General features: G+C 37.4%; 3 protein-coding genes across 5 annotated transcripts; 1 reads left to right on the top strand and 2 right to left on the bottom strand.

Annotated features, from left to right (window-relative positions):
- Positions 1-6,295: 6,295 nt before the first annotated feature.
- FAM229B (family with sequence similarity 229 member B) lies at positions 6,296-12,182 on the bottom strand. Of its 3 annotated transcripts, none has more exons than XM_043964325.1 (4): positions 12,052-12,182; positions 8,019-8,180; positions 7,104-7,242; positions 6,296-6,512 (listed from the first exon to the last, which is right to left on the bottom strand). In XM_043964325.1, exons 3-4 carry the CDS (start codon positions 7,226-7,228, stop codon positions 6,395-6,397), a joined length of 243 nt encoding a protein of 80 aa, XP_043820260.1. In that variant the 5' UTR covers positions 7,229-7,242; positions 8,019-8,180; positions 12,052-12,182; the 3' UTR covers positions 6,296-6,394. The 3 variants fall into 3 exon arrangements, with proteins under 3 accessions (XP_043820260.1, XP_043820258.1, XP_043820259.1); XM_043964323.1 differs by having other exon boundaries at positions 8,019-8,177; positions 12,052-12,173; XM_043964324.1 differs by lacking the exon at positions 8,019-8,180 and having other exon boundaries at positions 12,052-12,179.
- An 84-nt stretch (positions 12,183-12,266) lies between these two features.
- On the top strand, positions 12,267-37,863 carry TUBE1 (tubulin epsilon 1). The gene is made up of 12 exons (XM_044005244.1): positions 12,267-12,413; positions 12,525-12,598; positions 17,094-17,146; positions 18,860-18,917; positions 23,010-23,125; positions 26,054-26,175; positions 27,689-27,876; positions 28,078-28,256; positions 29,295-29,435; positions 34,045-34,185; positions 34,788-34,962; positions 36,819-37,863. The coding sequence occupies exons 1-12, from the start codon at positions 12,389-12,391 to the stop codon at positions 36,975-36,977; spliced, it is 1,431 nt and encodes a 476-aa protein (XP_043861179.1). The 5' UTR covers positions 12,267-12,388; the 3' UTR covers positions 36,978-37,863.
- A 1,464-nt stretch (positions 37,864-39,327) lies between these two features.
- On the bottom strand, positions 39,328-57,161 carry CCN6 (cellular communication network factor 6). Its single transcript, XM_043964664.1, has 5 exons — positions 57,051-57,161; positions 52,340-52,640; positions 48,370-48,612; positions 44,834-45,027; positions 39,328-39,609 (listed from the first exon to the last, which is right to left on the bottom strand). Exons 1-5 carry the CDS (start codon positions 57,159-57,161, stop codon positions 39,328-39,330), a joined length of 1,131 nt encoding a protein of 376 aa, XP_043820599.1.
- Positions 57,162-63,494: the final 6,333 nt, after the last annotated feature.

The raw sequence follows: 63,494 nt of genomic DNA, 5'->3' as shown, positions 1-63,494 counted from the left end.
GTACCTGAAGCAGCACATGGCAGAATGAGATATCAACCAGTATTTATTATGTATTAATAGTGATTTCCCACTTCCTAAGATCAAAATTATAGATTTGAAAAGGTCCTCAGAGTCCATCAAATCCAATCCAACCCCCTCATTTTACAGATGACACTGAAGCACAGAGTTTGAATGAGCTGCCCACCATAACACAGGCTAAGTATCTGAGATGATATTTGAATCCCAACATTCTTTTTACTATCCCAAGTCCCCTTTCTGTTTTGCTGATCAAAACCTTTCTCCACCTTCTCTTCCTAAGTCATTCTTGTCATTTCTTTGTTATTCCATGTCTTGTCATTCTGTGTTCTTCCATAAATCCTGCACCAAAGCCCTTCCTCGGGGTCTTCTTATATTTTATGGGTACTAGTGGAGTACTCTGGGTATCCAGCTCTTATCCCTCAAAATTGTACCTTGACCTATCCACCTCCTTTGCCAATCATACATTTTGACAATATTCCTTATGCTACTTCTTGAGGGCAGGCCACCATTAGAAACCTATTACATAGTAGGAAACCATGGGAGGAAAGTAGAAATGAATACATTTTATTTCCTTTTTTAGGTTTTCTAAAGTGTGATTATAGCCTAGCTTCTTGATTGTTCAATACCTTTTTAAAAATCAAGTTGTGGAAAGATTAGGTGTACTAATATACTGTTCCTGAATCTGTCAGTTGGTTGAACCAATCAAGAAAGCAATCTAGAATTATGCCAAGGTGGTGACTAAAAATGTCTATACCCTTTGACCCATAGATCCTACTACTTAGGTGTATTTCCCAAGAGTTTTCATTCACACTAAAATATCTATAACAGCATTTTTCATATTAGCAAAAAAGTGGAAATAAAGTAGATACATACCAATTATGGAATGGCAAAACAATTTGTGATAATGTAGATTAATATTACTGTGCAGTAAAAAATGATGTAAGACCAGCTAAGTGGCTTGATGGATAGAGTGCTAGGCCTGGAGGTAGAACAACTGATTTTCCCGAGTTTGAAACCAGCTTCAGACACTTACTAGCTGTGTGAACCCCAGACAAGTCACTTAACCCTGTTTGCCTCAGTTTCCTCATTTATAAATTGAGTGGGAGAAAGAAATGGCAAACCACTCCAGTATCTTTGCCAAGAAAACTACAAATGGGGTCACAGAGTCAGACATAACTGAAACTGAACAGTAATAACAACAAAGAAATAATGAAAATGAAGAATACAGAAAATCATGAGATTTCCATCAACTGAAACAAAGTTAAGTAGAATGACTTATTGAATTTAAACAAATAGAAGTAAAAAGAATGTTTTATTTATGCCTTTTTTTACACATTAGTAATTTTCCAACATATCCCCTAATAGAGACCTCCAATGTAACAAAGAAAAACATCTCATCAAAACCAAGCCAATAAGGTGACAATGCAACATTGCAGCCTATGCAACATTGGTATCCATAATACTTTCTCAACTCCAACCATCCCCCAAGGAGGGAGATGTGATTATCATCAGTGTTCTGGAACCAGTATTATTCAGTGTATTTCATTTGGTTGCCTTTCAGTATTGTGTCCATTTACATTATTGTAGTCATTTCATATATTGTTCTGAATTGGCTTTTTCTGCTCTGTACCAATTTATACAATCCCCATCTTTCCTATGAATCCTTCATATTCATCATTTCTTATAGCCCATTATATTCTATTACATTCATACAATTTGTTCATTCACTCTTCAATAGATAAGTACCTATTATTTCCAGTTTTCTGTTATCATAGTTTGCGGTAACAGATGAATTGTCTTTGACCTCTTACATATCTAGTAGTAGCCCTGGATTGAAAAAGCTTTAAGAGCTTGTTATAAATTTGATTTGGAACATATTATTTTGATTTGAAACATGGTGGTTTCTACCAAATTCTTGTGGACTTGGGGGCTATCTTGGCCCAGAAAATCTAAGCACCAAGGAATCTGGACTAACACAAATTATCTCTGATTCCCAACTGTTTTCAGAGAACAGTCTAGTTATGGTTTATACTACACTATTTGTAATGAAAAACCTCTTGAGCTTGATCTAATCCCAAACCCCGAAATCCCTCTATAGTGTCAACAATAGTGCATGTGTGCTTATGTGCTTATCTTCCCATAACCCCTTCAATATTATTTCTATCTTGTATCATCTTTGACAATTTGATAGGTGTGAGGTGAAAAATTCAAAGGTGTTTTAAGCATTTTCCTCCTGCCTCCATGCCTCTTAAGATCTTTACCTTCCTTTTAATGTTCTAATCAAGAGCCAACTACTACAAGGAAGTACTCATCTCTGCCCTTGAACTATGATGCAGAAGTAGGTATAGGCGATAGAACTGCCAAACAGTGTCTGGACCTACATCCATTACTAGCACAGGGAAGCCCTGTAATCTCTCTCTGATCACTTGTCAGGTTCCCTTACCATTTCAGGCTTGAGAGCTCCCAAAGCTTGCTACTGCTTCTGTCATTACAACTCAGTCCTACCACTGATGTTTCAACCACATGGGCTCCAGGCCAACCTCCTCTTCCACAATTCTCTTTCTGACCTTCTATGTTGTCTTGGGATGGAATAATGTCTCACACTGACCTTTTGATAGTTCTCATTCGATTTGAGGCATTAAAGTTGTCTGGAGAGGAATGTCGGTAGAGCTTCTTTATTCTACCTCCTTGGCTCTGCCCTACTCCAGTGATCTCTGAGGTATGAACATTTTAGTCATTTGATACATTAGTGTTCCCATCTTCCCATAACCCCTCTAATATTGACTATTCCCATGTTTTGCAATCTTTGCCAATTTGTAGTATGAGGTAAAACCTCAGGATTATTTTCATTTGCATTTCTCTTATTATTAGTGATTTGGAGGACTCTTTCATACACTTAATACTTTGCCAATTCTTCTTTTGAAAACTATTTGTATCTTTTGACCATTTTTCTATTAGGAAAAGGCATAATGTGTGTATACACACATACATGTAGAGATATATTGATATAGATAGAAGATACCTACATATTGGAATCTTTTTAAGGAATCTACTTTTAGTGTTACTTATCCTTTTTAGTTTCCAGTTAATCTATTTCTCTAATTTTTTATTTCTTTCTGTGGCCATTTTAGAGTTCTTTGTTAGCTTTCTATTTTTTAGGTACATATTGAGCTCATTTTTTTGTTAGGGTTTTTTGTAGGAATATTATTTTTCCTCAAGGACTGCTTTAGTTCCATCTCAGAAATGTTAGCATGTTGCTTTATCATTTTCATTTTCTTTGACCTATTCATTATTTAGTATTTCATTGTTGAACAGCTTCATTTGGGTCTGTCTTTTTTATAAGCTCCCTGAACTGATTACTATTTTTATGGTTTTATGGCCTACTATTTGCCTTTTTATATTTATTTGCATTCCCTGTGCTTTAATACATGTTTCATGTGGTGATGGGATATACATATTTCTTTTAGCAGTCCCATTTAGAAGACACCATGTCTTTTAGCTCTCTATTGTCCAGCAATTTTTTCACTTCCATTATTTTCTCTTTTATTTATCTGTGAGACTTATTCAGAACCGAGAGAGGGGCATTGAAATTTCCTGTCACTATTATGTCTTCTTGTAGCTTTGCAAATGATTTATGAAATTTAGATGTAAAGCTATTGAAGTATATCAATTTAATAATGATATTGGTTTGTTATCTATGGTTCCTTTCAGCATAATGTAATTTCCTTGTTTGTCCATTTTTGTTTTGAATGTTTGCTTTTGCTTTGTCTGATACCATGATTGCAGCTCCTTTTTTCCCCAACACTTCATTTTTATTATGATTGTCTTTTTTAAAAAATTTTCACAACAAACATTTTTTTCCAGTTACATGTAAGGGTAGTTTTCAACATTCATTTTCATAAGATTTAGAGTTCCAAATTTTTCTCCTTTTCCTCCCTCCCTTTCCTCCCACCTCCACAAGACAGCAACCAGGTTATATATATACAATCCACAAGTGCTCTTTTTATCAGTTCTTTCTATGGGTGTGGATAGTAAGTTTTGTCATTAGTCCCTTGGGATTGTCTTGGATCTTTGTATTGCTGAGAGTAAAGTCATTCACAATTGCTCATTGAACAATACTGCTGTCACTATGCACAATGCCCTCCCAGTTCTGCATACTTCACCACACATGAGTTCATGAGTCTTTCCCAGTTTTTCTGGAATCATCCTGTTTGTCATTTCCTATAGCACAATACCATTTCACTACAATCATATACCACAGCTTCCTCCTTCATTCCTCAATTGATGGGCATTCCCTTGATACTCAATTCTTAGCCACCACAAAGAGTTGCTATAAATATTTTTTGTACAATTTTTCCCCTTTTCTCTTTTTAATGATTACTATTGTTAATTTTCCCTTCCATCCTATTCCCTTCCCCATAATATTTATTGTCATCCATCTTCTTTCATCCTATCCCTCTTCAAAACGGATTTGCTTCTGTCTGTCCCCTCCCCCAATCTGCCCTTCCTTCTTTTGCCCCTCTCTCTTTATCCCCTTCCCCTCCTATTTTCCTGCAGGGTGTCCCCACCTGGGCCACTGCTACTCAAGCCTACCTCCTGGTTCCCAGCAGAGGTAAAAAACCCAAGTTCTGCCTCAGTACCAGCATAGACCCCTGTAGTCTCCCCGCTGCCAAAGGCTCAGCCCTCTCACTAGACAGTGAGCTTAGTTCCAGACAATACTGGCACTTCAGCTGATTCAGAGGCTCTGGGGGTCTCCTTCTCTGGTGAGGCCTTCTTGGGACTGGATCTGTGTCAGAGTGACTGTGGGGTTGGGCTACACTCCTGTCTCAGCACAGCAACTCCCTCCTTCTGACCTTCCAAGCTGTTCTTGGTTAGAAGATGATTTCAGCACATTCTTCTGTGGATTTTGCTGCTCCAGGCATTGTCCTATGGCATTATTTGGATGGTTTTTGGAGTGATCATGTCATGAGTTCGAGAGCTCACTGCCTTTCCTCCGCCATCTTCTTTTTTTTTTTTTTAAGTGAGGCAATTGGGGTTAAGTGACTTGCCCAGGGTCACACAGCTAGTTAAGTGTTAAGTGTCTGAGGCCGGATTTGAACTCAGGTACTCCTGACTCCAGGGCTGGTGCTCTATCCACTGTGCCACCTAGCTGCGCCCCGCCCCCCCATCTTCTTAAAATGTTTCTTTTAAGCAAGATTGAGGTTTTATTTTCTTATCTAATCTGTCATTCCTTTTTTTTTTATTGTTTAATCCTTTCACATTTAAGGGTAAAGTTATATTATAGGTCATAAACCTAATAAGTTTATATTTTCTTCCATTTTTCTCCAATATTGGGCTCTTCCAAATCAGGAATTTCTTCCCCTCTTCTTCTGTAAACACAGTATCTTCAATTATTTTAGCTTAATCAATTTTTAAGACAATTCTATTCCTGTTGGCTCTCCTCTCCATTTTCAAGCCCTTTTCCACACACACATTCTGTTACCATTCTGTTAGTTTTGCTCATTACTTTCTTCTTGTTCTTATCCACCTAATTTCTTTCCCTCTTTAGCCAATTAGAATTCCCTTTCTCCTCTTCAGCCTTTATGTTTTCAAATTTTCATTTTATGCTTCTTCTTTCTCTCATTCTCTTCATTATTTATCTTCCCTTTCTATTCTAGACATTTTGTTTTCCTTTAATTAATAGTCCTAATACTTAGTCTTTATTCTCTATATTTCTCATGGCTCAAAATATCTGAATTTTCTTCCTCCTGGATCTTTGGTTAACTTCAGCCGCTTTTTCCTTATTTTCCCTTATCACTCACTTTCTGACTCCTTCTCCTTTAATGGGAATTTCCCTAAGGACTGGATGTCAAAGTCTCAGCCTTCTATCTCATTCTAAACAATTGACTTCAGGGTGAGGGGGGAACCAAAAACTGGCCTCTATTTGGGTGTTAGGCATTTTCCCTCAGGTTTAATGGAGTGCCACAGCCACACATGTGTCATGTTCCCTGTTACTCAATTTTCTGGCTGAGTTCCATTGTAATGAAATTTAACTAAAGAATAACTCAAAAATAACAGAGAAGACTATCTAGAACAAACTGAAGCTCAGATGCAGTTATCTCAGCAAAATGGTACCATCAATTTAGTATAATTTATCATACTAATGGTTATTTCCTTTCATACAGATAATACTTGACTATATATTGGCCCTATTGTATTTAATAGGCATTTTTCCTCTGTTCCCACCAATAACAAATGACAAGTGAAAACCGTTGTGAACATCCAATGGTGTCACCACTTTTATTTGTTTACCAGATCATAAAATGATACTGGCCCATTACCTTGACCTAGTCAAACCTCTACAAAAGCCTTATGATGATCTTCACCAAAGGAGCGGCTATTTAGGATGCATTTCCTTGCTGCTCTGAGCAGGTGGTTTTCTCATTGTCGCATAAAGATTGACAGGAACATCAGTGATTGTCAGACAGTGACTTCCAGGGCATCTTCGGAGTTGCCTACATGGGGAAAATGACATCTATTTAGTTGCCTACCAGAGGAAATGATACTATGAAATGCTAAAATCTGACTACTCATTCTCCTTTCTTAAATCAATTTTAATTTCTTTAAATGCCACTGAGTAATTATATAACACAGTAGCACTGATGAGGCAGAAATCAGACTCGCATTCCGGCAAAACTTTAGCTATTGCTACCATTTTAATCACAGGAAACTGATAAAAGCAAACAAAAGGCAGGCTTCCAGATGCTAATTTATAAAGACATCTTATGTTCACCAAATGGCAATTAAATGTATGGATGTACAAATAGGTGCTTTCATGGATATGTATTTTATATCTTTTAAAAATTCATTTAAACCATACAATATCTGGAGAAAGTTCCAAAACTGAGCATAATACTACATATAATATATTGATTCTCTCAACACTACTCTCTAATGAGCAACAGAAAAAGCTACTAATTTAGTGATTTTTGTAAATTTCCCCTTGTTCTGCCAACATTTACAGTTAGCCAGACATAATGATGACCTTAACAAGAGTTCAGATTTGCAGTGTAACACATATACAGTTAGTTGATCGGTAAGTCTACCTGGTTGGTGGAGTCTCTTTCCTATACCATGCAGTACTGGAGCTCAGGCCAGGTTCAGGACCAATTGAAGAATCTCCTCCTTCCACTGGAAACCTCCTTGGCTGAGTACCAAACCGAAAAGGCATAATTCACTGAAAACCTAAATTAGAAATCAAAGAAAAAACACACAGTGTCCTTTTGTCCCTTTAAACTTTTGTAATTTATATTATAGGCAGGATAGAATTTATAACTCTTATTTTAACTCTCAGTTGTCTCTATGTATTCTTATTTCAATTCCAATGACAAGCAATCACTACCATAGGTAACAGTAAACTCTCTTAAGACTAACAAAACTTAAATTCACATAAGCTATAATTCAATGTGCCTTTAAATGCCATTTATAAATTACTCACATCACGACTCCTTGAAAATTGCTCCCTATTATCTAAAGCCTAGCCTTCCCTTCAAGGCCCAGCTTCAAAGCTTTCTCTAGAGCCTGACTGCTCCCTCCTCTGATTCCTATAATACCATCTATGCCATGTATTTGTCACTTAACATATACTAGACTTGTATTATTGCTTATCTTTTTATATGTATGTGTTGTTTGTCCAACTAAATTTTAAGTCCTTTTTGGGCCAATACTCTATTGTATTTCTATGTATTCCTAGCACCTAACACATTTCCTAATAAATATTTGTGGTTGTTGATGATGAGAATGATGATGAACTTTAATTAATAAAGTTTAAGCATTTACAAATTTTAAAGTGCACAAAGACTTTAGGGAGGCCCTCCAGTTGCTACGGACCCAGTGAAAAGTTGTATTTTTCCACGGCTTAAGAAAAATTTTCCAACTAGGTAAGTTCAAGAATCAAATGTCTTTTTTGAAGGGATTAAAACATGGTTTTGGCTAACTAAGCCAAAGATACATACACTTACCAAAATAAGTGAAGTTTGATTCCTGTAGAGGCTAAATAAATCAAATGCTTCTACTCTCCTTCCATAGGAGGATGGAATGTGCCAAAGGAAGGCTGGTCGAATGAGCCAGTGACACCCAGAAATTATGACATCAGAGAATTCTTTCACATAGTTTCCTACCTGCTAAAGAATAGAAGTTTTCATTCTGAATTCATGATGGGAGCATTAAACTGAAAAGATTTCTGTTTAGCTAAGAGAGCTAACTGCCCTTAAATTTTTGGTTGGGGTTTTATTATCTTTTGCTTGTTTGTTTTCTCAAATATTGTGGAATAGGAAATGGCTAAACATAATTAAGGCCATTATCAGACATACAGGGCTATCATCTAAATCTGTGTTCCAGATCTGAATCTTTTCAATTAACACAAAAATACATACATGACTTCATATCCCAGTTTCCCTGGTTCTTTCAGGCCTTACCCTGCTTAATGGCCCAATCATGATCTCTTTACCCCACTTCCCACAAGGCTCTAATTCCCCAAACTTCTCACAAATAATATAGTTTCACATGAAATCAATAGCAAATCATAAATTTTCAACTTACATACTACAGATAAGAAAAGTGAATTTGGCACTTCTTCCAGTAAGCGATCACTAATTTTAAAGACGTTTATTAAAACTGACCCAACATTTTCAGAATTAATTTAACCCTTAAAAACAACTGCCACATCTGAATTAGCAAACCATTTTTCAGCACAAGTGAGAACTAAACTTTCTAATGTATAATGAAAGTTAAAAGGTTATCTTAATAAAAATTTTCACATTAAGTTTTTTGTGTGCTCATTATTCTATTTTCATGTGGCATGTTATAAGAAACTCATCTTACTCAAGCTGCTCTGTCTTACCTCCACTTTCTTTTTTGCCTTACTACTAGCTTGACATCTGTGAGCAAATTAACCACAAGTCTGGTTGGTTGGGAAAAATCCACGTGACTGTGTCATAATAGTTCAGATAAATTGAGGTCACTGCAGGTCATTATTAGCTAATGCTAACACTAAATCCTTACACTGATTGGCAACCTTTTCTGTGGTTTATATAACTAGAAAATTATCCTTAAAAGTATAAAAACAGCTTTTTGTGGAAGTAGGATATGATCTTATTTTCACTTTCTGCTTCTTCCACCACTACAATGATCAATGACCCTTTAGCAACTACCAAAAACAATTAAGCAATGTTTTGACATATTTTTTTCCATCTAATTTCAGAAATTTTCAAATGAATCAATTATTACTTAAACTGGTTTTTCTGAAAGTTTTTCTACAACAGGCCCTAAAGATGGCATTCTACTCCAACAAAGAACTGGAAATTTAGGCATTTGAGCACAGGCAAAGAAGGGGAAAAAAATACAGCATGAATCTTGAATTAGAGTTCATCTAGTCAAATCCTCTCATTTTACTGATGAGGAAACTGACAAGGCTAATAAATGAACAGAAAAACTTTTTTAACTGTACTTTCATTGGTATATTGGAACTCACAGCAAAGAATTAAAGCAGATCTGCAGCTATTCAACAATTTAATAGTTTTAAATAGTTAAATAAGACTATAAACATTTGATTGATTTGCCTGGAGTTACAAAGCCAACAATGTATCTATCAGATGTCGAATTTGTAACATCCTGAGTCTGAGGTCAGCTTTCTATCCACTTCCATGCTGCCTCTTAATCAATACATCAATCAACACGGACCTATTGTTACTATGTGCCAGGCATAGTGTGAATGCTGGGAACAAAAGTATAAAGCATAAAACAATCCCTAATCACAGTTTGCATTCTACTGGGACAAACTGCTCATTTCCAGGAAAATAATAATAATAAATTGCAGATAAATGAGGCCTCTTTAATCTCTTCTAATCTCCCTTTTCATTTCAAACAAATGTGAAATATTCACTGTTGAATGCTATGAATGTTCTACAGGTGAAAATACAACAGGAAATCATCAGTAGCTACATTTTATGTACTGAATAAATACAATTTTGTTTGGCCAAAAAAAAAAATCTACAAAACTGATTCCTATGAAAACAGTGGTAGACAAAATCAAAAGCCAAATTTTAAAGAAGTGTCAAAAAATAGCATAAGAGTAACCTATTTTATGTGAGACGAAAAAACACACCCCTTTTGTTGTTATCTAGAATAATTAAAGTGTAAATAAGGGATAAAAATGGTAGTCACTACTCATTTTATGGCAGTAATATATAGGACTAAGAAGAGAGTGGTAATTTCATAAGTATAGAGAAGCACTTAGTTGAATTTTTTGAGCAGCAGATGGTTAATAATTGCTTGGGGCCAATATCAAAGCACTAAGTGTGAATTTCCTAAAATGTTATGCTAGATAAAACACATTAATTAAGACACCATATCATAATCAAAAAATGACACACTTTTCCATCACTAATGTAAAGAAACTGCAATAAGCCAAAAACAAAAATAAAACCCAAAAATGATATTCTCCAGGAAGAAATGGTTAAAAGTTGATTTTTTTAAAAGAGGAAAATTGGAGAAAAAGAGGGTTTGGGAGATATAAAAAGTGTGTGCATAGTTTGTGTATGTATTCCAGAAACATTTCTTGAAAATACTTTCAAATTCTGCACAATACAAAATCCCAGCCAGTCTTGCACGATAAGAAGAATTCAATGAAATAAAATACTGGTTGCATCTGCTGATTCACATTAAGCCTATACTTTATTGGGGGAGAGAAGGAAACTACAGAAAATTTCTAGGTGCACAACCCTATTAACCACCTTAACAGAATGCTTTTTTTTTTATTCTATCTGTTATGTGCGCTGGTAACCATGGCAACGTTCTCTAAATCACCCACACCTCTGCGGCAGCAGGATACAAAGCAAAAATCTAGATTTTTTTTTCTTGCACCATGTACTTCTTGCATCAGCTAAATGTTAAGATTTTAATTCCTCACCAAGTTGGCAAAAATATTCACGTAGAGTTCCAAACATTAGTATAGGTACACTGCTGGGCTTTAGATGACAAATATGGAATAAGAAACCAGCTCTACACTATCGCTGAAAGTATTCCTAAAAGTCCGCATCAAGATCACCGGATCTAAGATCATAGCAAGGTTGGTCTGAATCACTTTCAACATAACTTTTTCAAGATGACCATCATCATCATCATCACCATCCTATTTTTGAATAGCACCTCATCGTTTTTGAAATACTTTCACATAGATCATTTCCTCTTTACAATAACCCAGAGGTAGGCTGGGGAGGTAATATTATCCTCGTTTTAATGAGGAGGAAACCCGCTCAATGAAGGTTAATTTGTCGTTATAATCGGTAAGCAGAACTAAGAGGATTAGTTCTCAATTTAGTGCTTTGTTTCCCCACTCCATTTTGCCTTTTACTTCTGACAAATCAGTGGTTTCATGCAATACTTTGGCAGAGTTCGGCCTTGGGCACTACAAGGCTTTCACTGGTAAAGGGAAATGAGGAAGACATCACTACCAAAACATACCTAGCAATACATCCTTTTATGGAGTTAATGAGTCCTAGAAAATCAACTGACCATCCCTACCTGGAGGGATCAGAGGAGGTGGCATCCTATTAGATTAAACCCGAGCCCCCACAATTGTTTCCTGGGTTTACACACTTGAGGGCTGCCTCCTCCTACGTCAGAAGTCACCCATACACGCCTAAATAAACACTGGGAAAGACCCCTCCCCTTCCTGGAGCTTAATAAGACACACTCCCTCCCGAAGGATTGGATTTCGCCTTTTCTCTCTGTAGTCACCTCCCCTCGGGGTCCCACCCCCCATCCCCCACGCCCAAATCCCAGGCTCGGCAGTTGGTCTGTCCGCTTCAATGTCTTTGTCCGTCGGGGCTGGCTAGGGACACAAGGTGCCCGGGTTAGGGCTGATAAAACTTGCGGGGAAGGGGGTGGCCACGGAAAGAGACGCCCTTCTCCGCCGCCCAAGGAAGGGTGAAACTGTGGACAAGGAGGAGCAGGTGACGAACGCGGTGAACCAAACCAACAATCTTGAATTACCCGCTGGTGCGGGCTCCGGAAACCTCCGACACTCCGACTTCAACGTTGAGGGCGCCCAGACTGGAAGCCAGGCGAGGGAACGCGTGCCTGGTCGCTATGGCAACAGCTAGGACGCAGGTGCCCTCGAGCCGCCTTCCGTTGCTCCGCCCCCCCACCCCCGCCCCCGGCCGGCGTCGGCGCGCAGCGCGAGGCGCAGGCGCAAGCTGGGCCCGGGAAAGACTTTAGAAAGCATTGGCGGACTGTTGAACGGCCGCCCAGGGGTCCGCGGGCCCCGGTTTTCCGGCCTGCAGCGAGCCCAGCTGTTAGCGCGAGCCGCCGCGGCTGCAAACTCAGCAGCATGGCCCAGTCTGTCGTAGTGCAAGGTGAGCTGCTTCGGGAGCTGCAGGGGGCGGGAAGCCCGGGCTGATGCTAGACTCCTTCGCTTGCACTAATGCCCTGTCCTCTCTTTCCGTGCTCGCCGCGGGCTCTTGCAGTCGGCCAGTGCGGAAACCAGATTGGCTGCTGCTTCTGGGATCTGGCCCTGAGGGAGCATGCGGCTGTCAACAAGGTAGGGGACCGCGCACACCGCCGACCCTTCTAGCTCTGCCTAACTCCTCCCTAACTCCTGCCCCCCCCCACTTCTACCCTCTCCCCCTCCTTTTACCCGTCCCCTCCCCCATCTTCCTAACTCTTCCCCTGATCCTTCTTCCCTCCCCCTCCCTATCCCCATTCCCTCCCCACCTCTTATCCCATTTCTCACCCCATCCTCCCTTCCCCACCTTGTTTCTGTCCCCTTCCTCGTCTTCCTCCTCCCCACCCTTAACTTCTTCCCACCATATTTCTATCCCCTACCCCACCTTCATAACTCTTTTCCCCTCCTTCATCTTCCTCCCTTTCCTTATCTCCTTCCGGTCCCCTCTTCCACTTTTCTACCTCCACCCCTCTTTCTCCCCCTCCTGCATGTACCTGCCCTCTCCCCATCTCTTTCACCTCCCATATCTTTCTGACCCCCCCCCCCATCACCCTGCCCCACCTCCAACCCACAGGTTCCTATGCCCTTCTCCCATATTCACCCTCCCCTTTATTCCTACCTTCATCCTATCATCCCTCCCTTCTTACCTAGGTAGGCCTGCCTGGCAAGTCAGCAGTTCCTGCTTGTTTTCTGCACCCCTCTCTGAGCTAGGGATCTAAAACCACTGAATAATCAGTCTGTAAACATTCAGTCCCTACTATAATGCCAGGCATTGTGCAAAGACGTTCCCTGCCCTCAAGGCGCTTACATTCTTTCTTTTTGTGATTTGCCCAAGGTCACACAGCTAGTAGTGTCAAGTGTCTGAGGCTGGATTTGAACTCAGGTCCTCCTGAATCAAGGGCTGGTGCTTTATCCACTGTGCCACCCAGCTGCCCCAGGAGCTTACATTCTAATGGGAGAGACCGTGTTCAAACAAATATGTAAAAGTAAATTGTAAGGGGTGACTAGGTGGTGCAGTAGATAGAGCACTGGCCCTGGATTCAGGAGTACCTGAGTTCAAATCTGGCCTCAGACACTTAACACTTACTAGCTGTGTGACCCTGGGCAAGTCACTTAACCCCAATTGCCTCACTAAAAAAAAAAAAGTAAATTGTAATCAGGATTAATAGTAAATAATTAACTAGGAGGCCCTAGAATTTAAAAAGGTTGGAGAACCCTTCCAGCAATAATATTAATAACTATTCTTATTAATATTTATATGGTGCTTTAAGTTTTGAAAAGTGCATTTACATGCAGTATCTAATTTGATCCGGAACATAAGCTTCTGAAATAAGTGCTATTATCCTGTTTGAAGCCTAAGAATCTAGGTTCATAGTCTGCTTTTGATAATTTATGACATGTGTGGTCTTAGGCAAGTCATTTTAAACACCTTAGGCCTCAGTTTCCTCATCTGTAAAATAAGGGGGCTGGACTCTGGTCCCTTCCAACCCTAGATCTCTGGTAAACCTAAGGTAACTAATTAACCATAGTCACATAGGGCAGCTAGGTGGCACAAGGGATAGAGTGCTGGGGCCTGGATTCAAGATTCATCTTCCTGAGTTCAAATCCAGCCTCAGACACTTTTTAGCTGTGTGACCTTGGGCAAGTCACTTCACCCTGTTTACTTCAGTTCCTCATCTGTAAAATGAGATAAAGAAGGAAATGGCAAACCATTCCAGTATCTTTGCCAAAAAAAAAAGGAGTTGGACATGACTGAACAACTATGTAGTAACATAACTAGGGCAGATTAGAATACATGTTTCTTCTGACTTTTAATCCAGCGCTTTTTCCATTATACCTCAGGATCTCAAGTGGAGGAACCAAGTAGCATCTGTTTAAGATTTAGAGTGCCCAGCATTGAATTTAAAATATATATATATATATATATGATAGTGTTAGAAGAGGAATTCTTAACCTGGGGATAGATTTCAAGGGGTCTGTGAACTTGGATGGAGCGAAAAAGTACATCTCTATTGGAACTAACCTTTGGTTTCCATGTGATCCTATGTATTTTATTTTATGAATTTAAAAACAATATTTGGAGAAGGAATCCATAGGCTTCACCCCCAGGCCAAAGAGTTGTGATACAAAAAATGATTAAGAATCCTTGTTCTAAAAAGAAAAATCGCATGCATTCAGCAGATAGTATAGGAGTTGGCCAAGGTGGTACAGAGGGAAAGAACACTGAATTTGGAATCAGAGAGCCTACATTTTGAGTCCCACATATACAGGCCTCACTTTCCTCATCTATAAAATGTAGGTTGGACTATGTGGCCTCTACGGTCCCTTCCAGATCTACATCTGTGTCTAAGGAACATTTTTATAAAGCACAAGTTAATACACTAAGGATAGGGCATCAGAAACATGCCCTGCTTTCAAGGCATAGACTTGTAGGTATGATTTAGAGGACAAGGGAAAATGGGATAACAGAACCAGACTCCCACCCCACTTGCTTTTCATCTCCATACATTGCTAACATCCCCCATCTTGCTATCATCCCCATCTTCCCCCTTCACACCCCACATTCCCACTCTTGGGCTTGTACTCTGGGATTGAGTGCTCTGATAAATGAGCTTTCACTTTATCTTCCCTGGAACTAGGCTTTGACTTCTGGTCATCCCCACACCATGCTGCTTTCCTTCTGCCCTTCTTTTTTTAGCTCTCCTTTCTCCTGTTGCCTTACCCCATTAAGAGTGTAAGCTCGGGGCAGCTAGGTGGCACAGTGGATAGAGCACTGGCCCTGGAGTCAGGAGGACCTGAGTTCAAATCTGGCCTCAGACACTTAACACTTATTAGCTGTGTGACCCTGGGCAAGTCACTTAACCCTACATGCTTCACCAAAATAAAATAAATAAAAACAAATGTTGAATACTATCTCTACATGTAACTGGAAAATAATAAAATATTTTTTTAAAAAAGAGTGTAAGCTCAGGGCAGCTAGGTGGTGCAGTGGATAATGCACCAGCCTTGGATTCAGGAGGACCTGAGTTCAAATTCTGCCTCAGACACTTGACACTTACTAGCTGTGTGACCCTGGGCAAGTCACTTAACCCCCCATCGTCCAGCAAAAAAGAGAGAGAGATGAAAGTTGGAGTGGTGAAAATCAGGGAATGCTTCAGGAGAAGGTGACATTTGAATGGAGTTTTTTGAAGATTGGGTTGGATTCCCACAGATGGAGATTGGGAAAAAACATTCTTATCATAAATAATGGTATAAACTAGGGGCAGCTAGGTGGTGCAGTGGATAAAACACAAGCCCTGGATTCAGGAGGACCTGAGTTCAAATCCGGCCTCAGACACTTGACACTTACTAGCTGTGTGACCCTGGGCAAGTCACTTAACCCTCATTTCACCACCCAAAACAAAAAAAAGAACCCCCTAAGAATGGTATAAACTAATCTGTACAAAGTATATACTTAAATAGTACATACTTGATAAGTGTTGATTGTGTTGTACTGATTGTCTACATTTTGTGGTCAAGATGATTAAAATAAGATGGAACAGGGGCAGCTAGGTGGTGTAGTGGATAAAGCAACAGCCCTGGATTCAGGAGTACCTGAGTTCAAATCCGGCCTCAGACACTTGACACTTACTAGCTGTGTGACCCTGGGCAAGGCACTTGACCCCAATTGCCTCACCAAAAAAAATAATAATAAAATAAGATGGGACAGAACTAGAGAAGTTAATAAGAAAAGAATCCAAAAAGTGAAGTGTTCTTCAATCAAAGGCAACACAGACTCTCAAAGAGGCTGTGATCATCCATGTTAAATTTAGAAAAGTGTAGCAATGGTAATAATAGTGATAATAATACCTAAAATTTACATAGATACCTTACTATGTGTTAGTTATTGTACTAAGTGCTTTACAATAATATCATTTGATCCTCACAACAATCCTAGGAGGTAGGAACTATTATCCTCATTTTACAAATGAGGAAACTGAGACAGACAAGCTAAATGATTTGCCCAGGATCACACAGCTAATGAGCATCTGAGACAGGATTTGAACTCAGGTCTTCCTGATTTCAGGCCCAGTACTCTACCCACTGCATCACCTAAGTGTCCAAGGATGAGGGCTAGGATCAGATTATTAGACTTAGCAATTAGGAGGTCACTAGTAGCACTTCCTCTTTTTCTATCTGCACATCATTTGGGCACAGGTGATATAGTTAACCAAAGCAGACTGATTCTTCTGTTTTAGTTCCTCAGGTTGCAAAATATTCTTCTGAAGTCAGGTAGAAGAGAAAATTTCTCTGGCTCTTCTTCATCACTTTTTCCTCTGTAACACTGTCTTTACTCTCCAGCTTCCTTCACAAAAGTCAGGTTTCCTCTGATCTATCCCTTTTGGGAATTTAGAAAATGCTACCATGAAATCTCTAAATTAGAAAACCCATGTGAATGTTTTTGATATTGTTTTCCTTGAGGATTCAATACCCATAACAAACTATTGTTGCCTAATGATTGATTGTCATTTAAAATTTTGAAATATTTCTTGGGTGAGAGTATGGAACTTATAAAATCATTGTACTTAACATGAATTGTTTTAATTTTTAGAAAGGAATTTACGATGACTCACTGAAGAACTTCTTTAGAAATGTGGATACTAGGTAAGATGTAGCTTATTTATTTCAAGTTCATCGTAATGTATGACGAGTCTATGGGTATCTGTCCCTAATTTGGGATCACAGCATGGTTTATAGTATATAGTATAGGGGCAGCTGGGTGGCGCAGTGGATAGAGCACCAGCCCTGGAGTCAAGAGGACCTGAGTTCAAATATGGCTTCAGATACTTGACACTTACTATCTGTGTGACCCTGGGCAAGTCACTTAACCCCAATTGCCTCACCCCAAAAAATAAATAAATAAACTCTATAGTATAGTTTATGAACTTAGTTCAGAAGATCTCAAAGGTATGTACTCTAACTGATCACATAGTAGTGCCTCCTCTAGTCATCATTGTATGCCTTTCAGTACACTAATGTAGAACGAGGTGGTTAACCTTACAAAAGAGTACAGGCTTCGAGGATGGACCAAGAATTAAATATAATGTATATGAGACAAAAGGCTTCAGATGTGCTAATCCCCATTTCTCTCATTTTTGTAGCCCTTCCTCCCCAAGAGTTAAATTGTTTACTTCTCGTAATAAAAGCTTACAGGCATAAAGGTGTCCCTGGGTAGTATGGGACACCCCCCACCTAAGTGTGCTACAGCAAAACCCAGAAATCAAGAATACCGGGACCAGGGCAACCAGAGCAACCAGAGCTGAAGTGACATGAGTTCTTCTCCACTGTTCAGTAGCTTCAGTTCAGATATTTAGTAAGCATGGGATGCATGCACACACACACAAGAGCACTGTGTTCAGTTAGTCATAATCAATATGCATTTATTAAGCATCTCCTATGTTCGATACATGTAGTAAGGGCCAAAGAGGAATAGCCAGAAAGTCTAAGAACAGTCCATTTTTATCAAGTTAAGCTTCCTGGAGACTGGATCTCTCAAAACACTAGCCTGATGAGCTTTTCCCAGGGTGGCATCGATTTGTCACAGACATGGTTTCTCCTTTAGACACCTGACCTGGGCCATCAGGCCGGCAATGAAATTCCTTTTCCCATTCCACACTGACAGTAGCATTTGTCCAAGTCATAACTATCCTATGGCCCTCCTCTATTTTTATTAACATGGCAGGATACCTAGAAAACATAATGATCAACAAAAAAGGGACATGAGAGCGGTGGAACTTAAGGTCAGTCCTCAAGTTCATGCACTGTGTGGGCTGCTGAGAATTGAGTAAGACCAAAATACTTTGTACAACAAGAGCAAGTCATATCGGTCACCAAACCTGCTTATACACTGCTTGAATTTCTTAAAATGTCATTAAAGGATCAACCTATACAAGAAGATTCATAGCAATTTAGAGCAAAACCCTCATGAGGCACCTCACTTCTCAGGGTCTCAGACAACCAGAGACTATGTCTTCAAGGTGTGTACAAGTTGCTGATCTGCTTTGATGGAGGGTGTTTCTTTACCAGGAGTTACCCCCATCGATGAAGTCTCAGTTTTGCACCAAAAAATATTAAGACTAATAGCCATAATTTTCCACATTTTCCTAAACGTGTGCATTTGCAGAATACTATATTAAATACATCAACTTACATACATAGATTTTAAGTAAACATTATATACCTTTAGTTCAGATCATTTTTTTGGTCCACCTCTTATTCTTATACATTCTATAGAGTTGAAGTTTAATGGATTATACTACAGTATTGTTTCCTATTCTTTTTTCTCAGTAATCTTTCTTTTCTTTTTTAATCTTTCAGAGGAAATGGTGATGGTGTAGATATTTCGAAAGGAAAAATTTGCTCCCTAAAAGCACGAGTAAGATATACATTAAGATTTTTACTTTATATATTTTAACTACAATTATGCTGCTATAATTGTCACCAAAATTAAATGTTCTCCGTTCCACCTTAAATCAGTAAATCACAGAAAGAACATTTATGAACACTCCGTTTGCTTGAACAGCAGAGGCTATACCTGTGGCATTTTTAAAAACTTTACTCATGGTAATACATTTCCAGATAGAGTATTAAGAACAAATATATGTGTACTTCAAGGACCTGTTGCATCTGCTATAACATGGAAAAAATTCTTTTTAAAGGTAATTTTGTTCTGGTACCTGGTTACTTTTTCTAATATAAAGTAAAGATGAAATACCATAATACTACATAATAGTAGTACTTTTTTCCCTTGGAGGGAATGGTATAGGTTTGTAACCCCTGGTATGGAAATTCCCTCTCCTGATTCAATTGAATTCATGAGAGAACTGAGAGGGTAATAACTTCTCTGTGGTCCCACAGATAGTATGTGTCAGGAGCAGAACTCAAACTCAGGTCTTTGAAACTCCAAGGTCAAATACTCTATTCAGTATGCCATTTTGCCTTTCTTGCAACTTATATTTCAATACTATTTCACAGAATTCAAAGTACTTTCACATACCATCTCCCAACATCGCTGAGAAAAGAGTAAGACAGGTAATATAATTCCATTTTATAGATGAGAAAAGTGAGACTAGAGGTTCAGTAATTTGTCTATGTGTGGTCACACAACTAGAATTCAGTCCCCACCCAGTACTCTTTCCCACTCTGCAGTACTGCCTAATAATACCAGTACAATTAAAAGGTCACAAGCATAGTAATAGTATTTTATTCAATACAGAGAAATTTCATTCCTACTGATGGCTCTTTATAGGCAGTGTTTTGATATATTTTCTCTAGATTTCTTCTCCAGCCCTTGTTAGAAAAAAAGATATCAAACACCTGATTTCGTTACTCAGAACAAACTTAAAGAAGAAACAGCATGGATTAGACTCAGAAGTTTCATCTCATATATTTTGGTTGAAGTGTTGGCCTTAGAATGTCCCTCTGTACTAATTAGATTGCTTGTTCTGTCAGCTCATTAAAAACCCAGACCAAGTGTTTAATTGAGCATTTTCCCTTTTCCAATCTTAGTGGTACTCCCATTTTCCATAGTCTCTCAGATATCACTAATTACAATAATATCTGCCATTACCCAAGAAGTCATTCATCTGGGTTGGGTGAGTTGAATTCACCTGGGGCAGGTAAATGCTTTCTTAATACCAGGTAAATGCTTTCTTAATACCGTAACTCCTTATCTTGCTGTCCTCTCCCTATAGCTCTTCACCTTTTCCTGGAGAAAGGTCATCCTATGCTTGGAACATGAAAAGCAATGACTAGTTTGTAGAAAAAATCCAGACATCAGTCTCGATACAAAGTACTATGCAATTTCTTTGACTTTCCATAACTGTTGAGATTTTCAACCTTTTTCTTTTGGACTGCATGGAAATAGTTAATTTTTTTTTTTTACTGCCTTTCATCAGCTGTTAATAACTTCACAGCCCCCAGTCAGTTTTCTTTCCTTAGGCTCAGCAACTCACCAATTACACCCACCTTCTCTTCATTCTTAGATTCACCTGTTTTACCAATTTGCCCCCCCCCCCATCTATCCCTTTACTTTATCTTCTTATTTTTTTCCACTAACCTTGCCTTGTCTTTCCAGTTACCTTCTCTTTGTCTTTCTTGAGTCTACCTCTTTTGGTTCTACTCATAATCCTCCTTAATTTTCCTTATTCCTTTTATGTCCTCTAATTGTCCTTGATCTTCTCAGAAAACTCAGAAGTAGTGTCTGGGCTAGGAGATTTTTCTTCACATTATTGTCAATTTATTGCAGTTTTGCCAAATTTAAGTCTGAGATTTATTCCTTATTCTAACTTATGCTCATTCCTAGGTAGAGTGGTACAACAGAAAGAGGGCAGAATTTGGAATCACAGAACCTGAGTTTAAATCCTAGCTTTGACCTTTCCTTATTGTGTGACCTTTGAGGAAGATACATCTTTGAGGGGGCAGCTAGGTGGCACAATGGATTAAAGCACCAGCCCTAGATTCAGGAGGACCTGAGTTCAGATTTGGCCTCAGACACTTGACACTCACTAGCTTTGTGACCCTGGGCAAGTCACTTAACCCTCATTGCCCCGACAAAAAAAAAGATACATCTTTCCAGAAAGCTTTTTTTTGTTTGTTTAAACCCACTGACTTAATACATACGTATTTTGTCTATTTAGAGAGAGTATTGTATAGTGGAAAGAGTGCTGGACAGAGTCAAGAGACAGGAATTTCAACTCTGGCTCAGAGACTAACTTGGTGACTATGGACAATTCAGCTTCTCTGAGCATTCAGTTTCATTATCTGAAAAATGCAGATAATACTTGTACTAGCTATCTTCACAAAGTTATAAGGAAAGTAACCTTTAAAACACTGTAGAAATGTAAGTTGCCACTACTACTTAAGTAAACATTTTATACCACTATTTGCCAATTCATGCCTATTTGTGTGTTTTGTAAATGTTATTCAATTGGGGGTGTGTGTGTGTGTGTGTGCGCGTGCGCGCGCATGTGTGCATATGTTGCTGCTGCTGCTTCTAAAGCCCTATTTATTATACAATTCCACAGGCTCTAGCTTTTAAAAAAAAATCTGTCAGCAAGTATTGATTAAGCTCCTACTATGTGCTTGACACTGCTAAAAATCCCTTATAGCTCCTACTAGAGGGATTTCGGCATAGCAGATCCTCTGTAACGGTATGCAGGCCAATTTTCTAACTCTCATCAAAAAATGAAAAATTTCTAAAGTCCAATTTCTTATCTCTTCACCCAAACCTCTGCCTCCTTCTGACTTTACTCTTCTTTTCATGGTCCATTCAGACGACCACATTTGAAATTTCGGTGTTACCCCTTACTGTTTCCTCTTGCCTCATCCAATTAGTAACCAAGTGTAGTCAGTTATATGGTTGTACAAAGATACTTCTCATATCTATTCTATTTCCTCTCTATTCCAACTGCCACCATTCTGGTAAAAGCACCCATTACTCCCTAACATCTACTGTATCATTAGTTACCCCATGTGTCTCTTCTCTAACTACCTAATATGCATAGTCTATCCCTTCTTTAATCTGTCCTTCACACCACTGCCAGGCAATTTTCTTCTGCATTAATCTAGTCAAATACTACTCAGAAATCTTCAGTGACTTCCTATTGTATATCAAATACAACTCACATCTCCTGTGTGGCATTTAAAATCTCCACAATACCTTTCTAGCTTTAATTTATACTGATTCCTTCCAGGTAGTCAACTGTTTTATGTCCTCTTACTTGGAATGACTGCTGACTTCATACCTGGGCTGATTATCAAATGTCAGCTCCCTCATATTTCAAGTCAATTATGATCTTTTTCTTACACCTCTCTTTATCACTTGTCACATATTATTTTGTTTTATATTATTTTTGTCCATGTCATATTTGCCTGCTGGAGAACAAATCTTACGTAAACTTCAAATCTCACCCAACATTTCAGGTTTTATACACCATATAAAACTGGAGATACTTAATACATGTTTTATTAAATTGTATTATTGGATCTTGTCTTACTGACAGGGGAAAAAAAAAGCTCATGCACAACCATCAGGTCCTCCACAACATATAAACAAAAGGGTTAACAGCTTTGTAATTGCCTGGAGTCACTTGAGGATGAGTTTAAAATATTAAGTTTACAAAAAAGATGTACATTTCTTTGTCATTTGTTAATAAGGCTTGGCCTATTGTTGGTAAAGGTCAGTATATCTTTCTAGTAAAAATGTGAGCATGTGTTAAGTTTATTTCCTTTTTCGGAATAGGATAAAAAAGAGTACCTGGTGGAATCCAATTCTTAAATAGATTTTAGCTTTTAATAAAAGGTAAAACATTTCCTTTTAAATTGGATTTCTGAAACATTTTTCTTAAAGGAACATTCTGATTAAATCTAGAAAGAAAAAAAATCAAATTTTAGCTTAAATGCTGAATTCATTGGTTAATGAAGTTAAAGTAAAATATGTTAATTAAATTTTAATTCTTTTTCTTAGGCGATCTTGATTGACATGGAGGAAGGAGTAGTGAATGAAATTCTTCAGGGACCATTGAAAGATATATTTGATAGCAAGCAACTCATCACTAATGTTTCTGGATCTGGGAATAATTGGTGAGAACATGCAAAACATAGTAGTTAAAACTGAAACAATCAGCTTTCTTTTTAGTAAATGTTATATATAAAACAAATACATTCAAGGAGCTGTTACTATAAAAGATCACTCCCACACTTCTTACTATATCTTACATTCTATTAGCCTTTCAGTTCCTAGCCTTTGTCTTTGACATATAAAATACCTCGTTCTCAGAGCTACGTAGGCTGACTTGTATTTTTGGTGCCATCTAATTTTTTTTTTAATCACTTGGTTTTTTTGGGAGGGGGGGGTGGTTTTGGGTTTTGAGGGGCAGGGCACTGAGAGTTAAGTGACTTGCCCAAGGTCATACAGCTAGTAAGTGTCAAATGTCTGAAGCCAGATTTGAACTCAGGTCTTCCTGAATCCAGGGCCAGTGCTTTCTTTATCCACTGCACCACCTAGCAGCCCCCTTTTTTAATCACCTTTTGAGGAGGGAAGAAAGGAAAAAAGTTTCCAAATTACTGTGCAGCTGAATATTTTCAAGTATGTTGTATCTAAAGAATCGATAGGAAAATGTTTTAGAAAATAAATCCCTAATAGTGGAATTTTTAGATCTACTTAACCACTTACCTATGATATTTAATCTTTAAAGTTTCATTAATTAACAGATTATTACTAAAGCCCTTCTGTGATTTGAGGCCTCAAATTCTCAGGTTTGGTTCTTTTATCTAGGTGCTTAAAGAAACTGATGCAAAAAAAGGAAAAACAGTAATAACAAATTCATACTTATTTAGCTTTTTATAACTTATGAAGCACTTTCCTCACAACAGCTCTGAGGTAAATTGTGCAAAGTTTATTCTTTCTATTTTATACATAGGAAGACTGAGGTTTAGAGAGATTAAGACTTTTCCAAAGTCACAAAGCTAGTACACAGCAGAGCCAAACAGATCTAGCCTTAGAGCTAACCCAGAATGGCATCCCAGGATTCATGTATCATCTTAGAATTAGTCATTAACATACATATAATTGATTTTCTTCCTCATATTTTAAACTTTTATAGGTTTGTTATTTTTTAAAACATTTTATTTTGTGATTATATTTTCTTATGCCTTTCTCAGTTTTTTAATAACGTATCATTATTCATTTTTGTGTTTGCATGAAGAACAAAATTCTAAGAAAATACAGTCTGTCATCTTATTGATATAGGTATTCCATCCCATGGTACAAATTGTAACCTTCCTATCCATTCTTTCTCATCTTGTGTGTCTCTTGTTTTCTCATAAATTCTCCAATGGGAGAAGTGGGCTGTCTATCCAAAATACTGCAGGTATTCCTTTAGATCTTTTGACATTTTATGGGTACCAGTGAAGCACACTGGCTCCTTGAACTGTCTTTGTCATATGTTCTATGCTGATTTTATTGCATCATTCTTTGTTGATTTTGCTTCCACCTATCCAAACTCACCATGTGTTTTGGTTTGTTTGTTTTTCTCCATTGTCCTTTGATTAACTTTAAATCTTTGGGAAAGCAGATGCAGTATATCATCAGGACCATATTCCAACCCTTTCTAGTACAATAGAACCTTCTAGGACAGGGCTTAAACTTTTTCCACTCACAACCCCTTTTTGCCCAAGAAATTTTTATGTGACCTCAGGTATATAGGTATATAAAATAGGTATGCATAACATTTTACTATTGCCAAATTTTTCATGACCCCCCCCAAATTCAGTTACTTGACCCCATATGAGGTCTTGAACCACAGTTTAAGAAGTTAGGCTCTAAAAACTGGAGGGTCTTGCGTGGGCTGATGATGAGTGAGTTGAGCAGAACCAGAAGAACATTGTACACAGTATCATCAACATTGAGTGTTGACCTACTGTGATGGACTATATTCTTCTCACCAATGCAATGGTACAGAAGAGTTCCAGGGAACTCATGATAGAAGAGGATCTCCAAATCCAAAAAAAAAAAAAAAGAACTGTGGAGTATAGATGCTGAATGAACCATACTATTTCTTTTGTTTTTGGTGCTGTTGCTTTTTCTATTTTCAGGTTTTTCATCATTGCTCTGATTTTTCTCTTATAACATGACTAATGCAGAAATAGGATTAATGTTATTGTGTGTGTGTGTGTGTATGTATATGTGTATATATATACATATATACACACACACACACACACACACACACACACATATATATATATATATATATATATATATATAACCTATATCATATTACCTGCTGTCTAGGGGAGGGTGGAGGGAAGGGAGGGAGAGAGAAAAATCTGAAATTGGAAAGCCTGTATAAACAAAAGTTGAGAACTATCTTTACATGTAATGGAAAAAAAAATAAAATACTTTATTAATTTAAAAAATGGGACTAATATAATATATTTGAAGGGGTCATTATAAGGAAAGCACTCAGTAAACTGTAACATGATGGGAAAAAAAAAAGAAGTTAGGCTCTAGGACTTGTATTCTTCTGGCATAACCTTCCAAAACATGGGTTACCTCCATATGACAAATAAGGCATTGAATGTGGACACCAGGTATCACCATTTTCCAGGACAGTTTAATATAAATATAGTATTAAGATACTAAGTAAATTTATATTAACAAAGGAAAGACAGATATAGTATATTAGAAGTAGCATAGTCTTTGAACTCAGAAGGCTTGGTTGGGTTCAGGTCCAGGATCTGCTACTTTACCTGTGTGACCTTCATAACCTCTCTGAGCCTCTTATTTCCTCATCTAGAAAGTGAGGGGATTGGATCCTTTCCAATGCTACACCCTGCCTGTGATGCTGTGAACCTAATTCAGGGTTCTGAAGCTACAGGTTGGCATTAATGCCTTCAGAAAAAGAATTCATATTATTTTATACCTTCTTGTATAGCTAAGGAAAAATCTGGAGATATTAAATGTGAAAGATTTTGTTTGTTTGACTTTTGATTTAATGTTTTTTTCAGGGCAGTAGGTTACAAGGTTTTTGGCTCTGAGTACCAGGATCAGATTGTGGAAAAACTCAGACAGACAGCAGAGCACTGTGACTGTTTGCAGTGTTTCTTTATAATTCACTCCATGGGCGGAGGTAAATCGATTTATTCAATTACCCACAACTGTTTAATTAGAACCTACTTTACATTTTAGAACCTATAGTTGATATGTATAGTATGATTTAATTCTGCATGTCTGTATTGGATTGCTATCCTTTTTAGATTTGTGAGATTTTAGCATTCTTATTTAACTGTAATCTGTTTTTATGTTAATTTTTAAAAATAATATAAATGCAATCTAAAAGTTTTATTCTACAATTTTTAAACAAAATTGCATACTTGTGAAAACTTCATAATATTTACAGATAGAAAAATATTGCTCAAAATTTTTGCTACTCTGAACTTATAGCGTAGGCCCACTAGAGATGAGCAATGGGAGCCTGGAGAATTTATTCACACATTTTGTAACAAAAATTTTATACCCTTTTCAGCATCTCTAAACTTTTCCTTAGTTATAATTCTCAGAATTACCACCAATAGGAAAAAATATATGATGGACACTCTTGGTTTCATCACCTTTAAATCATTCCTTAACCTAATAGATTAAAAGTCACCTGGAATGAATAAACTACTCAATCTAAGAAAACTTAATTTTTATCTATCTGTCCCTAAAATGGAAGACATTAGAATCTATTGAAATCTAAAACAGAATTGGCCAGTTTTGGGAACAGAAAATTGGCAAGCTTAATGGTGATATGTATATTGTGTAAGTACACACATATTTAAAATCCTACTATAACATTAAAGATTCTGTTTACATTACACTATTTTTATAGACTGTTGTGAACATTAAATTTGGTAGCAAGTTTTCATTATGCCATCATAACTTTTGTTTTGAATGACTTTTACATAAACAGTTTGATTTACATTTTGTGATAATTTCTTAAGAGGTAGTTTGTACAGCTTCAGAGATACCAATTTCCCTGTCTTTTAGAATTATTAAAACCATTTTCTTACTACATATATAACGTTCACATAATGCACTTATAATGCATATAATGTAACTAGCTGAATTGAAAATCACCATAGATATAAGCACATTTTTAAACAATACTATTTATAATTTTTTCTTTTAAGCCATGGGAACTTTTTGTAATCAAAGCATAAATTTTAGTAGAACATTTTAATTTTATAAATAAATTTTAAATCATTACATTCAATTTTTAACAACAAAATTCAAATTTTACTTATAGTTGAATTTCATCACTAAGATATATACACTACAACAATTATATGATATCAAGTAGATAAAACATTGTGACATTTTTTCACTTTTCCATCTTATGTTTTGTCATAACAACACGTGTTACAAAAAAATAAAATCTAGAAAAGTTTCTATTCATAACAAGATGGCAGTCAAATAGTTATAAACCTCACTACCCATTCTCTTTATTTCCTAATGTAAAATGGAATAAATGTATTGTTTGTTATAGAAAAATTTTTAGAATAGAGTAAAAGTATCACATTCTATATGTATTTATTCCATATATCTATCTGTGTGTATAATTATGTATACTGTTTTATGTGTTCTTCAATTGTTGTTCTTAGGGACAGGTTCTGGTCTTGGCACATTTGTTTTAAATGTGCTTGAGGATGAATTCCCAGACGTATACAGATTTGTGACTTCAGTTTTTCCATCTGGTGAGGATGATGTCATTACTTCACCATATAATAGTATTTTGGCAATGAAGGAACTTAATGAGCATGCAGACTGTGTGTTACCCATCGAAAATGAAGTAAGAAACACTGTTAATATTTGATCTTATAAATTTTTCAGCTGACACATCATAAACTAAACACATTGTTATTGAGAAGATTGTCTTCTATTTTAATTTCTGTTTCAAGAGACTTATTTTCCCCAGTCCCTTTCAATTCTATATTTACCATTTATATGCATTGAATTTTTTCTTTCTCTCTTGTTTTTTTTCCCTCAAAAGTCTTTATTTGACATCGTTAGTAAAATTAATCAGATGGTAACTTCTGGAAAGCCGGGAACAACTGTGAAGCCTGGGAGTCTGGTAACTTTAAATGAAGGTGGTATTAAAAAAAAGCTGCAAGAAAAGCCATTTGATAGAATGAACAATATTGTAGGAAATTTGCTGCTCAACTTAACAAGGTAATGTTACTACGTGCTCATTGGAAAAATGTTTAGTGGCATTATTAAAGGAATTTAAACCCAGGACACCCTTAACATAGTTCCTGGACACTTAAGTTATTTGTACTTATTTACTACTAGTTTTTTGCAAATAAATTATTATTTAGTTTGTAGTAAATTTTATGAAACTGAATTTTTTTCAGATATTCTAATAGCTGACTAGAAATTCAAATCCTAAATGTCTATACATTCACCAACTCATGCATTAGCAGATTTATTTTCATAAAGAAAAGTAAAAGCCAGATCATTTATCTAGTATGTAACAAAGAACTTAGTCATAGAGGAAAACCAAAGCTTGAATACAGCAAGCAAAACTTGATATGTAGACAGGTAGACTAAAGGTATTTAAGCATTCTTGATGTTATTGAGATCTTAGTATGTGGGTTTTTGTGTGAGTAACTTAAGAGACTGCTGATGCTTATTAAATCAGATTTCTTTAAATACATAGAAAAGCCAAGATGACTTGTAGGTTTTTAACTATTAAAATAAGCCAGAGGTTGAAATGCTAAAACTGTTAGGTATGTGTGTGATCTTTAAATTATCATGATACATGAGATTTCACAAGAAGCACTGCTGAATAATGGATAGAAAACCAGTCTGGAAAACCAAAATTCAGGTCTTCCTTTGATACATATCAGCTGCCTTACTGTGGGCAAATCACTTAAATTCTCAGTGACCATGGAACCCTTTTTAAAAAACTAAATGAGATCATGGAATCTAGCTCCCTACTCTACTGTCTGCAACAGAAAAAAAGAAAAAAAAAGAATAGATTTCACAGTACTAAGTTCTAACGGCAAAGAAATCAAAAGTTTCCTCAACCATTTGTAGATAATGAAATAATACATGTCAGGAGCTTTCTAAACCTGATAGTGTTATATAAATGCCAGCTGTTGTAATGGTTTGAGAAAGTATTTGCTAAATGAAAGGAAATAGATTTTTTAATTTGTATATCATTTAAAAATCAAGTGTTTGTTAACTGTTGTAATATTCATATTTCAGTTCTGCCAGATTTGAAGGCTCCCTTAATATGGATCTTAATGAAATTACTATGAATTTAGTTCCCTTTCCTCAACTTCATTATCTTGTTTCAAGCCTCACACCTCTGTATACATTAGCAGATGTAAACGTTCCTCCTCGAAGGTAAGACATACTTATTTATGTAATTTCTAGAGATCTTGTCTTATAAAACAACCATTTTAAAATACATTTGAGAAAATATGAATAATTTTTATTAAAATGCATTTCCCTTTAGTTTATATATTAGCTTATTTGTTTGGAAAACAATTTGGGAAAACAAATTGAAAAACATTTGATTTGGAAAAGATCCAATTGAAAATGTATATTTTTACTACATGTTTATGCATAAAATTAAGAAGTCAGCTTACAAAAGTAACCAACACAAAATCTGCTAATATAGGGTGGAACCAGATCATAAAGGATCCTAAATCACCAGACTGAAGGTGTTTTATCTTAGAAGCAATGGGGAACAACCACTTGAAGGTTCTTGAGCATGGCAGTGACATGGTGAGGCCTGTACCTCTAGAAGATGAATGGATAATCAGTGAAGGTATAGAAATGAGGGTGCTCATGGCAGATGGTCTGTTTTTCCAGGCAGGAAGCAAGGTTGTCTGTAAGGGGCAGGAGAGGCTTTTGGGAGTTACAAGGGAGAAAAAAAGATTAGAATCGTACAGGAGGAGTATGGTAGAATCAGGGAACAATAGAACGATTGCCATGCAACACGGAGGCACTAGTGGAGAGTATATAACATGACTTTCTAGGGCATAAAGTCAGCATGGTTTAATGATGTCCAACAACATTCAGCATTGTGGAATTGGGATCAGAACAGGCATATGGTTAGGAGTCCAAAATGGGCAGTGGATAAATGGTAGAAGAAACAAATGACAAAAGCGTCAGGGTTGGAGCACATTGTGTAGGCCCCAAACCTGAACCCTCAAATATGTACTGTTTCCTAATTAGTGTGAGCTCCTTGAGAGCCGGGACTGGCCTCACTTTTCTATTTTATACCCCAAACACTTAGCACAGTTTTGGTACCTGGTAAATGCTTAAGAAATGCCTTTACATTTTTTAAAAAATTATTTTCATTCAATTAACTATAGTGAACAGAAGAAAGATAAAGCAAGAGCTGAAATGATGGAATAGGTGAACAGGAAGAGATGGACTGGATCTAGAGATTGCATGAGAATGAAGAATAGGTTTAAGAGGAGTGAAACAGAGATGGAAGGACAAGAATATAATCCAAAAGGGAAATTTCAGGATTCATGATCAAGAACATGGTACACTTAGAGATGATGGCAAGGCCTACAGTTATAAGCTATCTCTATGAGTGGGGCAGCTAGGTGGTACAGTGGATAGAGTATTTTTTTTTTTACATATAAGGTATTTTATTTTTTCCGTTACATGTAAAGATAGTTCTCAACTTTTGTTTATACAAGCTTTACAATTTCAGATTTTTCTCCCTCTCTCCCCTCCCTGCCCCCTCCCCTAGACAGCAGGTAATCTGATATAGGTTATATCTATATACATATACATATCTATATCTATACACACACATATATATATCCATAATAACATTAATCCTATTTCTGCATTAATCCTGTTACAAGAGAAAAAATCAGGGCAGTGATGCAAAACCTCAAAATAGAAAAAAAAAACAACAGCACCCCAAACAAAAGAAATAGTATGGTTCAATCAGCATCTATACTCCACAGTTCTTTTTTTTTTTTCTTGGATTTGGAGATCCTCTTCTATGATGAGTTCCCTGGAACTCTTCTGTACCATTGCATTGGTGAGAAGAATATAGTCCATCACAGTAGGTCAACAGTCAATGTTGATGATACTGTGTACAATGTTCTTCTGGTTCTGCTCATCTCACTCATCATCAGCTCACGTAAGACCCTCCAGGTTTCTCTGAACTCCTCCTGCTCATCATTTCTTACAGCACAATAGTATTCCATTGTATTCATATACCACAACTTGTCCAGCCATTCCCCAATTGATGGGCACCCCCTCAACTTCCAATTCATTGCTACAGTGGATAGAGTATTGACCCTGAAGTCAAGAGGATCTGAGTTCAAATCCATTCTCAGACATTTACTAGCTGTGTGACCTTGGGCAAGTCACTTAAACCTGTTTGTCTCAAATATCCAGGGCCATTTCTAGTCCTGATGTATATCTTGCCACTAGACCTAGATGGTTCTGGAGGAGAGAGGGAGGTTGGTGACCTTGCACATCCCTCCCTCACTTAAATCTAATTCACTGCAAATAATGACATCCCCTCCCCAATGTCAGGGTCCTTTTTGATAATAGACGAACAACAACATCCCTGTGAGTGACTAATGTGTAATATAAAGCAGTAGGCATTTATTAATGTCTGCTGTGCCAGGTGCTAGGGATACAAATGTAGTGAACAAAATGCTCTCTACACCCTGAGGAGTTTATTACAGGGAAGACAAGGATGTGATGGTGTGTAAGATGCATATGTATGGGTGTGTGTGTGTGTGTGTGTGTGTGTGTGTGTGTGTGTGTGTGTGTGTGTGTGTGTACATATGTGTGTGTCCAGAATAAATGTAACAGGAGTTTGGGAGGACGGGAAGACCCTAGGAATTGGGCGGGGGGGGGGGGGGGATTGGAAACGGTTTCACATAGAAGGTGGTACTTGATTTTCATCTTGACTATAGCTAGCATTTAAGGAAGAAAAGGTTCTATGAGGCAGAGGTGAGGCGCTAATGCATTCCAGTCAAAGAGATTGAACAAATATGTAGAATAAATTTCTCCATCATGAGTGTTGGGAAGGTTAATGAAATGGGGGACAGGGTCATCCAAAGGGTAATCAACATGGATATTGAAGACCTCAAATATGAGGGTAAGGATGGAATGAAAAGAAAGGAATGACCCCTCTCCCTCTGAGATACAAGGCTTTATCTATGTATCTGTATCACCTGGTTCAAATCTTTGACCTCAAGGTCCTCCTTCCTACTTTCTAAATGATGGTGGCAAAGAGAAGATCTGGAAGTGGCAGTAGGGAAATAAATACTAGACCAACTTCTCCTGGTCCAGCAAGGGCAAGTCATGAAAGAATTAACAACACAAGAGATAATGGCCAGGGATGTGGTATCTTCTGGAAGAAGCCAGATTACTATAAGTGTAAGATGATGGGAAAATTGTGAAAAGAAGGGATCTAGGATAAAGGGCAGCTGAAAGGAAATGAGAATATGGGGAAAGATAGCAAGCAAAGGGTCTTTGCCTTAGCAGGTGGTGGCTGATTTATAGGGATTAGGGGAGCAAGAGGTGCAAATCTCTAGCAATTGGACTGGAGGAAGAACTAGCTAGAGTCCTCTGATGGAAGTAGATTTTGATGTGGGTGTTTGGGTTAGACCTCTGGATCAGTAAATCGCTAGAAGTCAGGTCCCAGGAATCAGCTCTAGACTTGATCTCATATGATGGCTTGGCATGAATCGTGTCTAGAAGATAACATATAGTGTGCACTCAATTTTCAGTCAGTCAGCCCTTTAATCTAAGACCCTAGCTCATCTGGAATTGTCTCATGGTTCTGATCCTTCTGTTAACACACATTGAATGTTGAGGTTTGTTATTTGATAAAAATAGGTTTTGTTGGTTTTCAGTCCTTTCAGTTGTGTCCAACTCTTTGTGACCCCATTTGGGGTTTTCTTGGCAAAGATACTAGAGTGGTTGGCTATTTCCTTCTCCAGCTCATTTTACAGATGGGGAGCTGAGGGAAACAGGGTTAAGTGACTTGCCTAGGGTCACACAGCCACTAAGTGTCTGAGGACAGATTTGAACTCAGGTCCTCCTTATTCCAGGCCCAGCATTCTGTCTACTGCACCACCTAGCTACTCAAAATAGGTTGAGTCACAAAATTAATTGGCCCCTTCAGCACTATAGTAGGATGTCTGAGGCCTACATTGTACTTGATTTTAAGGAATCGTGGATTTAGAGTTGGTCATTCTCAGTGTTGAATTATATTGGCTAAGTTTGGGTAGTTCTTATGATTGAAGTAAAGAGTATATGCCAGTCTGAAGTTATAAAAAAATGCTAAAAATTAATTCTCAAAGAGGACCATGACATGACTTGCAGTGAATTGGATTTAAGTGAGGGAGGGCTGTGCAAGGTCACCAACCTTACTTTCTCCTCCAGAGCCATCTGGGTCCAGTGGCAAGATATATATCAGATGACTAAAGATGGCCCTGGATGTTTAAGGCAACTGGGCTTAAGTGACTTGGCCAGGGTCACACAGCCAGTAAGTGTCTGAGGTAAAATTTAAACTTAGGTCCTCCCAACTTCAGGGCCAGTGTTCTATCCACTATGCCACCAAGGTGCCCCCAAAAAGGAGTAATTATGGTGGCTAAAGAATATCACATTAAAATTAATTCCTTAACATGATTTAAGTTCTAGAAACAAATGACTATACTGATCTAACACTTTTCCAAGATTTCTATGACATGAATTATTTTATTATCAAAGTAACTTTGAAAACTTTCCCTTTCCTAAGAAAATAAAAATTATTTGCTTATATCTTTATTGGTGGTCAGATATTAAAGTTACTGTAATGTAAGATAATGGCTAAGATTATATATGTATATTTTATGTTATAATTTATTTATAGAAGATTTTGATAATGAACTTTTCATTAAATGGTAATAATATACAAGATCACTGAAACTGTTTTTAGTACAATTTTGTATATCAAATGATTCTCTCTCTTTCTTAGGTTAGATCAAATGTTTTCAGATGCTTTCAGCAAAGACCACCAGTTAATACAGGCTGACCCAAAGCATAGTCTCTACCTTGCTTGTGCCTTGTTGGTTCGAGGAAATGTACAGATTTCAGATCTTCGAAGAAATATTGAAAGGTTTGGCCTTATCTTTTACTTTAAAAAAAAAAGTTTTGGGGGAAGCTTGGTGGTACAGTGGATAAAGCACTGGCCCTGGATTCAGGAGGACCTGAGTTCAAATGCAGCCTCAGACACTTGACACTTACTAGCTGTATGACCCTGGGCAAGTCACTTAACCCTCATTGCCCTGCAAAAAAAAACCAAACAGTTTTATTGATGACTTTTGTCTGTCCTATTCAAGATGACTTTTTCAATGTACTTCATGATTATTTATTTGTGTTTAATGTCACAATTTGGTTTAAGAAGTCACAAAACTAATCTTACCACAAAAAAAGCTATCCTGTTGTTCCCCGCAAATAAGATAAGCCTTCCCATCCTCACAAGAGTAAAGATTTAGAACTGGAAGGGACCCTGGAGGCCATCTAGCCCAACTGCCTCATTGCACTATGGGTCCCTAAGAGGTTAAGTGACTTACACAAGGTGACCCAGTATACTCAGTAGCATAGTTGGGGGATTTAAACATCATATCTCAGTTATCTTGCCCCAGATATAGTACTTGCTGCACCTCACTGGTTTGTTCATACATTACTTGATCCTTACTTGTAAATTGTGATTCTCAGATTGAAATCTTCTCTCCACTTCGTCTCATGGAATCAAGAAGGCTGGAAAACAAGCCTGTGTTCAGTACCACCTGTGGGCCATTCTCACTCACTCTTGGCACTAGCAAACAACACCTGTGTAAAACCAACCTTCATCGAACTTAAAAAGAGATTCACGAGACTCTACAAGAAAAAAGTAATTATCAGTAAAATGTAAAGGATATGCTAACTTGAGTTACTTTTAGATATGAGTATGTAGACTACACTATTATCACATAATTTAGGCTTTTGCATTTGACTCTGCTTCTTTCAAGAAAAGAAATCTTTCATGGCTGTTATAGAAGTTCTTAACCTTTTTGCATGTCAAACAACACTCTGGTAGACTGGTGAAGCCTTTGGCTTTTCAGAATATTTTAAGTGAATTAAATAAAATGCATAGAATTACAAAGGAGACCAATTATATTGAAATATAGATGTAGCTATTTGGGGATTTTTCCATTCAAATTTACAGACTGCCTGAAATCTATCCATAGGCAGGCCCCTTGGGGATACTATTCTAACCTGTTGAGATTTCTGGATCTAAACTGTTATCCAGTTGGTTATACCTCTAAGCTTTATGTCACCTGAAAATTTGGCAAGCATACCACTTATGTTTTTATCCAGATCACTGATAAATATATTGAACATTATAGGGCCAAGGATAGCTATGTGGGGCACTTTATCACTCAAAGTTGGTATCATTAATCATTATTCTTTGGGTCTGATCAGTCAACTATTTTATATTAACACCACTATAAAAAATAATAATTAAAAAAACACCACTATATTATATAATTCATACCTCAACATCATATCTACAAGCAGAGTATGAGACTTTGTCAAATGCTTTCTTTAAATCTAGGTAAACTTTATCTACAGCATTAACCCTATTACTGTTCTAGTTACCTTATCCAGAAATGAAATTATATTAGAATTGTACGACCTTTTCTTAATAAAATTGTACTGGCTTATACTGACCACAATTTCTCTTCCTATATAAGTTTAGAAATCATTTCCTTAATAATTTGCTCTAGAATTTTGCCAGGAATAGAAGTTAAGTTCATTGATCCAGATAGCTTGTAGATTCCACCCTCTCCCCTTTCTTGAGAATTAGTACATTTCCCTTTCTCCAATCTTTTGGCAACTTCTCCATTCTTATTTTTTAGAAGTTCACTAAGTAGTAATATAATAAGTAATAACATCAACTAGTTCTCCCAATATAGTTCCTCTAGGCCTGGTCAGTTTAAGTCATTAAGTGCAGCTAGATGCTATCTTACCATCTCCTCACTTATTTTAGTTCCCCTCTTCCTGCTAGATTTTTTCCTATTATTTCCAGTCTAAAAATCATTTTCTATGGAGAAAAAACAAAATAAGAGTTAAATAGTTCGGCCTTACCATCATCAATTATTAGCCATCCATTCCAAGCATTCCAAAGTGGTTCTATATCTTCATGATCCTCAACAGTTTACTCTTCACCATGTTTTTTTCCCTTCCGTTTCCTTATATGAGCATATATTAATATATCATGGTACTCTACCCTCCTTCTGTTCCTTTTGAATAAATTTTAACATTCTAGCACTCATTTCATCTTGTATTCCCTCCTACCATGTCCACAATCCAATTTACTTCTTTTTATGTATGCGTCTATTTCTTACACATATATAGAGCATTTTTATTACATCTAGTCCCTTCTTCACCTTCTGAATTCCTAGTCATTCTCAAAACCCCATTCAAATGCCGTTTCTTCTGTTAAGCAGCCCCTGATCTCTGATCACTAACAGCCTTGCACTGTACATAGTACTTGGTTTTGTATTTTTGTAATACACTTCTATAATATTCTGTTATCAGTGTATATGTTTGTACCTCATCCCCCAACTATATTGTAATCTCCATAAGAGTTGGAACTTCTTCAGGACCTAACACAGGGCTTGCTCACAGTAGATATTTAGTAGATGTTTGTTGAATGAATAAATTTCCAAATTGATCAAATTAAATCTTTTTTTTTTTTGGTAGGCTCATCTTCATCACTACCTGCAGGTTGATGGAATGGAAGAAAGTTGTTTTACAGAAGCTGTATCATCTTTGTCATCTCTTATAGAGAATTATAATGAATTAGATCTCACAAAAGGCTTGCCTATACATGATCAACTTAGGTTAAATATAGTTATGTAAAAACACATTCACAAGCTTTTATTTTCACTTACAAAGTTTTTTGTTTGCTGATGGTTGCTTGATTTTATCACTTAAGAAATCTTCATTGGTTTTCTTCAAAGTAGTGGGTAGCTATCTAGGAGAAAGGTTTCCTTTAGGACAGTTTGATAGAAATATGCTGTACCACATTTAGAATCAGTGTGACCTTTGAATCATATCTACAACCATGTTGCCTTTTACAAAAACCACTTTTTTTAAGATTTATGAGAAGCATGAAGTCTTTTTATAACCTGATATTCAGGAGTTGTACACTAATAAGAAGGCTGATGGCATATTTTTTGTGTATGTAACATTCAGCTTTATTTTGAAATACTATATAGGTACTCCAGTTCTTTTAAAAACTGATCTGAAATACTAGGAGTTGCTTAATAAAAATATGTAAGTAGATACTGATTTTTATAGCAGTTGGAGATGAGATCAGCTTTTGATTTTTCATTCAAAATAATTTTTAAATGTTTGATTTTATTATTTAACAAGTTTGATTTCATAGTAGTAAATGTGCCTTATTTATAAGCAGTTCTATTATTTATAATTACTTTATTAAATTCTACACAAAAGTACAGAATTTTTCCAGGGTCAACATGTTCTGGACATTGTAGTAAATGAAATAAATATTACAAAATTGCTATAATCTGAAATGTTTAAATTATGTTCATTTGTAGCATGACTATACAAGATAATTTCATTCAAGGCTAATACTTTACTCTTTTTTTAACAAAGGATTCATTTTTGCTTAAAATGATGAGTAATATCTATCTAAAATCCTCAGCAAGCATTATCTATAAGGGGGATAAGCTAGAAGCTTTCCCAATAATATCAGGAGTGAAGTAAGAATGCCCATTACTAACCTCTGTTATTTAATATTGTACTAGAAATGTTAGCTATAGCAGTAAGAGACAGAAAGAAAAATTAAATTTACAATAACTATAGACAATATAAAATACTTAGGAGTCTACCTGCCAAGACAAACCCAGGAACTATATGAACACTACTATAAAACACTTCTCACACAAAGTCAGATCTAAACAATTGGAAAAATATTAATTGTTCATGGATAGGCCGAGACAATATAATAAAAATGGCAGTCCTACCTAAATTAATCTATTTATTTAGTGCCACACCAAAGTATCAAAAATTTTTTTTACAGATTTAGAAAAAATAATAAGATTCATCTGAAAGAACAGAAGCTCAAGGATATCAAGGGAATCAGTGAAAAAGTGCAAAAGGTGGTCTAGCAGTGTCAGATCTCAAACTGTATTATAAAGTAGTAATTACCAAAACAATCTGATACTGGTTAAGAAATACACTGGTGGATCAGAATAAGTATCATTGGTGGAATAGAATAGGTATGAATTACACTATAGTAAATGACTACAGTAATCTAGTATATGATAAACCCAAAGATCCAAACTTTTGGAAGAAAAACTCATCTTTTGATAGAAACTGCTTCAATGTTTTCTCTTATTCTTTTGCTAGCAAATCAGTTGAAATAAATCTTTAGGGGCAGCTAGATGGCGCAGTGGATAGAGCACCGGCCCTGGAGTCAGGAGTACCTGAATTCAAATCCAGCCTCAGACACTTAACACTTACTAGCTGTGTGACCCTAGGCAAGTCACTTAACCCCAATTGCCTCACTAAAAAAAAAAAAAAGAAAATCTTTAGACTTTTCCTACCTCATTTAATGTTAAAACTTTTTCTAGCCAGGTATAGCCTTTAATGAGATATGGAAAAGGAAAGTTTTGTGGATTAAGAATGTTACAATGGAAGTATGAAGAAATTTATTTTTTAAATTCTTTAGCCTTATTTCTCCACAAGAGTTAAAAGGCTACAAATATAGTTGCAAAAGGTAGTATATAGTAGTATAACCCCTCAGTTAAGGGATCAAGACACAGAACTAGTCATTCTTAGGCTTTTTTAACTAACATGCATTTTTTAAAATAATAGTATGTTTCACTTGCTTTAGTAGAAAGCATCAAATGTTCCAATACAATATAAATAATGTGCTGCACTTTGCTTCTATAGAATTATCAAATATAGGATCAAACTTGCTCTGATATTTAATTATGATACAGATTTTAGTACTTAAGACTTAAATTTCTTGCTTTCCAGAGTCAGTTCCTTATTGTTTAAAAGAACTTCAAATTTCAAAACATACACAATTAAATATGATGACATATCTATCCTTACTCTTTTCATCATTAATGCACTTTTTCTGTCACGCAGATTACTGGAAGAATTATCTGGTGTAGTACAAATTATGCTTAGACTCATACCGATGTTTAATATTTACTATCATTTTTATTAAGGCTCTTTATAGAATCTTTAGCTCAGAAAAGATATCCCCTGGATCTCTGCAAGTCTTCTGACATACACAAGAGGTGATCCACATCATCTTCCACTTAAATGACCCTTCATTTGGGCAATCAAATTGTATGGTAATCATCTTAGACTTGTTAGGAATGCAGCATCTCTTATCCAAGCATTTTCCACAGAAAGTTGGTTTGTAGCTCTGAGTACTTGAGCATCCAGAAAAGGAAAGTTTCTCTCTTTTAGAAAGCTGAAAAGTAGGCTGGCATGTTTTGCCTTTGGGTATCTAAAAAAATTGCAAATAAAAAGAAATTTTAAAAATTTGGATGTAAGGAAGAATGCAAATTTAGAAAAACATTGCTATATAGACATATAGTAGTGTACAGTTTTTGTTGTTTAATTGTTTCAGTCATGTCTGACTCTACATGACCCCATTTGGGGTTTTCTTGGCAAAGATACTGGAGTGATTTGCTATTTCCTTTTCCAGCTCATTTTACAAATAAGAAATTCAGGCAAATAGGGTTAAGTGACTTGCTTAGTATCACATAGCTAGTCTCCCTGACTTCACACCCAGCACTTTTATCCACTGTGCCACCTAACTGCAGTTTACAGTTACTGCTAACAAAAAGCTTATACACTGCACATGGTAGGTGCTTAATGTTTGTTGAATAAAGGAATGAATGAATGTTAAGAGGAGCAGTGTGGTGGTGTGGAAATAGAACTGGACTGAGTCATTTGATCCTTATTCTAGATCTGGCTGGCCTTGTCACCAAATAACAGCTTGAATAAGTCATTAGTTTCTCTTAAAGATGAGGAAGGATTTGACTGAGTTTTCTTTTGAGTGCTAACATCCCTTGTCCAATAATGCTTGTACTAGCCTCATAAACAATATAATGGTTCCTTTTTTTCTCTTTCATCTTCCTACAATGTCCTATCACCTGGGGGATGGGGGTCTGGCTTAATTCCTTCTCTTGAAAGCAGTTTTACCCCAATTTGTGTAATTAAAATCATTTTTTTAATTTTCAAGGCATTATGCTAGGAGCTAAGGATAAAAACAAAATTAAAAATGGCTCCTGGGGGCAGCTAGGTGGCACAGTGGATAAAGCATTGGCCCTGGATTCAGGAATACCTGAGTTCAAATCTGGCCTCAGACACTTGACACTTACTAGCTGTGTGACCCTGGGGAAGTCACTTAACCCCCATTGCCCCGCCCCCCCCAAAATGGCTCCTACCTTTAAAAAGCTTATATTCTATTGGAAGGATGCACCCTGTTAATCTGCATACAAGGTAATTTGAAGAGAGAGCATTAAAAATGAGGGTGGGGGAGGGATCAGCACACCTTCATGTGATGCCTAAACTGAAGCTTGTAAGGAGACAAGAACAGGAAGGGAAATGGAATATTGGATTCAGGGTCCATGAACATAAGAACATGTAGAAGTGGGGGGAAAAGTATGAAATGAACCCCAAAAGGTAGATTGAAATAAGATTGTGCAGTTTTAAATACCGGGCTAAGGGGCTTCTATTTTATCCTATAGACCACTGAAAATGTTCTTAACTGGGGAGGTTGCTTTAGGAAGATTTCATTAACTGTGAAGAAAGGATTGGAGAGAGGAGAGACTGAAACATGGAATCCAATTCAGTTTATACAGAGGTCCAGGTAAGGTGGTGAATTCCCAGACTAGGGTAGTGGTTTTTCTAGTAGAGTAAAAGAGATGGATGCAAGAGATGTGAAGGTCAAATCCACAAGAATTTGCAATTGATTAGATATGGTGGTGAGGAGGGTAAGTGAAGGATAACTCAAATGAATCTTCTTCGGTTGATAAATTGGTGATGATCTCAACAAAAATAGAAAAGCAAGGGATGGGAGTTGTGGGGAAGGTAATAAATTCTGTTTTGGACATGTTGAATTTGAGATGGCAATGTTGCTCCCAGTAGTTGGTAATGTGGAACAGATGCTCCCACATTGACAAGATTAGGAAATATGTGCATGTGTGCACACACATTTGTTAAACATTTAGAAATGACACTTGAGCCCCATGGTCTCCCAACTAGGGAGCAAATGAGATCATCATTGAAGAGAATGTAGAAAAAGAAGAGGATATAACCAAAGACAGATCACTGGAAAAGAGAGCCACGTTAAGAAAGAAACTATATAATGATCCAGACAAAGATGGTGAGATAAGATGAGAAAGAACAGAGAGAAACTAGTATCATAGAAACCAATGGAAGAGAAATTATGGGAGCAAGGAGAGTAAGGAAGTCTACAGAGAGGTTAAAAAGGATGACTTCCAGGTCATGTGGCCAACAGGATAAAGGACTAGTTATTACTCTGATTCTCATTACCTTTCAAACCTCTCCAAAATAAGACAAAGAGAAGGTAAATCTTGGCTTTATCAAGAACCTTAAGGTAATAATCTAACGTGCAGAATAAGGCTAATTTGTTATAGGCTCACTCAGTACTCCATCAGTCAGTATGCTCTGGCAAGGCTATACCAGGTGACCCATGGACTTAGACCTCCATTTTGCCCCACCATGGAAAACCAAAGATAGAAGTTTGCTCTGGCTGGGTCTGTAGTACAGCAGTTCTATGTTGCTACAGTGCTCAGCCACAGAACTAAAGAAAACTGGGGCAGGATAGCATGTATGCGGATCCACTAGTCCTGAAGAAAAGAAGATTGGCATCCATTGTGCCCACTTTTATTCCCTCAGAACTGGAGGCAGAGTATGAGGCCAGTAAAATATGAATTGCCAGTGTAGAAGGAGGCTGAGAAAGCTTTAAAGATAGGTCTCCAGGGAAATTTACCATTAAAGGGGAAGGAGTCAGAAAGTAAGCAATAGGGTAATAGAAGTGGGGTGTGGGCAGGGAATCATAATCTCAGATCCCGACAGGAAGAAAATGCATTAAAGATCTTGAGCACAAGCAGATAAACTACCAATGGAAAATGGGATCCAGACCATCTAAATTAGCCCAGACATCCATAAATGAATACAAGACAAAAATGAATCAATACCTAATAAGGCAAAAGATAGACTGAATTTTCAAGAGAGCATGGAACCGGGGGCAGCTAGGTGGCGCAGTGGATAGAGCACTGGCCCTGGAGTCAGGAGTACCTGAGTTCAAATCCAGCCTCAGACACTTAACACTAGCTGTGTGACCTTGGGCAAGTCACTTAACCCCAATTGCCTCACTAAAAACAAACCAAACCAAAAAAACAAACAAACAAACAAACAAAAAAGAGAGCATGGAACCACAAGCAGGATATTCCTGAAAACACTTAAGAGAGAAAGAATTGTGAAAGCAGAATTTGTGGCCTGCACAGCAGAAATAATTGGCTCAATAGAAAAACTTGAATTCACGGGCAAACCTCACCAAAAAATCAGAAGAGGCCAAAAAAAAAAAAATGTTAAAAGAAAAACTGATCTCTACAAGCAAAACATTGATCTCCAAGACTTAATTCATAGAGACAACTTAAGCATTATAAATCTTCCAGAAGAATACGAGTTAAGAAACCAGAACACCATAATGCAAGAAATAATACAAGAAAACTGCCCAGGATTTGAAAACAGAAAATAAAATACTAATCAAAAGAATTCACAGACAACCTCTGGGAGTGGGGGCAGGGGGGAAATCCATGCTTCCAACAACTCCCAGACAGGTGATGGTTAAATTTCATAATTCCAATGATGACATATAAATGACGAGAATAAAGACATTCAAATGTAAAAGAAAATTCGAATAACACAAGGCTATTCTGCCCCCAGTAGAAGCTGAAGGAGGAAATGGAATAATCTTCCAAAGAGCAAAGGAGCTCTATTTGCCACTCCCTATCCTCCAAGAAGGGACATACCCAGCAGCTGAGCCTAATGAAAAAAGATGAATGTTCAATTTTTAAAAGATATATTTTAAATAGTCCTACAAAGAAAACCAGACCATAGCAAATTATTTGCTTTGTAAACAATTACAGCAACCAAGGAAGACACAGATAACAAAATTACCCAGTTGGGGTGTGGGAGGAAAGATAAAAACTAGAAAGAGGAAGTCTCAAGAGGTTTAACAACAAAATAGCACCTATTAAAAGATTTCTTTCTAAAAGCACACAAGAAGACATGGGTGAAGTCAGAAATCAAACACAAGCTATGGTGGAGGAACAGAACTAAAACCTAACTACATTGCCTACAGGCAAATCGATGTCTTTTGTTTCTTTTTTCCTGAGTCTAAACTACATAATGGGACAGCACATAAAATAAGAGAGAGAAGGAGATAGAGGGGAATATATGTGAGGTGCTCTGATCAAGTTAACTCTGAAGGGAAAGTAGAGGCTCAGGAAGCAGAGGACCTACAGGAGAAAGGCTGAGAAGGCAGAGGGAAAGCCTGAAAGATAGGTGGCACAGTGGATAGAGTGCTGGGCCTAGAATCGGGAAGATCTGACTTCAGATTCACTTTAGAGTCTTAAATAGCTGTGGTTCTGGGCAAGTTGTTTTACTCACCTGCCTCAGTTTCCTCAACTGTAAAATGAGAATAATGATAACCATCCCACAGGGTTCTTATGAGAATCAAATGAGATGTCATTTGTAAAGTACTTAATATAATTCCTATCACAAAGGCATTTAAAATGGGAAGAAATGGAAAAATGTTATTTTAATAATGAGACAGGGTCCCACTGAAGAACTTTTCCATGGAGGAAGAGAGTCTCAAAATGGAGTTGAAGAGCCTTACTATGGAAATGATCTTCATGGATTTGGTGCTTAGAGAGACCATTCAATGTACCTCAGGAAAAGGGGAATCCAGAGTTCCTGAGGGAAAAACAGGACCCAGAAGAGTAAAAGAGCATGGACTCAGATTTCATTGCAGATGGAGAAAAAAAAAATTATAATGGGAAGAGCAAAGAGTAGTAATGAACTGCACCATCAGGGACACGGGAAAATTCCTACTATACTGCAATACCTCTCTATACTTACTAGCACCAGAAAAAAAAAGGCCAGCCAGGGAACAAAATTTACAAAGCAATAACATAGACGCTCTTTAGAAGAGGGAACTCAAAATAGGTACCTTAGAAGCTTTAATTCCATAAGGAATACAGAAATTAAAAGAATAAATATAAGAGACTTGAATTAAAGAATAAAAAGTATAGAATAGAAAGAAGAGAGAGATAATAAAGAATAAGGAAAACAAATACTTTTTAGAAAGGCACAGAAAATGAAACTTTTTAAATTGAGGGGGGAAAGAAAAAAGGTTTTTATTTAACTACTTGGCAGGGGAGGGGGTTAATTAGAAAACAGATGGAAGAGCTTTGAGTTCAAATCCCAGATCTGCTGTAAAATATCTTTGTGATCTTGGGCAAATTGCATCACTTCTCCAGGTCTCAGTTTCCTTATGTGTAAAATGAAACAGTTGGAAAAGTGATTTGGAAAAGTGATCTCTAAGGTCCCTTCCAGCTCAGAGTGTAACCACCTATAGTCAGTTGTCACCAGGACCACAAAAATGTGCTTCTCTTCAAGTCAAATCTTACCTTCACAGCCTTTAATATGTTACTGTCACAAGGCTGAATGTAACACAATCTTTTCTCTTTCCTCATTTCACAGTGACTATTTTCATTGGTAACCCTATTGGATATTCCCAGCCCACATGTTCTAGAACAAGGTGTCCATGTTGTGGCCTGCACAAGGCATTTCCTCTTCCAGAAAAGCGGGAGATTCTTATAAACTATAATAGAAAGGAGGAAAAAAACACTTCCCACAATTAATTTCCAGTTCTATCTTAATCATTGATTTACCCAAATAAACTCCCATAAGTGGCTTAATTTTTAGAAAAGTAGCTCTGCAAGCCTTTATCCCACTCCCCAAATTTTCAGATAAATTTCAACAAACCAATTTATTTTATGAATAAAAATGTTATCTTGATCTTTAAAAAAAAAAAACCTTTGAAGTAAATTTGCAGCTTTTTTTTTCTAATTTGTGCTTTATTCTATGTAGACTATCTTCCAACTATTGAACCTGGCCATATTCTGATTTATAGGTTATTTCTCTCACACATAAAACCACAATTCTTGCATCTTTCCTGTGTTGATCTCTAACAGAACAAACATTAAAATAGATGTTAGTGGGATATGGGGAAGCAAGATGTTAATCAGAATGATGTAAGCTTAATAGGAAATTTCATGATCCATGAGAGTACATTGTGGGACAAGACAACTAATCTTGAAGCACAGTATTTCTCCCTAATTTCTGCCTTGTTGTTTGAATTTGTTAGAAGGTATTTCAATAATATGGGGGGGAAATGACTTCTGCTTTTTAAACTGACTTAAGCCAGCTCTGATGCTGAAAAAGCCTTGATATATAGGCCCAAATCCTGGACCTCCAGTTCAGTCAAATTCTCCCATTACAACTGTGCAGATCTATTGTAACTTCCACTGGCTGCTTCTGGTTTGATATGCCTTAGTTTTGTTTTGAGTGGGGAGCAGGAGATAACATAACTCTTCCATCCCCAAGTAAAGCCAGTGGGGACTTGCTATGTCAGTCCAAACTGACTCATGCATGTCACAGAATCAAGCTCATTAATTTTGGACAAGTTTCATGATGGTAGTCTTACTCCAAAGCATTTATTTAATCAATTTTCCTTTTATTCCTTAAAAAAAATAGGAAAATATTAATATTTTAAAACCAGCATTTAACTGTTCTAGGAAAAATTCTGGACATGACATGAAAAAAATGTCAATTTGAAAGAAAAAAATGAATTTTACTTTTAGTCAGCTGAGAAACATTAGCTGCTTTGAATTATATACTATCTTGAACTAAAAAAAACATATCTATGGATTTTACAACAGTAACATCTGAAATAAGTATATAGATGATGGATAGGGTGCAGAAATATGGGTACCTGGAAGGTAGACAGCAGTTTAAAGACCTCAATGCAGGAAGTAGATTAAAAGCCTGGCACACATCTGCAATAAATAAAGGGAAGGTAAGTTGTTGCAAATCCAGTGCATCTCATCACTTAAAATTAAGCCAGGAGATGTCATTTAGAAATCTGATTAACAAAGGATACGTTTTTAAAAAGCAAGAAATTTGAAAAAGCAGTTAAAAAATAATAAAAGCTTAGCACTTGTAAGCACTGAAAAAGGCAGAGAGCATTATGTCATTGCATAATTTCATGCTGACCAAGCAGAAGCTAGATTCTAAACATAAGCCATCTGGAATTAAGTATATAAATGTTGTTCAGTCGTTTTTCATCCAACTTCGTGATCCCATTTGGGGTTTTCTTGGCAAAGATACTGGAGTGATTTGCCATTTCCTTCTCCAGCTAATTTTACAGATGAGGAAACTGAGGCAAACAGGGTCACACAGCTAGTAAATGTCTGAGGCCAGATTTGAACTCAGGAAGATAAGTCTTCCTGACTCCAGGCCTGGTGCTCTATCCACTGTACCACCTAGCTGCCCAACTATATAACTAAATAACATTAATGTGAGAGAAGACTGTGTGTCTTTGTGCTTCTGTCTATATATGTAAAGAAGGGTTGAAATCTGTCAAGGCTTATAAATAAAGTAACTCAGTTAATCAAATCAGAAGGACCCAGAGAGCTTGATTAAACTCCCTTTGTAACATAAAGTCCAGCCAGCCAACCAGAGAACCTGGATTTGAATCCCAGTTCTGAAACTTTTGAGTTTGAGGATTAGATGGGACCTCAGCAACCTTTCTGATCCAACCCATCTATGAAAAGAATCCCTACTATAATGATGCTCTATCTAGCAAGTGATCATCCATTGTTTGCTTGAAAACTTCCAAGGAGGAGGAATCCCCCACCTTCTGAGGCAGATCATTATGCTTTTGAATGCCTTTAATTATTAGGAAATCTTTCTTGACATAATTATAAATTTGCTTCTTTCCAACTACCACCCAGTCCCTAGTTCTGCCCAAATCGAATGAGTCTAATAACTCTCATCCTAAGGACTATGGTATCATAAGCCTTGAGGGTATTTTTTTTACATTGAGCTTTGAGAGGCTCCTCCACAGGACAGCCTTTCAAACACTTGTAAACATCTATTAATGGCCACCTTGTGAGTTCTCTGGGCAAAATAGCCCCAGTTGCTTCAACTGCTCCTCTTTGTGACAGTATCATAGTCTCAAAGCATTTCACTTAAATACCTACTTACCATCTACTTAATATATACTATGATATATGATATATGTCAGTAAGTAGTGGGATCAGGCCCATGAGAAGCCACTATTCTTCTAGCGTAGGTGAGATAGGGAGACTTGTCCTCCAAAAATTAAACACATACGTACATCTACATTTGCAAATATGCATACACTTATATAGGCATATATATGTGGACATATATATGCATATATGTCCACATATATGGATTTACAAGTTCAGATAAAACAGAATAAAACAGTACTTCTAAATCCAGGTCTATCTTTAATTCAATTACAATACATCTCAGTTTCTTTTGATTTCACATAGAAAATATATCTTTAGATATTTGTCATCAAGACATAGTAATAATTGACTATAACATATCAATGCAGGTTAATCTTGGAAAAAAAATTCCCATAAGATGCATGGATGACAAGCATTCTTTTATTCAAAGACAAGATAAGAGGAAAGAAGGAAGTGGGAGATGAAACATCAAAAGAACCTTCCTGATTCAGAGTGTTATTTTAAAGGCTAGAATGCTTTATCAAAGAAAATCATAAAATACCCTTTGCAGGTGATTCATACGTTTACCTGTCTAAAGACAAAGGACTAGACAAGGTGGGATCTCATGGTCCCTTTCAGCCCACTTGGGTTGACCTGTGATCAAGGGCCCAGATTAAACAGAAATAAAAGGTAAACCCTCAGATCTCTGGCCACACACCTTCAACAACAAAATTAAATTCAATCAAATCAGTAAATATTTATTGGGCACCTGCTATATACAAGGTACCAGGCTATATAAAGCAAAACCAGGGTGGTAAATAGTAAGAAAAATGGTAGCAAACATTAATTTTTGTCTCAGTCAATTGAGCTTAAAAGGAATTTGCCATAGCTCTAGTTGTACTCACCTGGCATTGACTGGTAGCTTGCTGATATCTGTTGTTGTAGCAGTCTCAAGCTACAATAAGATTGGTCAGACTTTTTCCCACCTTTGGAGCCAGAGCATTGACTGTCTACTTGCTTTGGTATGAATAAGGGTGTGCACCCAATGGCACCACTAACACATAGGCATTTGTATAGGGGATTAGGTTGAAAAACTTGGCCATTGTGATAATGCACCCTGTTGAGTTCACATCCTACAGCTACAAGATCTGAAAGTGGAAAACAGCCAAATTACCAAAGAAGCAATGAGCTGTATATTTTATGCCTCCATTAAAAAACAGGAAAGGATATATCTATATCTTTTCTGGTATAAAAGTCTCTACTATGTATTCTACATTGTGAACCCTCTTACACAATAATATCTAAATATACAAAAAGTAAATTAGAGATTTTTTTAAATTATATATTGAGATAAGTTATTTTTCTATTAATAATCAAGTCCCTTCTATTTCCTCATTTAGGAACAATTTCTGAAGGACAGGGCTGACGTTGAGATTGGCCTAATCCTCCAAGAACATTGTCCTCAATCTTGGGTGGGACCCCACCCAACTAGAAGAGCTTACCTTTTTTTTTCTTTTAGTAAATAGTATTTTTTCTTTTTTTTGTTTTTCTTTTTGTTGTTGTTTTTTTTTTTTTTGGTGAGGCAATTGGGGTTAAGTGTAATTAATAATCAAATTAGCTGTGTGATCCTAGGAAAGTCACTTAACCCCAATTGCCTCACCAAAAATAAAAATAAAAAAAATAATCAGTTTATTAATTAGGCTAGAAATAATCAATAAATTGATGGTCAGTGCGCTCTCTCTCTCTCTCTGTGTAACAAAAGATGAACCATGGAGATCACTGAATGCTTAAATAACTTTGGAAAAGTGGGTGCCCCCTCCTCACAGCTGGAGATCAACCCTGATTGTTGAATAATCAATTAAGGGGTAGATGAAGAGTTGGGCTAAAAGTCTTCAGCTCCTCCTGCCGAGAATTTGGCTTGATCATGAAATTTAGCTGCCTCTAGCTATATGAACAAAGTCATCCATCTCCACCCAGATCACTCAAATTCAAAAGCAAGAGCCTAATGTTTTAGGGCTGGAATTCAACTAAATTAGATTACATTTACACTTTATTCAGAAGTAAGCTCTCCAGGTGGATTTCAGAAAACCCTGGAAAGACTTACATAAATTGATGTTGAGTGAAGTGAGCAGAATCAGGACATTATACACAGTAATATATTGTGTGATGATCAATTATGATTGACTTAGTTCTTCTCAGCAATACAATGATCCAAGACAATTCCAACAGACTCATAATGGAAAATGGTATTCATATCCAGAGAAAGAACTATGGGGGTCTGAATGCAGATCAAAGCATACTATTTTCACTATTTTTTGTTTTTTGTGGTTTTTCCCTTCTGTTATATTTCTTCTTTCACAATATGACTAATGTGGAAATATGTTTAACATACTTGCACATGTATAACTGATATCAGATTGCTTGTTGTCTTGGAGAAGGAGGATGGGACTGAGGGAGAAAATTTTGGAACTCAAAATCTTATTAAAAACGAATGTTGAAAACTATCTTTACATGTACTGGAAAAAATACTATTGGGGCAGCTAGGTGGCACAGTGGATAAAGCACCGGCCCTGGATTCAGGAGGACCTGAGTTCAAATCCGGCCTCAAACACTTGACACTTACTAGCTGTGTGACCTTGGGCAAGTCACTTAACCCCCATTGCCACACACAAAAGATATGTATATGCTTCAAAGAGGAAAAGACTTGGAGGAGGCTGTGATAGGCAGGAACTTTAGAATGTCATTAGGCCAGCCAACCACCTGATTTGCCTAAAGATGGTCAAAGTTCTGTTATAGCTTCTGCAAGGGCCAAACCATGAATAGAAGCTAATGGTTGCAGTGAGTAGTGGAAGCCAGTGAATAGTTAATAAGCGTTCATTTACAAAATGGCTTTTGGGAGCTTCTGTCTCCATTAGGGAAAACAGGGCATAATATAGAAGAGAAGGTGGGGAACTGGCTATTGAGATAGACTCTAGCTCACTCAAGCCACTTTGGACCCTTTTACTTTCCATTCCCATTTAGGAAATTCTATTTGGTCTAAATTCCAGGCAAGTTAGTTCTCTGGGGCTATTCTAAAAAAGGAAAGCAAGAGCAGTGAACCTATGAGGGAATGGAGAATTGATAAGTTATGATTTTGATGAAACTTTTATATTCCTAGATTTTAATTCAAATCCTGAGCTCTAGGTAAGACTGGGAGTGCATCTGGATATATATCATTGTAGTGTATCAGTGTAGTGAGCTGGTGTAGCTCAAGCTTCAGGGGCCATCTGCTGGATTACACAGATATAGCACCTTAGTACTAGTAGCTGCTCCAAGCTTTGTCACACACAACTGGCACACATAGCAAGTGTAACATATAATTAACTAATTTAGTTCACGTGAAAACCTGAACGCCCAGGCCAAAGAACAAAAGCAATGTTTTGAATAACAACAACAACAACTTATATCTTATATCATGCTTTGAGGGTATACAAAACACTTTCCTCACAGCAATCATTTGAGTTAGGTAGTTCAAATGTTGTCCCCATCTTATAGAGGAAAAAACTGAGGCTCAAGTTCATTAAAATATCCAGATGTCTCCATTCCAGGTTTAGTGCTCCTTCCACTTTATACAAAATGGTAAGTGAATAGAGCACTGGCTTCAGAATCAGGAGATCTGCCTTTGGATCTCACTTCAGACATTTACTAACAGTGATCATAAACAAGCTCCTCAGTTTGCTTATCTATTAAGAGTAATAATTATACTTGTACCACCTAATGCCAGGCACATAGTAGGTGCTTGATAAATGCTTGTTGAAAGCATTTTGTAAAACTTTGCTGTGTATGTATGATTTGATTTTACTATATTTCCTCATAATTTTCTTGACCCAGAACTATGATTTAATCATTATAGGAATTCCCAGTATAGAAACTCTCTCCATTAATTTAGATGGACAACTCTCTGTATTTTGCTCTCCTATATTATTATATCTCTCTCTGTAATAATAATGATAATAATAATCATATATATAATCTCTGTATTATGCTCTCCTGGAGCACTGGAAGGTTACATCACTTGCCTATCATTATACAATATGTGTCAAAGTCAAAATTTGAACCCAGGTCTTCCTGACACCCACTATATCATATTGCCTCTCTATGGTTTTACATGGATTAAATTATAAAAGAGAAGCAATTAGTCAGAGTGAATAAGAGGTGGGTTTTAGAGTCAGTTAGGCATGAGTTCAAGTGCCGCTTCTGACATATAGTATCTACATGGGCTGGAAAAGTCTCAGGACCCCAGACCTTTTCTAAAACTATGTCATATAGTTATATGTTATATGTTATATAGATCTACTAACTGATCCACATTAGTAGAAGAAGAGTACATGCCAAGAGTTTCCGGATTCATGAAATCACAGTTCCAGATCAAAAACCTTTTCTTCATTACAAAAGGGCTAAATTTAGGTTGAACAAAGTATTAGGAAAAAGCTTAACATCATCCCTGGCACATAGTAAATGCTTAATAAAAGTGTTTTCATTCATTCATTTATTCCTACGGTGCTTTTAAATCTTCCAAGCACTTTCAAATGGTTTTCCCATTTTTAAGTAATACACCTTAAAGGCAATTAAGAAAATCTTATCATTGATTATTTAACAAAAGTCTCAAAGGTCTCTAAACACGCCTGCATCTCTTCCTACTTTTCCAGTAATGTGTAGTCCCATGAAGCTGGTCTGTGGAGAGACTAAAAGCCCACTTGGCTTCCAGCCAAATACAAGAGAGGATCTCCCAAACTAACAGCAGTCTTCTTCTCTTTTTATCCCATCATTGTAGAAGGGGATAATCCTTCCCCATCTTTGCCCCAGATGCCAAGAAGATGGAAATATGTCACTTACATGCACACACTCCTCTCTCATACCTAGGCTTGTCTGCAGAGTAGTCACAGTAAAGGCCCTTGTGGGGATCGCAGACCTCTGCCTCATTGCAGGTATCTCCAGGCTGCTTGGCACAGATTTTACAGCACCCACAGCCATCCTTTACCAGGCTCACCCCAGGTGAGCACCTGGGCTTCTGCCGAGGGCACTGGCATGGCCAGTGGCAGAACTCTTTCCTCTCATGCACTTCAGCGACTTCTGTTGTCTTTGCTTCAGACTCCCGGTCAGGAGCTTGACCATTGCCTTGAGCCCTGCAACAGGACTTAGAGATAGTTTGACATTAAGGATCACACTAAAGTGTTAGGCATTTCCTTCCCTCACCTGGAATGCCTTCTCTCCCTTACCCTCATCAAAACCAAATTCTACCCATACTTTAATCCTGGATTAAGTCTCATTGCCTCCATAAAGTATTTTTTGGACTACTGAAGAGAAGGCTGACTTTTCAGTCCTATTAACTCTCGGTGTACTCAGAGCCAGTGGTAGGCAAGGTCTCCAAGCTAGTGTTACACAGCATAACACTGAATTATACATTGATGATTTTATTCATTGCTATACACACCAGTGCTCTGACTTCTTCCCAATGCCCTTAAATGCCCCTGTTGGATCACAAGCAATTGCTCTCTTTTGCAACTGCCCCTGAAATTCTGAAAGGTAAGGAAAAAAAAGGCAATATCTGCATCTGTCTAGCCTTCTCAGCCCCAAAGCATCATACATGCCTGATGTTTTATGTATGATGGGTTATGGATTTATCAGTATCCTAAATTCTTTTTTTAAAAGATTCTTAAGAAAAAAAACATTCTTGGGGCAGCTAGATGGTACAGTGGATTAAGTACTGGCCCTGGATGCAGGAGGGCCTGAGTTCAAATCTATCCTCAGACACTTGACACTTACTAGCTGTGTGACCCTGGGCAAGTCACTTAACCCTCATTGTCCCACCCAAAAAAAAAAAGGAAAAGAAAAAACACTCTGGAAAACAATTTCTGATTGTTTATGATGTGGGCTTCCATTTTTTTCACTCCAAGTGGACCACAAATGTTTAACTCCCCCAAAAAGGCACAACACATTTTTAAGTTTAATGTGCATTATTAACATTTCTTCCATCATTTTTAAACCAAGACAATAATACAACAATTCAAGCCTTAATTATTAGTATTTACTATTTTCTGAGGTATAAATAGTCAGAATACTGAAATTTTAAGAATCAGCTCTTTGGTAGGGGTGGGCTCCAGCACTCCCCTATAATTAATTATATTTCAGATGCATAGAAGATTAGACCTGTAGGGAACCTCAGAAACCATCTACTCCAAACTCCTCATTTTCCAGATCAGGAAACTGAAGTCCAGTGATATTCCTGAGGTCAATAATTAAGTCAGGTCTTCCTGTCCAATGGTCTTTCCATTACACCATCCTCTGTTTTCACTTTTTACTCTCCCCCTCAGAGCCCTCGTTCTATCCCATAATCCCAACCATCACTTTTGACTGTAGAATAAGAAAAAAAAAATTAGCTGGTCCAACTTTCTTATTTTACAGATGAGGACACTGAGGCTCAGGGAAGTGGCCATATTGCTAACAGTCAACTCAAGAAGCAAGAAATAACAGAACCAGGTGAATTACTTTTCTGGTTTGGGCTTCTTTCCAGAACTGCATTTCCAGCTACTTTCAGAACATTTCCACCTGGATCTGACAAGGAAAGCTAGTTTATGAGCTTGGAAAAGTCTTATTTATTTAGTCTAATGCTCACAATGAATCTTTCAAAAGTTGTTTTGGTTTTATTTACAAACACAGAGTCCCACCAAAAGGCAGCAACCAAATGGCTCAGTGGATGGATCTAGAGTCAGAAAGTCGTTCAGTGGTTTCAGTTGTGTCTTATTCTTCGTGGTCCTACTTAGGGTTTTCTTGGAAAAGATACTGGAGTAGCTTTAAAGAAGTGAGTTCAAATCTGGTCTCAGACACTTCTAGCTAAGTGACCCTGGGCAAGTCACATAAAGTTCTTTTTGCCTCTGTTTCCTCAACTATAAAACTGGAATAATAACACCTACCTCCCAGGGTGCTTGTGAGGATCAAATGAGATAATACTTGTAAAGTGCTTAGCATATAGGCACTTAATAAAAGTTTCTTTCCTTACTCCCATAAAGTTAAAAAAAAATCATATAAAAGGTTCACACTGGTAAAGATCAGTCTTTGATGATACTTCCTCACCTTGTCACTTAGAGGCAATTTGATATAGTGAGTAGTATACTGAACTTGAAGGAAAACTTGGGTTCTACTCACGTCAGAAACCTATAAGCCGAGTGACCCTCCAATTCATCTCTAGAAGGAAGGAACTAGATTTAGTGGCTTATAATGTTCTTTCCTATTCTAAATCTATCATGCTATTCCACCCCCCCCCACTCACTCTTGAACCCATAGTTAGCAATTCTGGCTAATCTACACTACCCATACAGCTATTATTGCAGATTGTAGAAACAGTAGCTAATTTAACATAGCCTGCCTGAGTTCCTCCTTTTACCTAAATTTTCCTGGATTTTTTTTCCTACTCCCATCTGGATAGCCATAGCCAAGATTGATAAAATGTCATTCCATTTTATTGCTTCTTGGACCCTCAATTGCAATCATTTTAAAAAATCTAGTGATAGGGCAGCTAGGTGGTGCAGTGGATAAAGCACCAGCCCTGGAGTCAGGAGTACCTGAGTTCAAATCCAGCCTCAGACACTTAACACTTACTAGCTGTGTGACCCTGGGCAAGTCACTTAACCCCAATTGCCTCACCAAAAAAAAAAAAAAATCTAGTGATGTGTTAGAGACCATGTAATTTAGTGGACAGAGTGCTAGCCCCATAGTCAGGAAGACATGAGGTTAAGCCCTGATTGGGACACATAGTGGCCACGTGGACAAGTCACCTGACCGCTCAGTGCCTGAATCAGTTCTCTAAGATGACAGATTGAAAAACAGTTGCCAATCCATATAGACAGAGTGAGTTTTTTCACTGGGAATTTCCTAAACAGATTACATTACAAGTATGGAACCTTCCTCCACCCCAAAATAAATAAACAAATGAATGAATGAATGAATGAATGAATGAATGAATGAACAAATAAATAAAACCTGTCTCTATCTTTCCTCCCCTTCCCCTCATTAAGGCTTCTCTGCCTATTACCAACCCTACAGATTTGACTCTTGAACCAATTCAATTCAGCTCAACAATTAATTATTAAGCACCCCAAGAGCACCATTCTAGTCACTGTGCACCATGCTGGAGTAGAAAGAAAACAGGATTTTTAGTCAGAAGACCTGGGGGCAGCTAGGTGGCGCAGTGGATAAAGCACCGGCCCTGGATTCAGGAGGACCTGAGTTCAAATCTGGCCTCAGACACTTGACACACTTACTAGCTGTGTGACTCTGGGCAAGTCACTTAACCCTAATTGCTCTACAAAAAACAAAAAACAAAACAAACAAAAAAAAAAACTACAGAAGACCTGGATTCTAATTTGGCTCTGCTACTTTCTATTTGGGGGGCATTTAACTTCCCTCGGGCTCAGTTTCCCCATGTGTAAAATGAAGATGGCTGGATTAGATTACTTCTGGAGTCCATTTTAGATCCTATAAAATACAATCAGGGGGAAAATAATATTGCCTTTGCCTCAAAACCAGAACAGCAAAAACAAGAAATGTCCTAGCAGTCATAATATGCTGCATCATGAAGAGGCCTCCTGGCTTTCACAAAATACCAATGAGGTTGTAACAAGACCACCCCACTGACAATTTCATTCCCCACTCTCAAGAAGCCATGAATACATTCCCAAGTTTTATAAAGTGCTGAATGAATTTTTAAAATAGATTCAACTGTGTATCATCAATTCCTAGGGAGAATAAATAAATAATTCAGCATGGTCTATTTCCACCACTCCCACCCCAGTTTTTTGTTTTGTTTTTTAAACTGACTCAATAGCAAGCCCACACAAGATAGTTTTGTTTTGAAAGTAAACTTTTCCTTTGGGGAAAGAGCTTTAAATATTTCAAAAATAGTCCTAGCTCTTTAGAAGAAGTGAAAAACATACATATTGAGAGAAAAAAATCAGCTGTGGACTGTAAGAGGTAACTGTTCCCTCAACTCCTCTTCTAAACAGGAGCAGACATAACGGAAACTTTTTGTTTGCAAAAGTCTGTTTTTTTCCAGAAGACACATTTACAGCACATTCTGTAACCAGGTTGTGGAAAGCTGGGCCCTGTCCTGGAATAGGAATGAAGAGACAGTGTTTACCTCTACTGTGGGCCCCTGGCAATACTGCTACTTTCCAAAGAGCTGATTTACCAAGGAGAATCCCCCAAACCCCATTTACCCTCATCCCCAAAATGATTAAAAATCAAAAGGTTGTTCAAATACCTTGAAAGACAGATACTAGTTATTGCGACAAGAGTCCTCCCTGAAACACCTTTGATTCATTCAATACTTAAACTAATACAAGAATTCATTCAGTGTAGAAAATAGCTTGCTAATTGTGATGAAGGATTTCCTCAAGCAATTCTCTGGAATCATCATAGATCTGGGCCACCCCATTTGCCTTTTCTTCACTTTTTTTCATTTCTCACCTAAAAAAAAAAATAAGTGCTCTTCTAGCCCCACCCATTCCACCCCCACCCAAGGTAGAAAAATCTACTGGTGGGAGTTTACCTGGGAAGCCCAAGAAGTGATGAGAAGAGAGAAGGAGAGCAGTCCCTGCATGTTCCTAAGTTCAGCCTCCAAGGGAAAGTGAGAGATAGGGAGAAGACTGGGTCTGCTCATTGCTCACTGTACACAAAGCTCCCCTCTGTCTCCTCTGCAAACCCTACCTTTCCTCTGCCTGAGAGCACACACACACACACACACACACACACACACACACACACACACACACACTACCTCATACATAACCAACTTTGTGCTGAGACTTTGCAATTGAATTTTCATTTTTGAAGTTCAAAATTCATTTACAGCCACACTAACTTCTTCTAATGCATTATAATAATAATTTAGGGATAGGAACAAGATCTGAGAATTTATTGGTAAAGAGAACTTCCTGGTGAGGAAATTCCTTCTACCAACGCAAGTATAACATCTTTTCTGGAACTCAGCCTTAGAAAATTGCCTGGGGAACTCAGCAGTTTAGTGAGTTTCCCAGGATTACAGTTATTATGTGTCCAAAATTGGTTTTGAACCCAGATATCAATAGCTTCAAACTTATCTCTCTATCCATCAAAGCCTATATCACCATCCTCACCACCACCATCACCACCACCATCAACGACAACAACTAGCAGCCGAGGATGAGCTAACAATCCAATATTTTCATTCAGTTGCAAAAGGCATTATTTTATTCACCTATGACATGGTCTAGAAAACATTAAATGTTAAAAGAATAAGAGTGAATTGTTCAAGGGTCATTTCGATCTGAGCTCCATTGAAAAATATGAGAATGAGATGAACAGCAATACATTGCTATTGATGAATAAAATATACGTTACATTTCAAACATATTATTTGTGAATATGTATTTATATATTAGTGTGTTCATATTCACATATGAACATATACTCATGTATATGCTTCCCAAAGTAGCTCCTTCTCCAGCTCATTTTATTTATGAGGAAACTGAGGCAAAAAGGGTTAAGTGACAGGTCCAGGTTCACATAACTAGTAACTGTCTGAGGCCATATCTGAATTCAGGAAGATGAGTCTTCCTGACTCCAGACCTAGCACTCTATCCACTGTACCACCTAGCTTTCCCTTCAAAATGTTCTATTATATAAATATATACATGTAAATAGAGAGAAGTGTTGTGGGGTTTTTTAGTGGACCTAGGATTTTATCAATGAAGGGGGCAAGGAACTTTCTCTACCAATGCAGGTCCTTACCTGCACTTCAGGGAATTACCAGGGGCATGACTTGCCCCAGATTCACACAATTAGTATGTGCCAGAAAGCAGGACTTGAACACAGGTCTTCCTGACTCCGAAGCCAACTCTTTATACTTTGCTGCCTCTAACTAAACAACAATAACCTTCAGACAATAATCACCTTCTCATATTTTTTCAGTGTAGTTTAAATAGGCAGCTAGAGGGTGCCAATAGATGGAGCCCTGGGCCTAGAGTCAGAAATACTTGAGTTCTAATCTTACCCCAGAAACTAACAAGCAAGTCACTTCACCTCAGTCTGCCTTAGTTTCTTCAAATGTGAAATGGGGCTAACTATAGCACCTACATCCCAACGTTGTTGTAAAGATCAAATGAAATAATATATGTAAAGCATTTCACACAGTGCTTGGCACATAGTAGGCATTATATAAATGCTTATTCTCTTACCCCTAGAAATAGTCCTGGGATGAGTCACTATTCTACAATTCTTTTATGTTTTATATTCTATAGACTTGCACAGGTATGGAGAAATACTGCATTTTGTACCTAAGTAAAAAGTATTGGGATATAAGTTTACCTTCTATAAATTAACTGAAAGCATCTTTGGTCGACTGCAATAGCATACAGGACGATAAGGATGACATTGACCTTGTAGGGATGTTAGCTTATATTCTGTTGGTTAAGGATGATGATGGTGATGAAGGGTATAATGGATAGTTTTTATTTCTTTTGCTAGTCTCTATATTTGGAAAGGTTTTTATTCCATGTAGCTTAGAGATTATGAGTAGCAAAATATTGTCCTTAATTTTTTTATAGGTCAGTGTTATTTTGTAATTGTCATTATTACACATAGTCATAGGGAAGGGGGTCCTTCAGCACGAGTTTGGGTAGACAGGCTACTCATGTGACCAGAGACAGGCCAGGGATAAAATGTAGCCAACAAAATTTTGTGTCCAGAAGCAAGAGGGGTGGAAAATTCCTCTAAGAAAGCTCCAGGGTCAGAAAGCCCCGGGGGTAGTCAGAAAATCCTGGGGTGGAGACCTTGAAAGCCCCAGAAAGAAGATCTCAAATCAGGATAGCCCAGGCCTCTGGGTTCTGAGTCTAGCACACGATCTAAGACACCAAAGGAATCCCTGAAGATCTAGCACTCTGAACCTCAAAGATGCAAGGATAGGCCTAACCCAGGTCAATGCAGGTACCCAGGGGACCTACAGCAAACCAAAGTCCAGGCAACCACCACCCCACTTGAAAGAGCTGCAGTTGGCACACAGCCCAAATTGAGGGACTAAAGCAGGAAAGATGAGTAAATCAAAAGAAACACTGACCAATCTGAAAAATTATTGTGACTTTAGAGATCTCCAAAAAGAAAGAACAAATAATCCCCTAACTCCAAGCAGAGACTCAAAGGGGAGAAATGGCTTTTCCACAAGGACTACATAAATACTTAGAAGAAATTAAATAAAAGGTTTAAAAATGACATAAAAGGCTCTGGAGGAAATAAATGGAAGGAGAATAAGTAGCTTAGGAGAGAAAGTAGTAAACCTTAGGAATAATTGGACACCCTGATGCTGAAAAAGTGTCTTGAGGTAGATTAGGGATGGGGGTACAGCAGGGGCTCCTGTGAATGTTGCCAAGAGTAATGATTGCTCCTTTTTCTTCTGGATGACAAGTCACATACCACCCCAACTCCGAGGGGACACATTTTATATTCTTATCAAAAAAAATTGCATCGTCCCCCAAGCCCAGTGTGTATTATTGAAGAAACTCCTCTGGGAATGCAAGGTAATAAAGTCTTTCAGAGAAAAGAGAAATCAGGATTGTTTTATTTCTTCTACTTCCATCAACATACGGACTGCCAATAAAATGACAGCTGCCCCTGTGCTTATGTATGCAGTTTTGCAATCGATTGCATGTATTTTCTGTCCTTTGGAAACCAGAAAAAATGTTTCCCAAAAGATTTTCCCTATCCTCTCTTCAATTCAATTCATCAAACGTTTCAATTCAACAAATATCAACTCAAATGCTTTGACTTTAAGAAAGCCTGTCCTGAACCACCCACACGCCCCAGTTCCTAGTGCCCTCCCCTGCAAATTTTCGCATAGAATTTGCTAAAGCAGCAAGGAACTCTGAGGGAGAAACAGAAGGCAGAATGTGCCAGGAAAATCAAACCATTATCCCCACCATAACCATCATTCGCCTCAGACCCTGTTGGAAACAACCCAGGACCCTCGACCCAAGAGTCTTGAAAAAGCAGTGTCTCACAAACCACCAGGCCTGCTTCTGGGTCAGCCCCAACAGCCTTTATTGAGGAGAGAAATTGAGTGATCCCACCAGCAGCAATGACTGATGTCCAGCTGCCACCAATAAGCATATCGAATGATGAGAAAAACCAATTCTGCTTTCCAATCCAACCCTCATAACCATTAGCCAGGGATGCAACTCTTGTGGAGAAGGGTTCAACTATCCCCACCACCTGTCAACCAATTGCCATTCATGGGGCAGGCAAGCCAACCTAGTTGAAGCAGCAAGGTGCCCTGGAGGGACAGGAGACACCATGTGATAGACAAGTCAAACCATCCCCACCAACTTGACCATCATCTCCCCTCAGACCCTGATGAAGAAACAATTCTGACTTACTATCTCATACCTATTAGATTAGCTAATAGAACAGAAAAGGAAAATGACAAATGTTGGAGGAGATTTGGGGGAAATAAGACAAAAATGCACTATGGGTGGAGTTGTAAAGTGATTCAACCATTCTGTAGAGCAATTTAGATCCATGCCCAAGGGGATAGAAATCATTCATACCCTTTGACCTAGCAATACCACTACTAGGTCTGTATCCAAAACAAGATAAAAAACAAAAAGGAAAAAGGTCTATATGTACAAAAATATTTATAGCAGCTCTTTTTGGGTAGTAAAGAATGGAAAATTGAAGGGATGTCCATCAATGGGGAAATAAATGGCTGAACACATTGTGGTATATGACTGTAATGGAATGCTATTGTTCTGTAAGAAATGATGAGTGGGATGCTCTCAGAAAAACCTGAAAAAACTTATATCAGCTGATGCAAAGTGAAATGTGCTGTGTACATAGTAACAGAAATATTGTAAGATGATTAGCCGTAAATGACTTAGCTATTCTCAGCAATATAGTGATCCAAAACAACTCTGAAGGACTTACAATGAAAAATGCTATCCATTCTCAGAGAAAGAACTGATGGTGTCTAAATACAGATTGAAGTATGCTTTTTAAAAACTTTATTTTCCTTGAGGCTTTTTGGGGGGAGGTCTATGTTTTCTTTCACAACATGACTAATGTGGGAATATGTTTTGCATGACTGCACATGTATAACCTATATCAAATTGCTTGCCTTCTCAAAGAGGGAGAGGTGGAAAGGGAAGAAAGGGGGGAATTTGGAACTAAAGTTTTAAAAATGAATGTTAAAAATTGTTTTTACATGTAATGGGGGGGGGAATACCATACAACACAAAAATAAAATGCCATCCACATCCAGGGGAAGAACTGATGAAATCCAAATGCAGATCGAAGATGTCGATTTTCATTTTCTTGTGTGTGTGTGTGTCTTTTGTTTTCCTTTTGCAAATTGATTTTTTTTCAAAAACTGGTTCTTCTTTCACAACATGACTAATATGGAAATTGATTCTATGTGATTGCATATACATAACCTATATCAAATTGCTTACCATGATGGGGAGAAGGGAGAGAGGGAGAAAATTTAGAACTCAAAATATTATTAAAAATGAACATTAAAAATTGTCTTCATATGTAATTGGAAAAATACTATTAAAAGGTGGGAGAGGGGGAGAAGGAGATACTTAAGAGCAAGGACTGTGTTATTTATTTATATTCTCCTCACTTAGCACAGTGCTTTTTAGAAAGTGCTTAATGCTTTATTCATTCATTCATTCATTTTCTATTTGAATTATCAAATGAGATAATAATTTAAAGTGCTTTGCACAGTGTATGACACAAAGAAGTGCTAGATAAATGCTTACTCCCTTCCTCTATTTAATTTTCTATTCATGTGTTGTTACCCCCAATAGAATATAGACTCCTTGAGTGTATGCTTCCTTGAGGAGGGACTGAATCACTTTTGTCTTCATATCACCATCGTCCATAACAGTTCCTGGCACATCCTATACCCTTCATAAATGCTTATTGAATATTGTTGACTGAACATCTTCAAGCACCCATTGCATAAGAAGATAACATCTCACAGTATATTAATGAATTAACTCCATTGTCAAACTGTGTAATGCTGGCTAAGTCATGGGGCCTCTCAGTAACTCATTTTACTCATCTGCAAAATAAGGAGGTCAGATTGTTTTTCAGTCTTGTCTGCTCTTTGTGACCCCATTTGGGATTTTCCTGGCAAAGATACTGGACTGGTTTGGGATATCCTTTCTCCAGCTCATTTTATAGATGAGAAAACTGAGGCAAATAGGGTTAAGTGACTTGGCTGGGGTCATACAACTATTAAGTATCTGAGGCCAGATTTGAACTCAGGTCTTCCTGACTCCAGACCTGCCATACCACCCTCCTGCCCTTTTGAAGGTTAGAGTTGATGATCACTTAGAGCCCCTTCCAGACCTAATTTTTAATATTCTCTATTCCTCTCTGATTTTTCATATAGAAAGAGTAGATCATTATTTCACTACTAAGATTGCAAGCTCACGGGAGATAGCTCACATTTTTTTAGTCCCTTAGGTTTTACAAAATACTTTCCTCAAAGCAATCCTGAGAAGTAGTAGGGGTCATGCCTTCCATTTCTATACAATATTCCTCCTCCCCTCCCAAGTGTCTGTCACAGAGCTAAACGTATATTAGACATTGAACGAATGATTGACATGCCAGGGACACTCTAAGGGGACACGGAAAAGAAGAGAAACATACAAAAAGTCCTCCTGTAGAGGCTTAAATATTTTAATCTGTCATTACCAAGAAGGAGAGCACTTTAAACTCAAGAAGATAGCTTTGGACTCAACTGGAAACAAAGGGCTATCTACCTCCCCTCGAAGTCACCCTTTCTGTTTTCTCACTTGACTTCTCATTTGACTTGTGTGAGTCAAGTCTATGCTGAACAAATTTGCCCAGAGAACTAGGAACTGTGCTTATTGATTTCTGTATGTTTGAATATGATGCTTCTACTTGAAGGAATAAGGCAGGACAAGAGGGAAGAGTTTCAGGCTATAATAGTTAG

Source organism: Dromiciops gliroides, chromosome 4, assembly GCF_019393635.1.
Source record: "Dromiciops gliroides isolate mDroGli1 chromosome 4, mDroGli1.pri, whole genome shotgun sequence".
NCBI lineage: Eukaryota > Metazoa > Chordata > Mammalia > Microbiotheria > Microbiotheriidae > Dromiciops > Dromiciops gliroides.
The sequence above is the reverse complement of the archived record's forward strand: the minus strand, read 5'-3'. Positions and strand labels throughout refer to the sequence as shown.

Excerpts from the sequence above, each read along its gene's own strand:
- FAM229B (XM_043964325.1), bottom strand. The coding sequence starts at position 7,228 with ATGCCTTTTCGGTTTGGTACTCAGCCAAGGAGGTTTCCAGTGGAAGGA. Across the intron at positions 6,513-7,103 it reads AAAGAGACTCCACCAACCAG|GCAACTCCGAAGATGCCCTG; the intron begins GTAGACTTACCG and ends TTCCCCATGTAG.
- CCN6 (XM_043964664.1), bottom strand. The coding sequence starts at position 57,161 with ATGAGCAGACCCAGTCTTCTCCCTATCTCTCACTTTCCCTTGGAGGCT. Across the intron at positions 45,028-48,369 it reads AAGCTACCAGTCAATGCCAG|TTTATAAGAATCTCCCGCTT; the intron begins GTGAGTACAACT and ends TTTCTATTATAG. Across the intron at positions 39,610-44,833 it reads ACATATTAAAGGCTGTGAAG|ATACCCAAAGGCAAAACATG; the intron begins GTAAGATTTGAC and ends CAATTTTTTTAG.
- TUBE1 (XM_044005244.1), top strand. The coding sequence starts at position 12,389 with ATGGCCCAGTCTGTCGTAGTGCAAG. Across the intron at positions 12,599-17,093 it reads AGCATGCGGCTGTCAACAAG|AAAGGAATTTACGATGACTC; the intron begins GTAGGGGACCGC and ends TTTAATTTTTAG. Across the intron at positions 23,126-26,053 it reads TCTGGATCTGGGAATAATTG|GGCAGTAGGTTACAAGGTTT; the intron begins GTGAGAACATGC and ends TGTTTTTTTCAG.